Genomic DNA, 72,089 nt, shown 5'->3' on the forward strand with positions numbered 1-72,089 from the left:
TCGGTACGATACAATTCACGTACCTGTTAGAATTTTGTAAGCATCGCTCGAGTGATCAGATAATTTCTAAGAGTTCTTAGGATTTCATCTCTTCCAAAAGAACAAATAATAAAATTTAATTAATAATATAAAGACTCAACACTTTTCTCTTTTTCTTTGAGTATCATATATGGGTAACATACATATATCGATAGAATTGGTAGATTATTGGGACATCAATGACTAATATAGTCAATGTTTGGGGTTTGATTTTCGCAAAATAAATACATATGTCGCCAATGTAGGCAGTCACATAGTTATATTACATATACTAAAATGCGTAACAACTCATACATAATTTTTGGAGCTTTATTCACTAACTACCTAGGCTCTAATCATTTTAGAAAGTACAGCGATGAAATCCAAAAGGTAACAAACAAAATACTAAGATTTATTCCAAATAGGAATTTATAAACTTCATAACCGTTACCTACCAATGAAGTCACTTCATTAACTGAAATTAGGATCAGTGTTTCAAATAAGACATCAGGTGTTTCAAATAAGAATCCCAACGATCCACGTAATTACAGCATGGTGAGAAGACCCACAAAATGAACACCCAGATCAGTAACAAAGGAAATACAAATATCTAATACAAATAGGAATTTATATATAGTTGACATAGACCCGTGGGTGTCATAAGAGGCGACTAAGGGATAACAAGGTTCCACAACCACCTTGGAACTTAAGAAGCCGACCGATGGCGGGATAACCATCCAACTGCTGGCTTTGCAATACACAGGCCGAAGACGGGCAGCAGCGTCTTCGGTGCGACAAAGCCAGTACTGCGGTCACCAACCCGCCTGCCCAGCGTGGTGACTATGGGCAAAACACATAAGTTCACGTTATTTTGGCGTAAACTTGTGGAGGCCTATGTCCAGCAGTGGACTGTATAGGCTGTAATGATGACATAGACTTCATTGATAGTGAGGTGGCGAATGCTAGCGCGACCCCATCTCACCCCACCCAGGCGGACGACTGCTCACACGTGGTGGTTTCTTAATCAGTAGGAGTCTGACATAACCCTCTGGCGCCCCCGTGCTGGAGGGTATCCATGATGGATTTTCCCCACGTAAAAAAAAGGCTTCATTGATAGCAGAAGCCTGGTCTTACCCAGAGTACCCTATATTACCACGCTAGATATGTGTAGACATAACTTACACAAACATAAGAAAAGATCAACTTACCGTAAACATACTCGTAACAATAATCTTAATCAGAACTGACAGCTTTCATTTGTTTGCGTAATCTAATTGACATGTAAACAACGTAAGTGCCTTCATTGATTGCGTCTGTTAATTTTGTCTAATGCTCTCAAGATTTACGACAATTGAAATGAATGGTCTCAGATGACGTGGTGAATGGAATAATTAGATCGTAATCGACGAGATGTGACGTTAAATCTGGTCTATTACCGCTAAATATAGGTATTTAAATTTCAAAACGAATGTATTCAATTTCTTTAGCAATTAAATTAGCAAATTAATCCAGAAGATTAGGTCCCACCAATATCCGACAGATTATATTCGTATTGTTAACTGAGGTAGGGCACAGCAGCAATTTTCTGCTCAAAATGTGGAGCAGCCCGACTGGGGTACCTCGACCCTACAAAAGATTACAGCTAAATAATACTGTTTTCAAACAGTATTGTGTTCCTGGTGGTGAGTAAGGTGACCAGAGCTCCTGGGGGGATTGGGGATTGGGTCGGCAACGCTGCTTCTGGTGTTGCAGGCATCTATAAGTTACGGTAATCGCTTACCATCAGGTGAGCCGTACGCTTGTTTGCCGACCTAGTGATTTAAAATAAATAATAATAATAATTTATAATATATATATTATTGTATGGTATTAAAAATCCTGCAACACTAGGAGCTATAATTGCAAGCATGTTAGCAATCGACTCTCGTGCTTATGATATTTAGTACTGGAAGGAAATACAACAAATAAAAAACATTTCAACAATTTATGAAAAATAATGTAGGTATATTGATTTTTAGTCCTTGTATGTGTTATTAAATCAAAAACATCGCCACACGAACTTAATAAATAATTAAACCAATAAATAGCGTGTTGAATAAATAATGTACTATGCGTCAGGAACACCACACTTAAAAAATTATTACACCGAACTGGTATTGTTATTGGATATGTGATTTCAAGTTACGAGATAGATTAATTTTTGTGTTACCCACACATTAGGAAATTCTAAACAATTTTTCAATATCATATCAAAAATTAATTGGCTAAAGCACCGACACGGTAAGTCGGAGACGCAGGTTCGATCCCCGCTGGAACGGTAGATTTTTGATATGATATTAAAAAATTGTTTAAAAGATAGAGTTCTTTTTTAGTAACAAAGATGACAAAAAAGCCTAAAATCAGCATGATGGTAAGCGGACTTTAGCTTATGGACGCCAGCGACACGTGGATTATAGTCAGCGCGTGCCGACCCAATCCCATACTTTCTACAGGAGCTCAAGACACCTTATCCATTACAGGAACACAAAACTTGATAGCAGAGTTATTTAGCTGTGATCTTTTGTAAGGATGAGGTACTTTCCTAGTCAAGCTGAATCAAATTTTGAGATATCTCAATAATCAATAATCAGGATTGCTAACAAATTATTATAAAAAAAAAAAAAAAAAAAAAAACGTATTACGTATGACAAAGTACATCTACAGATCTTATAGGTGTATAGTTTTTACGGGACAATACAAAATTACCTAAACTAAATGGAGGTCATGCGAGCACTAATGCTTTCATGGAGTACAGAATTCATATTGTTGTAAAAAAAAAATACGTTCCACGATCGATACATGGCAATAATTTAGAGTGAAAGCTAGGTAGGACCGATGTTGATAAGATTAGCGGGCTAATAAAACTATTATAAACTAGCGGACCCGATGATTATCTCATCGCCATTGTTTTTCACGTTTATGTGTAGTAAAGTCTTAGAGAAAACACACTTCTCAAGATTTTACGAAAGAATTATTAATTCAAATATATTCACTACTTGTTATTTTATAAATTTTTTAAAGCCTGTCGAATATATGTACGAAAATGACTATTTTTTTAATGTGTTCCTAAAACTGCATTTTTTATTTTATTACTTTTAATTACGCTTCAGCCTGTAATAGCTACTGGGCCTATTTTCCCATGTAGGAGAAGGATCAGAGCTTAATCCACCACGCTGCTCCAATGCGGGTTTGGCGGATATATTCCCTACTATGAATACAATACAATACAATACAAATACTCTTTATTGTACACTATCAGAGAAAAATTTTACACCGTAAAAGAAAATATAGACATGTACAAAAGGCGGTCTTATCGCTAAAAGAGCGATCTCTTCCAGACAACCTCTAGCATGAAAAGGACATGACTAAAGAATTAGACGGCATGGAGGTGTACATACATAATATATACATATAATACGTGAATATACATACATACACATACACATATATATACATATACATACATATATAATGAATGAATAACGATCTCTATCAGGTGTACATGATAACAACCGGGACCGACGGCTTAACATGCTTACCGAGGCACGCTGTGGAGACCCACTAGGACTGCACAAACACCCAGACCACGCCAAACATCTGTATGGCCAATATAATTGTTTGTCGTGTGCAGGGATTGAACCCGCAACCGCCAGCGCAACAGCCACAAACCAGTGATGTCACCGTTGCGCCAACGCGTCGTACTTTTTATGAAATATACTTAATTACAATTTAATTTATCAATTTTACTTAAAATTAATTTAATTCAATACTTATTTTATTTATTTTAAATTAATTTATGCGAACAAATTAATTTGTAATAAATAAAATTGGGTAACGCCAATTAAATGAATAAAAAAATAAGCTTATGCGTATTTAATAATTCTTAAACATTCACAAACAGCGAAACCACAACTATAAATGTGGACACAGGTGTAATTTTATTTTTCCTTCTAATCATTTTAATTTCTATTTTTTAAATGAAAATTACGCTGTACCTGTTTCTCATTAGGTATAAATAATCTAATAATAAAAAAGATATTTACTTTGTTGTGACATAAACTGATCCGATTATTTGGCGTCAAAAAGTTTCGATATAAAATTGGACTTCGAACAGGATAATTATAATCGCTCCGCCTATGAATATAACCGTAGCACTAAGAACACATAAAAGAGGTTGAACGACCCGCTATCACACGGAATGTTGCGTTTCACTGCATTGCTGTAAACATCCGGGTAACTAATTTTAAAATACATCGTGTATTTTTATTATGCTAAAAAATCGCCCACTCATAATAAATGTACGCTATGCTACGCTTCAGTCTGTAATATCCCACTGCTGGGCATAGGCCTCTTCATCTAGGATAAGGGTCGGAGCTTAATCCACCGCGCTGCTGCACTGTGGATTGCCGGATATGTACCCTACTATGAGTAAAGATCGCTATCAGGTATTTATGATAATAAATGGGACCGACAGCTTAGCGTGCTCTTCAACGCACGGTGGGGAGTCCCAAAAGAACAGAAGTATAAACCAGAAAGGAATATTTGTTCAAATATTTCTAACCCGCAAACAGTTGGTGTTTAGGCACCTTATCGTGAACTCGGCGACTTGTCGCCACGACAGGACCCCGCTTTATTATTTTGTAGCTTAAGCCTTAGCTTTTAGCCCGTCTATTTTTAATTTTCATTAAAATAGTGTCATAGCGTGTACATATTTTTTTACATATATTTTCGCATTCACATACAATCATGCACACAAAACAAGACCATATACAACCTATACTACCATCTATAGATCCTACTGAACATGTTCTTTGTTCAGTGAAAACCAATAAATTAAAAAATTATATTATTATGTCAAATTTGAAATAAATAAATTTTAATTCATCAATTCATTCACTCGTTCGTTCGGTGAAAGTACGGTGAAAAGGAAACAAAATAATGTTAATCAAATTAATTACACGGAGCACACACCCGCTGACTTCAATCCTTTCCACATTGTTCACCAGATTATCATTGCCTGAAGCGATGGCAATCGATGCTTACCTAAGTTCCTCCGCGCAGCTAATAAGACGCACAGAGCATAATAACAATACGGTATTAAAATATTGATCGATTTATCTTGTTCTGAGTAAGCACACCCAACCTTACGCTAGCCGGGTTGATGCTTGAGGGGAAGAAACTTTATAATACGTACCATCCTTCAAATGTATTTTAGTAATAAATAAAACAAACACAAAAAATAAAATCATAAAAATAAAATATCATTTTATAAAAAAAGCTTTATTTGTCATAACACTTTGTGTTTCTGCTCCGATGCCAATTTATTGTAACTCGAATAATCTTCATTAGAATACACAGAAAAAGTACAATATTTACAATAATATAATTTATTTTTATTGTATCGCGATTAATAAAATTATTATATTTTAATTATTTACAATGAACACTATTACGTAGACATTTTGATAAATATTATTTTAATTTTTAATAAATTTGTTTAAATCAATGGAGGCTAAAATTGAGATATTAGTAAATACAAACATTATTAATTGATGACATATACCTTAACTAAGTTAAAAATAATTAAATGTAATTATAAATACTTTTTTACATAATAAATATATATTTCTAAATAAAATAACCCAGCAGTATACTTCCAATATATAAATTTGCAATGTTTGTTACAAAATTTAAAACGCAATCCATAATACGTTTTAAAATACAAGAAATTATAACATCTAATTTTGTAATATAACTTTATTAACAACTTGATCTTGGTCAACTTTAATTAATTTTTTTAAGTAATGTTACCATGTGTAAATAATATTGCATATTGCTTTTGTTCCAATTGTAACACTACATTCATACAGTAATGATATGTTAACCTCCATTGAATCAATATGACCGCGCAAAATATAAATAATTCAAATACACACAATAAAATTAATAATAAACTTCATATTTACAGATATATCGGTATTATATTAAAATACAATAACATTTGAACAACAATTTTACAAAATATAATAACTTTGCAGCGTAAAATACACAGGCAATGTGATTGGTTGTTGCATTTTTTTTTAAATATCTTATAATAAATTAATAATACACGTAAAACATGAATAAATACAAGAATTTAACAGAAGTTAATAGAAGCGTACTCCATCTTCCATTTAGTTATAACAATTACATTATTTCACTTATCTACAACAAAGCCTATATTAGTGGGTACGTTTGAGACTCAATAATAATTAATAGAATTTTTTTTAATTATTTTTTTCATAAAATACATTTAAGCTTTAATATCACACGATTATGGCAGACGACGTAAATGCATAATTATATGATGAAAATTGTACATTAAGTTTCTATGGTAATTCGTGATAGTAAGTATATTTCGTTTTAATAATTTTTTTATATTTTATATTCAAATATTATTTAATTAAACAGCATTATCATAACGTTTAAATATTATTCTAGTAAAATAAATTCTCTTCATAATACAAATTAATTCTCAAACGATTCAAATATTATTAAATTCAAAAAAGTATGTAAAATATTTCATTAATAAACTTATTTACAATAAAAATAGTTTACAGCACTATTTCATGGAACGATATATAAAACATTTATTAATTTTGCTCGTGAGGAACGAATTCAAATAATTACGAATTTTGCTTTTATACAAAAAAAAAAAAAAACTATATAAATTAACGACTTATTTAGGTATGTGCGGCTCTAAATAGTTTTGCTGCTCTAAACATTAACTAACTAATCGATAAAATAGAATCCGTAAATCTAGTCAATCATGAAAACTGTATTTTCAGTTGCGTAGCGGAAAAATACCTAATTACACTATCAAAGTTACATTGGCTATAAATAAATGGAAATGGAAAAGAGTATTAACTACAAATACGGCAATTAATATAAACATGCAAGCTAATTTCTATGAAAGACACTGTAATTATTCTGAATATTTGAGCTCATGGAAAAATTCAAGTAAATTTTTATCCTATTGCATGAATGCAGAAAATTGTACAAGTTTGTATTATTATTATTCGTCTTAAAATGATTAATTTTTAAATTAAAATATACTCAAAAATGTTTGATATTATCATTAACTGGTAGACGTAGAAAGTAGGATAACGATTATAATAGCTGGTATGTAAATTTTATAATCAGTTTCAAGAGGCAAATTATAAAATAATGATCTTAACCTACCCGGCCTAGCTCCAATTTAGAACAAAGAGACGCTATATTTTGATAATTTTTTTATACACAATTTTCTACTCGCAAAGCCTTGCTGCTTCATACAATACTGTTAGGTATTACTTCCAGATTACAATAACTCATAATGATGTTAACATGATTTTTTTGCCGTGATCGAATGAGTTATATTTTTCCCGCGATCGACCAATTCAATAAAACATGTTTAATTCCTCAAATAAATAAATAAATAAATAAATAAATTTTAACGCTGTGCTTGGCCTAGCGCATTTTACGCAGCGTTTTTATTGTGTTCGCGTTTTAATTAAATTGTCACATCCATAAAAACAAATGCTGGAATGTTAAGTTAATTTACAGTTGCGTGTAGCCTTCGGTGCGGGGTGAGGCACGGCGGCGCGCTATGGTGGTCGCTCGGCGTCAGAACACGTCATCGCTTGGGTCTTCGTCTAATTCACATAGAAGTTTGCTACTGTAAATGAAATAAAAGGTTGATTAGAAGCGATTAATTTTATGAATAAATTTTTATCGAGGTTTTTATGTTGATGCTATTAATAACAAATTCTTAATTTTAGTGATTACGAATTTTATATGACTCTTTATTTAATACTTTTTCTACTTTTTGTGTGTAAGGACTGCACGAGAATTAGTAATGTTAGTACTAAGTGATGAATGAACAATATAGTGTAAATACATGACATACGTTACGTACTGGCTTATAAAGACGTTACACATTGCGTGTACATGAGTATCTAACGTAAAACATACTTGCAAGAAACTATTAGTCCAAAATAACTAGCAGTTACTATGAGGGTCCATCATCGAAGTTGAAATTGTTAGTTTTCCTGCAAGCCCACTTTATTTCAATATTAACGTATTTTAAATAAGTATTATCGAAAAATAAAAGTAAGTTATGGGCCCGATTTCTTTGGATAATGCAGATGGAAAATTTATATAAAAAATATATTTATTATGGCATAAAATATATACTCACTCTTCCTTGCTCGCAAAGGATTCGGCATGCACTCGCCTATTACAAGCCCTATCGCAGCAATGGCAATGCCAATAAGCGAGCACACTTAAACTGAAGACGAAGACTGTTGTTGGTAACACCAACGCCAATATTAATCCTCGTATAGTTGCATCCCAGGAGTACCTTGCAACTACCAATTCTGGTCGAGTCATACTGTAGTAACATGGGAAGATTTTTGGCGCTTTCTTTCCTGCGTAATCACTCGCAAATTCTGAACAATTAACTCTCGGTGGATAGCCACATCCTTCAGGGTTAATGAGAAACTTTAAATCTGTTGCATCCCATTCTTTAGGAATAGGGGCGTTTTCTTCAAATGGTCGTCTCACTAAGTTAACACGTATTTTGTGACATTTCGTATGAGTAGTAGTGCAGCCTTCGCGACACGATGCCCATGTACAATTAGTAAGAGTCTCAGCGTAGATATGTTCTGACACAGCACAAATGCCAGCTTCGGGAGCAAACTCCGCCAATATAGTTTGTATGGCTGGCTCAACCACAAACGGTATTAAAAATAGAAATGCAAAGACAGCGAGTATGGCTGAAGTGCCAAGGCAGAGCGATGTGTAAAATTTAAATCGCTCGAAGAAATGTGTAAGCAGTTCCTCCCTTGTCGGCTCTAAAGGTTTGAATTCTGGGCTATCAGGTTCTGCAGATGCGCCCATAGGCAGCGTCGATCTCTCAGAGGTCGCAGGTGAGAGACTCGTCCGAGATCTACTCATCGTCGACATTTGGGAAGAATATTAAAAGCAGCACAGCAAGCAATTAGTCGTCTCTTAGTGAACTAGCCGGGCCCTCACAGAGGAGGGGAACGCCTGAAATAGATAATTTTATAAGTTAGTTATTAGTATGTATCTATATACAGTATAGAGATTATTTTTATTATAAAGCTACAAATGGGGATTAATTTTTCAATTTTTATAAAAAAATTAACTTGAAAAAATAGCGAATTTAAAAGTATATTATTATTTCACTATTAAAGGAGAATAACAATCTCTAAAATAGATTAAACGCTATTTATCAAAAAATAAATTTTAATATCCGCGATTCTCGTGAAATCTAAGCTCTACATAAATTCCTTTCAGTCACGTAATGTTCGTGACAAGGCCATCGCTAAACCGTTCTTGCTCTATATCCCTTAAACGTTTCGATTGAAACATAATATTAGTATATTTATTTATACAATATTAAATTGTATATTCATATATTTCGTGTAGCACATATAATGAAATACAGAATAAAATATAAAATACAAGTATTTGTTTTATACTTTTACCATTATTTATTTCGAAAAATTATGATTTAGTATAATATCTCACGTGACTGATCTCAGAGGGGAGAAACAGGATCGTTTGGTGACATTTGCATCTCAGCTTGTCCACTAGTACATCCCTTAAATCTCATTTTCGCATCATCACCCACTACCACCGTAGTCTGACATAACAACAACGTGATACACGACACTACTACTAGAACTGTGGGCAGAAGTAAAGCAACAATGAACTGTCGATACGTTGCATCTAAATCGAATCTTGCGACTACTGTGTCTGGATTATTTTCAGTGTAGAAACATGGGAATCTTGCTTTTGCATTGTGATCTGTACCGTCGCGACCGTACGTTTTCAAAAATTCCTTGCACTCATCTGCGAGAGTATTAACACATCCTTCTAGATTAATCATTAAGCGACTGTCATTTGCTAATGTTAGTTCTACTTCCGGTGGCGCTATATAACGGTTAGGCGTAGCTTTCGTTGTGTACAGATACTGTAAGTAAGTGAAATTAGTTAAATCGGCTATTTCCGTTTTTGGTAACAGTGCTGCGTTGATACAATCTACTGCAACAACACCCGATGTTCCATTATGGACCGCATGACAAGATAACATGAGCACTTCTTCACCAGAATCATTCCAAACTACTGTCCCATTTTCCTCTTGAGCTAGTTTTGTACATCTCGCGAGAAAAACTCGATCTCCGCTTAGCACTATAACGTTCTTATTACGGGTGGGAATATCAACACATCGTCGATCACAATTATACGGTGTTCTTATTTTTCTACAAGTTCCTCTACTACAAGAATATAATCCATGAACGTCTATACAAGTTATTTTTCCTCTTCTACCAGAACATTTTAATGGTGGATCCGTTTCACTGAAAGCGCACTCAAAAGCATCTGTTATATTTATACATTTTCCTTCTGTGCAATTAAAAGTACCGGTTAAATTTCTGCATTCGTCGCGGATGCAGTGATATTTCTTAGCATTTTCCTGATCTATGCCATAGCATGTTTTATTAGCAGCACTGCCACATTCAGAGAGGAGTAACGATGATCCATTCTTTCTGACATTGACATATATCTGAATGCAGGCTCCGGAAGTCTTGCTCAAGCACCATTCACCACACGATCCCCAATCACAGTTGTCTTTGTTCACTGCCCTAGTTGTTGTACACATAATCGGTGTCGGGTCGATGCCTGAAGCGATCGCACGCGTGTAGGGCATATATATTGCGACTGTGAGATACACAATAGCTACACAACTCAAGACGGCTGTCATTTGACAAACACATATAGTCCCACATATTTTTTGGTCCTGGGGTGGTATAATTAAATCCTCGACAGGGGTAGGCTTCGGCATGGTGGAGACCAGCTACCACTCACGACCCAACACCACTGACAGACAGGCGTGTAGCGCGCATGCGCGGTAACACGATCGATTGAGCGCAGTGCAGGCAACCCTAAGTGCGCTATTTTTTAATTGATGTCAATGTCCTACGTCGTTTCTATTTCTTGATGAATAATACATTTACGTAATTCATATAACTTAGTCGAGTCTTTTATTCATTTTTTTTAATTAAATAAAAATAAATACACTTTTTATATTTATGCAATTTTTCACTTTTTTTTTTGTTTATACAACGAGGGTACATATATTTATAAAATTTTATACACATTCATTATTAATTATAGGTTAACAAAATAATTTGAAAATAGAGACTGCACATTTAAATCTTCGTAGCGTGGCGTAGGTTCCACTTGCCTCTTAAAATAAAAATAAATTACTTACCTTGGCTATCACTATGATTTTAAGGCTTAACTTATAATCTTTATATATAAATAATATTTATTATAACACAATTTAAGTACACGAGTAGACGGTTGACGTTTAAGAATCTAAATAAACTTACCTTTGAAGTACGACGTACTACGTTTATCAAGTCTGTTGCTATATTTAGTTTAATCACAGTATAACACAAGGCGGTCTTGGTAAAATAATTGTTGCACAGAGTGATTATTTTAACAATATTTTTGTTATTATATCCGCAATCTGTATTCTTTCGTGTGTTTTGCTTATGTCTAGTCTGAAGTTAGTTGAGGGTGCAAACTGCGCAATGCGGAATTTTCGTACCAGACTGAAGTTGGTTCCAAGGTCACGCGCGTTTAAAGTTTTGGAAACATTTGGTACAATATTTATAATTTATAGATTTTTTTTTATAATATATTTTTTTTAATTATAAATTGTGTTAAGAATATGTTTAATATTATATCTGTCACACAGTCAACATAATTAATAAATAGAGGCATATTATAAGAAATAATAGGTCAATTCTTTCTTACTTTTTCCTTGGCCTTATGTTATATTAAATAAAATATTAAGCACACACATTTCTTACCGATGTTCAAAAAGTATAGTTTCCATTTCTTTTAAGTATTTTATTTTAAATGAAACTTAAATGTAAGTACAATTAAAATTACCAATAACATTTATGGATCAAAATAACAACAATATACAGTAAAAACAACACGAAAAATATAGAGATTCTTGTAACATCCTACTGCTGGGCATAAGGCTCTTTCGCTATGTAGGAGAAGCATCGACTTAATCTACCATACTGCTCGACTACGGTTTAACGAATACAAGAAAAAAAAAACAACAAAAATATAAATAATATAAAATCAGCGAAAGAAACAAAATCGTACATTAAATAAATAAAACAGTTAACTGACATAACTAAAAGCACAAACAAGGGAAAGTTAAACACTCAAATATTACGCTAAATTAATTATTTTCATTACCGTTTCCATTCAAGATGTCAATACACATTTTCGGTAAATATCACAAATCACATTGTGTTCATATCGCACGTGTTTTCACGTTTGACGTAACTGTGTTTATCCCGTGTCTGTTGCGTATTATTCGCATGCGCGTAAATGTGCCAAATTTCACTGAAATTCACTCTATTTTGCAACGTTTTCATCGACCTCAGACGTACGGATATTTTAAATTACCTATATATTGTATATATATAATACTAGCTGACCCGGCGAACTTCGTATCGCCTAACAGTCGATTCTTTAATTTTATTATTTTTTTTTTTGAATTTTTCTCTCCGTAAGAACCATCCTCGTACTTCAAGGAATATTTTAAAAAAAGAATTAGCGAAATCGGTCCAACCGTTCTCGAGTTTTGCGCTTAGCAACACATTCAGCGACTCATTTTTATATTATAGATATATATATCTATAATATAAAAATGAGTAATGATGTAATAAGTAATGAGGTAATATATGTACACTTCTTTAAAAGATTGAATTCCTCGTCTTATTACTTCCACTTGTGATAAGAGGTCATTTTTTGCCTAGAAAATAGGCATAGTGCATCAATATTGATCACTATAGCGCAATTATTTATAAATATTTAGTTTTTACATTTTAATATTAATTAGGTTAATATTTTATTTTGCTAATAATACAATATTTCAAAATAAATTAGTTATATATTTTTTTGTAATTTTCATTTATATGACTACATAATGATATCGGAGCTGAGCTGAACTGAAATCGTTTGACAGAGTCTGAAATTCAAAGAAGCAGGGCAAAGTCTTCTTCTTCTAATAGAGATTTAGAACATAATCCGCCACGCTGTCTCCACGACGGGTGACCTTGTGTGATAAGGGTGGGAGGAGTTCAAATTTTTGTAGTATCACATTTTAAAAAACATACCTATAATAACATATAGAATTGTTGTTACTAAAATAATTTCATTTTTCATACCTATGTTGAATTGGTGTTGATTTTATTGAAAAAGAGGAAATAAAAATAATGGTCGAAACCGATGTTTTAATTTTATAAATAATAATTGATAGCTGTAAAATTGCAAAAAATGTGACGTGTGCCCCCTAACATCTTAATTCGTTAAATCTTGATTACAAATATAATGTACTGAGTCTCCCGAATAAGTTATCGGGGGTACTTGTTTAGTGTGTGTGTGTGTGTGTGTGTGTGTGTGTGATTATGTGGAATTAAAAAAAAACCATGTGGTGTCGTGGGACACCAGATAGGAACGAAGTTCCTTAGAATAAGATATTAATTTCAAGTTCTATTTGAGGTATAAAGAAAATAATTATTCGGATATACATTTTTTATTATGATTTTTAATCGATAAAAATAAAAAACTACTTTACAAAATTATTTTAACACATTTTTTTATTTACAATGATTTATAAAAATGTATAATAACAAACTGCGATAATAATAACACTCATTACGTAAACTATACATTAGACACTGTATAGCCATACATAAAGATCTTACGCTTTTTTAACGTTACGGGCATTTTTCTCGGCTACCCCTCCGCAACGCCCCATAAGGAACTTCGTTCCAATAAATATAAATGCCATTATTTCATTAAATGTTAATTTTATAATGATAAAACTACTACTGTTGTTGTAAACAATGTTACTGCTGATTATGATTAAAAGGATGTTTAGTCTGGTTTTGTTCCGTCGTATCCAATTTCATCATTCCCTTGGCCGAAACAATAAAATTAAACTACAATTTACTAGTTAACACAAATTAGCTACTACCATAAAAACAACGTAGGAATTACTGTGAATTACGATAACAATAATATGTTTAATTAATATATTACGGTTAAAATAAATTAAATAATGACTTTGATTGATTGTTAATTTAACTTGTAACATCCCACTTTTGGGCTAAGGTCTCTTTCTCCATGTTGAAGAAGGATTGGAGCTCAAATCCTCCACTCTGTTTGGGGGATAATTTTCCATACAACGAGTAACGAATTAATGATGATTATTAGGACGTATCTATGGTAGCAATCAAGACTATTTTAATTGCTCTACACCCGGACCACAATTATATTTTTGCAGAAATTCAAATATTTATTTCAAGCGGGAATAACCACAAACCCCGGGTTATAGGCACCTGTATGCGTCCTCCTGAGCTGTTAACTTTTTTCATTCAATCAAATAATTGTGTTTGCTTGTAAATGAAACCAATTTCAGTTATTTGGACCAGTAAGAAATACAATGTAGTTAGAGAAAAAATAGTCAACTAGGTTAATAGGTATTAGAGCTCGAAACTACGTTCTCGAGCACATTTAAGTGACAAGCACCACCTTTCGATTCGAAAAAGCAGCATCGAAATCGATCCACCCAGTAAAAGGTATGAGGAATCTCCCCCTTTTTGAAGTCGGTTAAAAATATATAGAAACATACAAACACAAGAAATACAATGACTACGACACATGTTTTTAAAAGAATTTCACAGTAAGATCAAACGGTTAAAGGATAATAGAGGCGTAGGCGTATGAGACAGCGAAGTAAACAGTGTTTGAATTACAGGAAATTAAATGAGGCAAGTAATTGGACGAGTCGAGAGGCAAATGTGTCCCACAGCTGGGCCACGATTGTGTTAACAGTGTATAATTCGTTTGTTTACTTGTTACGTTGTTTGATTGTTGTTTTTTTTATTATTTCTATAAATAATATTTTGGTATTCAACGTCCTTGATGCCAGTATTTTTTTTTAATTGGACTCTTTGTATTATGAAAAAAAAATAGTTGTATGTAACCTGTCATATTTCATTTTATTCTGGGGGCAATACATTTATCTGTATTTTTTTCGTTTTAAAGAGGTTTTTACGCAATATTTCTATATTCTCGCACATTCTCTACGCACATTATTAGGTGAATTTTGGACAAATTTAGCACTGAAAAATTCAATGATACCATTGTGGATTAGAAGTTGTGTTTCAATTATTTGGTTCATATTTTAATCGTATTTAACTAAAATTGAAACTATTTTCGTACTTACACTAAACACTATAGTTTTAAAGTGTCTAATTTATTAAATAATTATATAAACTTCAATCAGCCAACGCTATGGATATTGTAATATTACATAAAAATTAATTAATTACATAATATTGAGATTCTCCTAATGACTTATGTATAGTCGGCTAAGGATACACAAAAGAATTGATCAATTCCTAAAGCTTACGGAAAGCTTCCGTAGATTTTTTTTTTTCACAAAATTATAAGGAAGCCTTGTAAGCAATATCACCGATGTTTGCTTTAGACTTAAGACTTCATAATAATATATAGCTTTGAGCGCCATCTATTAGAAAATAGCGGAATTACAAAGCTTTTGTGTCTCGCTCTGGATACAAAACTGTTGTACTTCGACGCTACGTATAAAACGCCAATTGAATTATTTGTGTCTAATGCATTTTATGTTTTTTTAACCGACCTTCAAAAAAGGAAGGAAGGTTCTTAATTCGATTGCATTTTTTTATTTATGTTACATCAGAACTTTTGACTGGGTCGACCGATTTCGATAAATTTTGTTTTGATTGAAATGTGTTGCGTGTCATGTGGTTCTGTTTAAATTCAATTGAGACCTTTCAAGTACTTTTAGAGTTATATCTAATAATGAGTCTTCACTTGACTATTTTTTCGTCGACCACATTGTATTAAACCGCATAACTTTTCACTGGGTTAATCGATTTTGATGATTCTTACTTTAATGGAAAGCTAATGCTTGAAATTGATTATTTATTTATTTATTTATTATTTACTTGACTACTTTTTTGTCTATTTACGTTGTATTGTCGTTGTTATTGAAATCAGTTTTTTTTCTTTACAACAACTACTTCTTAACTGATGCTATGCGATTACCGTAGATTATAGATGCTCTGGAGGGGTCTTGGGGGTAAGGCCAGCAACGCCTAGTGATTCTGAGTTTGGGTGTTACATGTGTATTTATTTATAAAGATGTATGTTTATAAAAAATTTGTAGCTATATAAGTCGGGTTTTACCTAAAACTATCATAGAAACAGTTGACCGTGTGGACGTGATAAACATATTATTACATATTATATTAGTACGTAATTGTTTTTTCCGTTTGAAAGTTACGTATCGTATTAGGAAGTCACTGAGTGAAGAACTACGCATTGGACTATGTGAAGCTTTGATCCTCTCTCAGTTTAACTACGTCGATGCCGTTTAGGTCCAAGGCTGTTAGAGCGCACGAAAAGATCAATACAACGGGTTCAAAACGCCTGTGCACGTTATTGTTTTCAGATACCGCGGCGGGATCACGTTACTCCTTTCATAAATCACCTTTAATAATCATAATATATTAAAAATGGAAAGTCGTAGGCAGTTACATCTTGCCACAATGCTGTTTGGCATAATTAAATACGGTGTACCTGTCTATTTATTCGAGAGGTTGGAGTGGGCAAGAGACATTAGCACCACACATTTTACACGGTCTACTCTCTGCGCACTTTCTATGTCGGTTCACCGCACGGCAGCATTTAGGGGTTGCTTTAAATACGTACATTACCTTTATTAATTTAAAATTTCTATTCTTTACCAATTCTGTAATAAATATTTTCACAGTGTTGCAGTGCCCTTTAACGGCCTAATATATCTATATATGTTTTTATGTAGAAATTTAAAAAAAAATATTTTAGACTGTCAGTCTGCCTGCGACCACGGCTGGTGTAACCTGGCCGAAACGTCAGGACTCAAGGTAATATATTTTACCTTAAAAAATTTTGTTCGCTTTAATCCCCGTGTGAACATTAAAATATAATAATGCAACGCGAAAGTTTAAAAGTTATTAAAAAAATATATTAAGTTTCTCGACATATCTTAGGCAAAGTATAGAAGCAATAATTTAACTAATAAATACAGAGAATAACGTATTATAAACGCGTTGAAATAATATCAAAATTTTAAAATAATATATTTTTTCTACAAATTTTGTAAGCACCATTGTCACTATATTATAATGAACATAAAGACACAACTACATTCAAAATGCTCAATTAACTGAGAAGAACTTTCAAAATTCACAAATTTGCATCAAACCTAATATCCAAAATTGGCAATACGTCGTTTGATAATAATTATAAAAATATGAAACCTGCATGAAAACAGCGTTATACATAATTATACAGATTTTTGTCGATTATATAATATTATAATGAATCGTATATTTAGGCTTTTAGATACTTTTTAATACAAAAAACAAATAGACAGACGGTAAAGTATTGATATAATAATGTAAATGTTTTTATATTTATAAAATTTAGATTAATATTACCCAAATTTGTTGGTTTGTTTCAATACTCTATTCCAAGGAATTACTAGTTCGAATTGCAAAATTATTTAGAGTTTGATACCTCATTAATCGAGAAAGGCTATGCCTATAGCCTTATATAATAATGTAGCCTTATATAATATCACGCTACGATCAACAGGAACGAAGTATGAAGTGAAAAGTTGCGAAAAACGCCAAATGTATTTCTTTGGATAGCATATAATTGTGTTTGCAGACAAACGAAGAAAAACCGACTTCAATTATATCGACAAGTAATACAACGTAGGTAGACGAAAATATAGTCGAGTAAATACACATTATCAAAGATTACTCCATAAGTTGTAATAAGATCTCGATCAAATTTAAATGTGACCACGTGATAAACATCGGCTTTTGATGAAATTAAAAATCATTCAAATCGGTACACCCAGTAAAAAGTTATACGGATTTTCGAGAGTTTCCCTCGATTTCTCTGGGTTCCCACCATCAGATCCTAGTTTCTTTATCATAGTACCAAACAAGAGATATCTCCTTTCCAACAAAAAAAGAATTATCAAAATCGGTTTATAAACGACGGAGTTATCCCCGAACATATATATATACGGTCGAATTGAGTAACCTCCTCTTTTTTCGAAGTCAGCTAAAAATATGGTTTGGTATGTACATTTCTACGCAAATGAAGTAGCAATAAGTAATATAATATATATGTAAATATACAAGCATATATATTTCAGCAGTGGAAAGTTTTCCAAATACATAAATGAGGTCGAATCGTTCAGTAATCGTCTAGGTTAGAGGCCACAAGGGTCAACGGACAAGAATAAATCAATGATGAGCAAAGTTGCAGACAGTTATTGTGTTAAGTTGTTATCTGATTGTCCGCAATTTATCAGTTACTAGTGAGATCGGGTTACACGGCGTGTTTGCTTGCTTGTTTATGTCTCTATTTTGTTAGCTAATTTGTTCGAAAAGGTATCAATAATGACAATAAATAAACTCTTCAAAGTAATCGATGAAAAGAAAATCCTGTTTTGGGGATATTGAAATATATGAAATACAAAAAGGGGCGTTGTAGGGCTCGAATATTAAGAAAAATAGGGCTCCTATATTAAGACAAAGTAAAATTTAAAAAAAGACAAGTTTTTTTTATGCGGAACATAATCTGTAACAACTACAGAACTCCCGATTGAAGGAATGCAATTAGAAGTCGCACATCCTATACAATTATGTGACTATTGAAAACAAATAAAGAATAGAAAAAAAAAACTGAAAATGTAATGACTAATGTTGATAGCTCTCTTAGCTCTCTCTCAGGACGTAGGTTATATTCCCACTTACTTCCCACATGGTCAGTGCTGATACCAAAAAATAGCGCAACAAGAAAAAACAAATAAAATATAAAATCACATAGTGTGTCCGTGGAGATTATGAGAAAGAGTTGATATAGGCTGAGCCCAGATCTTTCCAGAGTTATTCGTGAATTGACAGGTTTCGCCAACATTTTAGTAAATTTTCTCTTAGATTTAAACTAATGTTGCAATGGATTATTGTACATCAAGTGATAGTGACACTTCCTATTTTAACAAAATTCACCATATAATTATGTCTATTATTTTATATCAAATAGAATTATCAAAATTAGCTGGTATTGTTATCATAATTGTAAGTTGGTGATACGCTTGAATCGCAATCCAGGTTCTTCGTAATAACCTAGCAAACAAGCCAGTCAAATAAGCTAACTCACCTTTTAAAGTGTTCAATAACTTATCGAGTATTTTTTTTTTCAAGCTAGCAGCTCCACGGTTAATAATAATCCACGGTTTAATGTTTACATTACAAACGACCTTAAATATTCAGCATAGGTGTAATATTTACATATTTTATTACACCTATTACGATTTAAATTTCTAGCAAGTTCTATTTTTGAAATTGTATCCCTGTCATGAGAAGCAGCCACGCAAGTTGTGTTATGACACACGTATAAACACATATTTATGCTCATTGCACCGTCTGCATGAGATATGTAATAAAAAACTGCTTCAATTAAAAATAAAACGAGTGTATTTTAGACCACACGACTGAAGTAAATCTTTTTAGCTCCATCTAACTTATATCTTCCTCTCACACTTTTCGTAACGCTCTCGTCACGCATTCACCAGCTTACTCCCCAAATCAAGCGTACGTAAAGAAGTATTACTTCAAAAAGTTTCTAAACTTCCACGGTCACTATGAATACTTTTCATTCTACTGGACTTATCTCGATGATTACTTTCAAACTCCCGATATTTTGATGTCGACGAACGTTTGAAAATAATCATCGCGGAAAGTCCCGTAGAATAAAAAATGCGTCTAGTATAATTTAATCCTTGCAAACTTCCATCGTGCGCGTGTGCTTCCAAAGCGTGGTGACGACTATGGGCAAAACACATGAGTTCGCGCATTTTTGACGCGAACTTGTGTGCAATAGGCTAGAATGATGATGATGATGATGATGAAACTTCCATCACCTAATTAAAATTGTAAAATTGTTTTCGTCTACAATAAATAATATAAAATATATTACAAAATATTAAACTTCGAAGGCATTTTTTTTGCTCGTCAATGTATTGTCCAAAATAAAATGATGTCTTTACTTCTTAGAATAACGATTCGATAAATATTTTTTCGTCTTTACGATCGCTAAAATTAACCGAACAGCTTCACAGAACAAACAATACAAAGTCAATCTTTTTAAAATTTGAACGAAGTTAAAAAAAGAGATGATTCGCCATTTCGCTGTACCTTTTATTTGTTCATGTTGTACGATATTTTCGTCAAGTGTGAATCGATTTTGGGTATTATTTTTATTAGAAGGGATTATCTTAAAAATTTAATTAAAATATTCAGTATGTATTTATTCATCTAAAATTGTATTTCTATCATTTTAAGATCATTTTTTTTTACCTTTAGAGCTTTATTTCATTGCTGTTAATTTTATAAACATATTTTGAAAATAAATTACTAAAGGTTGACGCGGTTGGCGTTGACGGTAGGTAGTCTGGAAGATATCACATTATCGTGAATAGATTAAACAGCCACGGTGACGCTACACATCCCTGTCTAACACCTTTTTCGATATTAAACCATTCAGTGTATGCCCCATTTATCCTCACACAAGCACTAGAATCCCTATAAAGAGATTGCAATGCTCGTATGAGGACACTGCTCACACCATTCACAGACACTGCTGACCACAATTCATTCCTCATCACTATATCATAGGCCTTTTCTAAATCCACGAACGCGCAATAGACCTTTTTTTTGTTTAATCAAGTAACCGAGTAGAAATTTTTTCGTCTTCCTTAGAAGGACCGGACCGGGCATGTCTGATCTGGATCGGATAAGGTATGTAACGCAGATGATTGGTCTGGACCTGATCAGGATGAGATGAGATTTCCTGATCTGGACCCGATCAGGAAATCTCATCTCATCCTGATTAGCCGGCTCAGTCCGGTCTTAATAAAAAACACGAATGTATATTCTTGAAAAAATTGTTTAATAAAAAAAAGTGAATTGATATTATAAATATGTTACTCAACATAATTATCATTATATTTATTTTCGTTTATTTTCTCCAATGTATTACTTATTTTCGAAAGCTTTGAAACCCTTCTTGAGCAATATGTACCTCTGTTTGATCATACTATTATCATGGGTGATTTTAATACGTGTCTTATCAAAAATGATATACGTTCTTAACGCCTTAAAAATATTGTTAGTGGTGCTAATCTTAATTTATTTGCAACTAACGCTACACATTTTTCCCTAATTGTACTCCCTCTTTACTGGATTTGATATTGGTTTCCTCCTTGAATCACGTTGGAACATATGGACAACTGCCAGCCGAAGATTTTTCGTACCATGATCTTGTGGTTTTGTCTTATAAAATTCGTCCACCTAAAGGGAAACCCACAATAGTTTTGCGACGTAATTTCGGTAATTACGATAACAGGAGTTTCCTGCAAGACTGGGGTACTATTTACACTGCTGAGACCATAGAAGATAAGTTAAGAATACTTAACAACTATCTCATGGAGTTATTTGATAAACATGCTCCTTTAAAACCTGTAAAACTTAAGCATCTCCCAGCTCCTTGGCTTATTCACGAGATAAGAACACTAATGGCTAGAAGCAACGCTGCTAAGTTTAAATATAAGGTTAAACCTACTGATAACAATCTATTAAAATACAAAAAATCGCGTAACTTCTGCAGTAGAGTTTGCCGTGATGCACAGCGTAAATTTATACACTCTTCCCTCCAAAACAATAACCCTCGTCAAACGTGGAAGTTTCTAAAGACACTCGGCTTTGGGTGGCAGAAGGGTTGTATCAGTGAACACCTTGACATTGATGCTCTTAATAGAAATTTTTCACTACTAAGATTGATACACAAGCCAAACTATCAACTCTAAACTACCTTAGCTCTCTACCGATTCCGGAGCATGCTTCCTTAAAATTTAACAACATCTCTCCGCTGGAGGTTAAGAAACATATTAATGCAATTAGAACGGAGGCCGTTGACAATGATGGTATAAGTAAGAAAATGATTCTTTTATCGCTCGAATTTATCTTACCTGTGGTTTGCCATATTTTTAACTTCTCTCTTTGTTCTTGTACTTTTCCTAGTGCCTGGCGTAAAGCCTTGATTGTCCCTATTCCGAAATCTTCTTCTTCGTCTGGTACCAGCTTTCGAACAATTTCTATATTACCTTTTCTATCAAAAGTTCTTGAACGTATTGTCTATTTTCAGCTTAATCTATATTTGCGTACTCATGATTTACTAAGCCCTTTTCAATCTGGGTTTAGGACTGGATACAGCACAGTCACGGCTCTTATAAAAATTTGTGATGATATCCGATTTGCAATGGACAGTAAACAGGAGGGGATTGTTGCACTTCTTGACTTTAGCAATGCCTTCAACAACGTTGACCATGATTTACTTATTGCAATTCTACGGACTCTAAATATTGCTCCATTTGCTGCCAAATGGTTTCAGGCCTACTTATATGAACGGCAACAGTGCGTTAGCTTTGGCAATAAACGTTCTGCTTATTGTACTCTTTTCTGTGGGGTCTCTCAGGGAGGAGTTCTGTCACCCGTGCTCTTTTCTATATACATATATATCAATTCTTTGTCTTCACTTCTCACTGTAAAACATCACTTTTACGCTGATGATTTGCAACTATATGTTACTACACCTATTGTTGACATCGCTAACGCTATCACTACTCTAAACACTGAATTAAATAAAATCGTTACGTGGTGTCATTCATACGATTTACTGATTAACCCAAATAAATCTCAAGTGACTATTATTGGCAACTCATATCAGCTATCTAAAATTAATTCACTCGACTTACCTACCATTCTATTCGATTCCGTCGCTCTTTCACCTCTTCCTGTTATTAAAGATTTGGGGTTATTAATTGACAACACTCTTACCTGGGCGTCTCAAGTTGCCGAGGTGAGTCGAAGGGTCTTTGCAACAATAGGTTCGCTAAAACGTTGGAAGAACTTTCTCCCCTTTAAAACCAAAGTTGCCTTGGCTAATTCCTTACTGTTACCCTTATTAGATTACGCTGACATTGTTCATATCGATTTATCTGAACAACTGTTAAACAAATTGGAACGATTACAAAACATATGTATTCGCTTTATATTCGGTTTGCGCAAATTTGACCATATATCTCAATATCGTCAACAGTTGGGTTGGCTATCAATTAGACAGCGACGAAATGTGCATGCTCTTTCTTTATTGTTCAATATCCTTCGTATAATATCGTATCGTTATAAGTTTATAAATTTAACTTACTACAAATATTACTGACAATGACTTTAGCCGGTCCTTCCTCTCTTCTGTCGTATGTATATTTGTATTTTCATATTCTTTATATATTATGTTTATATATATTTGATATATATATATATGTATGTATATGTGTATGTATGAGTATATGTGTATATGTATATATATGTATATATGTATGTATATGTATGTATATTCACGTATTATATGTATATATTATGTATGTACACCTCCATGCCGTCTAATTCTTTAGTCATGTCCTTTTCATGCTAGAGGTTGTCTGGAAGAGATCGCTCTTTTAGCGATAAGACCGCCTTTTGTACATGTCTATATTTTCTTTTACGGTGTAAAATTTTTCTCTGATAGTGTACAATAAAGAGTATTTGTATTGTATTGTATTGTATCCTTTATCACCCTCACACACCCCCTTATCTTGAGGAAAGGTTTAGTTTTTTAGGACATGACACTGATTATCACTTGCGTTCCCGTAGTAATAGCTTGCTTGTGGTACCTCTTTGTCGCTCTAATGCGTATGGTAATTTTTTCACTACTAAAGTGATCAAACTTTGGAATTCCCTACCCAATAAGATCCGTCAAGCAGAGTCTATAAATATTTTTAAGAATTGTTTACACAAATACTACTTAACTCTTACATCGTTTTAAATATGTATATGTTTCTATTGGTATATTTTTTTTTTATTTGTATGTTTGTATAAATATAGTGTGTATGTGTTTACATATGTGTTTATATGTTTATGTAGATATATACCGTTTAAATGTATTGTAAATTAATTTTATTATATGTGCTAAGCTTGCGTTGTTGATTGCGCACTACTACCGACATATTTTTCTTATACTACTTTTATTAAAAATTGCCTGGAAGAGATCGCTATAAGCGATAAGGCCGCCTTTGCATACATTATTTGTTTTTTGTATCAAATAGTTCTGAAATGTATCTTCTTTTTTGTGTGTGCAATAAAGTTTAATAAATAAAATAAATAAATAAATCTAAAGATAATAAAGTATTTCTTTTGTCTTTGGCGGAAATACTAAATAATATAAGAATTGTTGTTAGCCTTAACAACTGTATTTTGTTGTGTTTTAATGTCGTTTACAGATAATGAAACAATAAAAATTTTAATACATTAAACATAAACAAAAAAAATACGCTTGGTTTTTATTTTACCAAGTATACCAATTAAAAAATATATACAATTATACATATACTGACTGGCTCAAAAAATTAATTTCTTTATTAGAAAAAAAAAAAAGAATCTATATTTTATATTTACGTAAAATATTATTAGCTCACTAATATATCATTCTATAATTATTATTCATATAAATATAAATACACTAAAACTGTACCAATCTGTCCATGATTCATAAAATTGAATATCAATTAGAAAAAAAAGTACCAACTCCCATATCGAAGTTTTCAAATAAAGATGAGAAATAAAAAAAAAAGGTTGACAAGATCTGTACCTGATTATCCTCGAAGAAGGATCAGGTCCGGTATATAAGGAGGTATTTCGTGGATGTCGGCACAGTTTTGTGTGATCCTCAGCAACATGAAGACTTTTATTGTACTCGCCGTTTGCCTCGTTGCGGCTCAGGTGAGTCTGCGACCTAATTATATTATTAGGTTTTATATTTCGTTGTTTACCGTCGTGAGTTAATTTTTTTTTTTTTTTTGATCGTTAAATCGATGATTTTTTTATTCGATTTTGGGTGATTATTCTTAAGGTTAATTTCTTTGGCTTCGTGTTAAATTTTTATTAACAAAAAGGTTTAAAATTTAGGTATTTTTAATATTATAATATTTGCGTTAAGATATTTAAGCTTTTTTTATGTATTCTATTTTAATATTTTTATTATTATTATAATTAGTATTTTTCACGTTTCATATGTTGAATATTTCTAATGTTGTTTTCCAATATGCTTATTGTTATTAGTTTTGTCCAAAAATTAAATTAAGCAATTACTAAAAATTATTCTCTCAAAATAAAATGCATTAAATAAATTTAATAAAAGTATTCTAATAAATGTAAAAACTGTAAAATATTATAATTAATATCATTTACTTGTGTCATATATACATATATATTTAATTTCTATTACATAATTATACCTATATATTTATTTTATATTATATATTTTCTTAATACGGAAAGAACACTGCTGGGCACCAGCATTTTTTTAAAGTAAATATCGCATTTTGCAGTCCGAATTTAAACTAATGGTTTAGAACCAGTTCTTTTTTTAATATATAACATTCATAAATAAAATTATTATGTGTATAAAGCAGCAAAATCAAAAATAATACCACTGGAACTGTTTACGATTTACAAAAATGTATAAAGCAGTAAAAAGACGGATCCTCAGACCGGTTTTTGGTAAACTGATTTACCTTGATGAGACACTAAATCTAAATAAAATTCCAGGCCCTCACTGACGAGCAGAAGGAGAAGCTAAAGAAGCACAGATCAGAATGCTTGACTGAGACGAAGGCCGATGAACAGTTGGTGAACAAGCTGAAGACGGGAGATTTCAAGGTAACTTTGAATTAATTTATAAAAATTAGAAATTTTATCATAGTATGGGTCTGTGTCAATAGTTGTTGATAAAATTTATCTCACAAATAAAGTATTCGTCTTTAAAGCCAGCCCTCAAGACCCAGTTCCAGTCAAGTTAGCCCCTACAGCTTTTAGATTCACAAGATGCCAATAGAAATATCCAGTAGACGAGGAGTGTGATTGCGAAAAAGATAAGTTTGTCGTAAATTGTATTTATGTATGAGATATTACATATCGTAATATTTCACATAGCTAGCTGTACAACCGATGAAATGGCCCCTAAACTGCGAAGCATTACATCAATAGAGTCCCATTAAATATCATCGTACAATAAATCAGCTCTGACCTTATATGTGTTTTTAAAAGATAAAATGAAATGAGATGTGATATGGTAAATTTAGAAGATTTGATTTTACTTAATATTAAATATTTACTTCCAGACCGAGAACGAGCCTCTGAAGAAGTATGCTCTCTGCATGTTGATCAAGTCTGAGCTGATGACCAAGGACGGAAAGTTCAAGAAGGACGTGGCTCTTGCCAAAGTTCCAAACGAGGGTATGTATAGAAATGACAAGCATTTATTTCATCTACAGTGAACAATAAATTACAATTGACAAATTAAACAAAAATAACCCATAAATGTGTAGATTTGATTCAAATTCAATTATTTATATATTTTTTTGCTGTGAAATTTACTCAGCTGTCCTTTTTTCGAGAGTCCTTTATGCCAATTATAATAAATATTGTTGCGTTGTCGGTTTGATACCCACAATAGTTTTTGAAATATTTTTCGAGTTTTTGAGTTCTAATTATCAAATATTTAATTATCTCTTTTAGCTGACAAACCAGCAGTGGAGAAGCTAATCGACACCTGCTTGGCTAACAAGGGCAACACTCCCCACCAGACCGCATGGAACTACGCTAAGTGCTACCATGAAAAAGACGCCAAGCATTCCGTTTTCCAATAAACTGCGAGGACTAAGAGCTAGCGCGTACGATGTAGCCTCTTGATGACCTTGACTCGCTATACATAGATTTACTACAGGATTTTATAACCTAGTACGCGTTTCCTCTAACTAGTCCAGATATTCATGTCATTTTTTTTTACTACAATCAACAACCCAATTTTCAATGATTTTGATTTTGAAATGAAGTTAATTTTAAGTCGCTCATCATTTTGTAATAAATCAAATCATTTTATCTATTTTTAACGTACATTTCAATATCAAAACTTAAAATAAACTTGAAACTGCCGACATGACTGTAATTTTAATATGAAAATAAAACTTGTTTGGAAAAGTAATATATTTTTTTATTGCATCGGTGATTTTTAATATCCTTTAATATTTTGCCCATACCCGAATACTGTCAATGCAAAAATATGTACATGTCTAACACAGTTGACATCTTCGTAGAATTTGTTAATTAGACACTATCGAATGACACAGAACATGACATATTTTTAAAAACTTTACACTTTAATATCAAATCGGCTTCGAAGTAAACTTCTAAACTCAATTACTGACATCCACAAATATATACACCATAAAAATATTATATCTAACTAGCTGTGCCCGCGACGTCGTCAAGAAAGTAATTGTTTAGTTCGAAGAGTTATAAAAGTTACTCCTTACTATATCAGCTATCTACCAGTGAAATTCCTTTCAAAATCGGTCCAGCCGTTTCAGAGATTAGCCGGAACAAACTGACAGACAGACATAAAATGTAAAAAATGTTACTTTGGTATATGTATTATGTACACAAAAGTGAATTTAGCAAATAGAGGTTATTTTAATATTACAAACACTCCAATTTTATTTATTTGTATGGGTAATACAAATTTATATTGTTTTCTAATGTTTACGCGAATTTCGTTCAACATAATTAAATACCTTTTTCGGTTTTTGTCGCGGCTTATTAGGTTTTTAAAAGTTTTTTCATTATAATGCAAATATATATCCACGTAATATATAAAAGTTCATTAATCTCCAAAGTCGTATTATTTTTGTCATTTATAGAAATAACGATTTAATTGATTTTAACGGGACGAAGTTGGGTACAAAGCGCATAATGTATTTACCAAAAATCATACCACAACCAATAGTGGAGTAACATTTCTTGACAATAATACGAGTACGACATAAAAAATATTTTAGAACGCTATTAAGGTATTCTGGAGTCCCGTTAAAACCTTTTATATTGCATCGTGACTTGAATCCTTACTACAATAATAGTAATAAAACTAAAACTGAATATGAATGGGATAGGAACATTTTAAGCCCATTTTTGTTTTTAAAATTTTTTAACAACTAATTTTAAACAACATTTAATAGTTGATGTTTAAAGTGAATAGAAATAGAATTTTCTTAAGAGAACATTCTGGAACACGCAGACACTCAAACAAATTCGCTTATTCTTATTTGTCTCATTCTTGGCTCACTTATACTCATAATATTAATATACATATTAAAATTACACATTGAAATCGCACGGCCATGTTTTCATAACACTGTCACATGGATTAATATAAACGTTACAGCAATGGCTATTGTTTTAACGTATTACTTTTCTAGATGATTTTTATTTATAAGCCCAAACCCTATGAAACGAATTATAGAAGAAAATTTGCATATTCCCAAATTCATATCCTATTTGTCCTACCACACACGATAGTTTGTTACCATACACATCTGTAAACACAACTACAACATAATAATAATAATAAAAATATTCTTTATTGCACACCATTAAAAGATACAAACAAAAGTAGTATAATTAGAGGAAGATAAGAGGAGAAAGGCGGTCTTATCGCTAAAAGAGCGATTTCTTCCAAACAACCTTTGGGTATAGGACAGGGCATAGAAAAGCGGTTAGGAAGTGTACAAATAATTGTTATAGAAATTAGAAAGAAATTGCAATAGAATATAAAATTACAACTATAATTAAATAACATACAAGTTTATGTCGCATAATTGTGTGTTCCTTCATTTAGACAGCAAAACGCTTTCATACATACGATTTGATTACATATATTGTTAAGTTCGTTATACGCTACAGCCTGTAATATCCCACTACTGGGCTTAGACCTCTTTCCCCATGTAGGAGAAGGATCAGAGATCCACCACGCTGCTTCAATCCGGGTTGGTGGATTAAGTTCGTTTACTGTATATCAATATTCTTATCAAATTACAATACAATAGGTATTGCATTATATCAAGTGGTAAAATTTAAATATTAATTGCGAATTTGTTTTAGTTGTAAACGCATGGGTCTGAAGGTAAGTTATGCCTGTGATGGTTTATACCTTCGATCAATTAGACCGTTTCTCCTATAGTAGATATATATGTAAAACTTATAATATTTATATTAATTCTTACTCATAGTTTACATAAGACTTAAAACAATGATATGATGTATCGACCATACGCTTAAATACTGATGCTAACCCTCCATTACGCTATTTATAACTAGAATCTCGTGAAAGAAAGTAATTGAATTGTAAAGAAAATGAGTAAATTTCTGGTGTTTTGGATATTTTGTTTATCTTTTTATTTAATGGTGAGTTTTTAATTGGGCATTGACCTCTTCTTTCCTGAGTTTTATCTGCTACGCTAATTACACTTCCTTTTTGTGGGTATGTGTACATATTTATGAGTTTCTTGATAGAGGTATTATTTGGAATGCCTTGACACCGCTTTTTTTACCTTTTTGTTATATTTTTCTTTTTAATAATTTACGCTGTAATATTGTTATTCTTAAAAAAAAATAGAAGCTGTTTTATTCGGAGCTATCTTCGAAATAAATTTGTACGTAGAAATGTCACAAAACAATCGATTGCCCGATTATTCCGCAATTATTGCTTTCATTTCGTATTAGTTATACTTATCGAGGATTTCTCAAAATTAAAATTCAACAAACTCGATATACCTCGAAACAGATAGCCGGTAGCAACGCCGGTGGTATCACCAAGTCAGTTGACTACCATCTGGAGGAATGCATCGCTGAAAGTAAGGCGGACAGGGATTCAATCAAAAAACTAAGAGCTGGAAATTGGAGAGTAAGTTTAATTCAAATACAATATTTATTCTTATTTCATTAATAATAAGTACCCTTTCTTGTACACCACAAAGAAATATTACAAAAAAAGTGATACATTCAAAGAAAAATGTACAAAGCCGGTCTTATCGCTAGGAGCGATTTCTTCCTGACAACCTTTGGGCATAGGACATAGCGTAGAAAAAGAGAAGCGGTAGGGAAGTGTACAGAGTTGATAAAGAATTGGCATATGGTTAACAAGCATTCTTATATCATTGTCTGTATTGTGACATTTATTATTTGTTATCGTACGGTTTCGAAATTTAATTTACGTAATGAGAATAATAAGTCTGTATAGTTAAAATATACCCACCACTAAGGTTGATGATCGCTCAGGTGTAATAGTGTGTGTGCTGTGTCGGCGGCGCCCTCGGAGAGCACGTTAAGCCACCGTCGGTCCCAGTTAATGTCATATGTACACCTGATAACGATCGTTACTCATAGTAGTGAATATATCCGCCAACCCGCGTTGGAGCAACGTGGTGGATTAAGCTCCGATCCATCTGGGAACAGAGGCCTATGCCCAGCAGTGGGATGTTACAGGCTGAAGCGCTTAAGGTTGGCCTATGTCCAGCAGTTGGACTATATTAGGCTGAAATGATGAGTGATGAGTGATCTCTAAATCCCACTATTTAACTAATCTACTCATTCTTAGCTTAAAAAGAGGTTTAAATTTTTAAACTCTTCTGATAGTCTCGTTCTTTGGACTGAAGTTTCCTTTTTTTTAGAAATCAGATAAAGCTTTGAAAAAATGGGCGCTTTGTTACTTATCGAAGCACGATGTGATGTCCACGAATGGTGTTCTAAATCAGGATGTGGTGCTGAAGAATATTCCCATAAAGGGTTCGTAATCGAAATAGAGTTTTAAAGTTAAATAGTATGTTTTCGTTGAATTTGCGATTTTTAGAAGAACTTTGTCAGCATCTACTGGATTGATTGAAAAATGTCATCACTTCAGTCTATCGCAGTCCACTGCTGCACATAGCCTCAACAAGTTCGCGCTAAAAATGGCATGCACTCGTGCATTTTGCCCATAGTCACCACGCTGGGCAGGTGGGTTGATGACCACAGGACACGCTTTGTCGCACCGAAGACGCTGCTGCCCGTCTTCGGCCTGTGTATTTCAAAGCCAGCAGTTGGATGGTTATGTTGCCACCGGTCGGCTTTAACAGTTGCAAAATGATAGTGGAACTGTGTTATCCCTTAGTCGCCTCTTACGACGCCCACGAGAAGAGAGGGGGTGGCTATATTCTTTACTGCCGTAACCACACAACAAATCATCTCTTATAATTACAGATAAACCACACGTCGAAAAAATCATAAACAAATGCCTCTACAAGCAAGCGCACGACCCGATAGAGACTGCTTGGAATTACCTCACGTGTTTTATCAAAAACGAACGCAAATATGCGAAATTAGCGAATCTGATTTGAACAAATATTGTCGTCCGACTTCACATCAACGATATAATTACTTATAAAAAAGAAAAATAGGATGTTTATCATGTCTGTTGTCCGTGGTGCTTGTAACTGAACTAGAACTAGACTAAACATATTATATTTTTTATAACTTCTTTTTTTTTGTAGTCTATATTACTGTTTTTGTAATATTATTTTTTTACTCCGTTTTTTCTATATGTATTCACTTATTATTTATTATTATTTCTATATAACTGTTTTTTTGTCTTGTGTAAAAACTGTCTGCGATTTGTGTGATGTCCCGAATTTAGTAAATAAGAATGACTAAACAGAAACATGATAAAAACCCCACATTGGATACTTATAATTAAGTATTAGTAACTAGTTCATGAATTACTTTTAGTTGAGTAGTGTTAGCTATACTCAGAGCTGGGCATTAACTCGTTAATCCGTTAACAGTTAATTAACGAAATTAACACTTCGAGTAACGGATTAACTTTTAAGCTAACTTATAAAATGGTTAACGGACCCGTTAACAGTTAACCCAATGGAAGTACGCACCGCGCGCGGCGGGAAAAACAGGTTTCGACAAGTTTGGTCGAGCGCGCCGGCACTTGCAGCGCGGAGCGCGTGCCGCGGTGTGAGTGAAACAAATATAGCTTAGGTGTGGCGCGTGCGAGCGGGAAAACTGCACTGTATGAAATTCACTTCACATTGTTTTTGTTTTGGTTTCATTACTTACTATCGGCGGTTACGGTCAAGAGCTAACGAGTGTTTGTTTTGTTTTCTTGTCTTTTCCTGCTAAATTGCGTATTTATATGAGGAGTGCAGTTGGTGTGGTATAAGTTTATAAATAAAGTGTGTGATCATTAAAAAAATATCATGGATTCAGATTCCAGTGAGACTGAAGAAAATCCATGGCCACATTTGAGTGAGTATGTTGATTTTGTATCCAAATCGGGACAACAAATACTCTTTGTGCGTAAAAGATGCTTGCCTAAAGAAACAAAAATAAAAGTTCATGCATCGAGCCTCAACAATTTAAAACAACACATGAGGAGAGTTCACGAGTCCCAATACATACGGTTTGAAGAGATTATCAGGGCGGGATCTAATCGGGGCAAGCCTAAGAGGAAAATCGTTGAAGCTGAAAATAAAAATGACGATGATAGCGCTGCAAGTACCAGTAATCCAGGTAAAAAAATACGTCAGAGGAGCATTGGAGAATCTTTCGGTATTGCATCTACCGGTAGTGGTGTACCTCAAACCAAAGTGGACAAATGTATAGTAAACTTTTTTATTTCTAACATGATTCCGTTACATGTTGTCCAAAGCGAAACATTTGATATGTTGATAAAAACATTAAACCCCAGCAAAAAAACAATGTCAAGAAGAACTTTGGGCAGACGTATTGCTGACGAACACGCTCAATTGAAGCACCACCTGATTAAGTAAGTAATTAAAATACGTAAGTATTCTGTTTGTCCATACTTATTTTTATTTGGTTGGTTTATTCATCTACACTCTACAGTTTCTAAACTATATTATGAAGAGGCTCTTTATAACTACACTATACAGGATGTAACAGAAAGGGTATATACATCCGCAAGGGGGTTAATGTACCCGATGAACTGAGTAAATAGAGCCATAAAAAAATTCAGAAATCCACAAAAAAACTTATCATTACAAACTTAACTTAAACTGCTGGTCCGATTTAAATAAAATCTTTCACCATTGGAAAGCTTGTTTCACGCTGAATAACATAGGCTTCTTTTACCACGGGAAAATATTTAATTCCCATGCATGGTAAAGGTAAAAGTGAAATGCGTGGGTTAATTGTTTAAATATATTGTGTTGTGTGTTGATTAAATGTTTAACTATATTATTTTTATTTTATCTTTTATAGCTGACCCGGCGAACTCTGTTCTGCCTAAGGTCAATTAAAAAAATGTTATATTTTCTCATCGTTCAAACCTTCTCTGGACTTTTACGAACATTTCAAGACCAAATTTAGCCAAATCGGTTCAGCCGTTCTCGAATTTTAGCGAGACTAACGAACGGAAATTCATTTTTATTTATATACATAAAATGACGTTAATTTAAAATACCTATACTATGTATAAAAAACTTAAACAAAAACAATCTACTAATCCTTCTATTATATTATAATTATAACTAATGAATGACGGAATTCATCAAATAAAATTAATAACTTATTCTTTTTCACAGGTTATGGCACCTGTCGCTATTGCCCTGGATCGAATCCAAGGAGAAACCTAAGCCTATCTCGGGTCGCTACTGCCGATAATAGCAGCAACAATTCTTAAATTAAAACACATCAAGACCAAGGGGCTTATACACTGCACAGCCTTAGCCAATGCCTTAATCAATGGCATTGAAAAAAGGTTTGGCCCACTGCTCAATGACGAGCATTGCCAACTTGCTGCTGGGTTTCACCCAAACTTTAGATTAATTTGGCTTGAAACTTACGACAGCGGTAGGGTGAATGCCGTAAAAAAATCCATGGAAAGTAAAGTAGAAGAGGCTTTACGACAAGAAGTGCAGGTAATTTTTTTTCTGAATTAAACCGCCAAGAAACTGCTCTGTAGGGCGGAATTTTGTATGGAATAATTGTTTATTTTTCTGAATAATTTTTAGGAAAACTCCAAGGACAGTGTTAGTGGCGGAGGAAGTAATGGAGGGAGTAGTGATAACGAGGAAGACTTTTTTAAGTCGGTAACTACCCAGTGCAAGGAAAGGCCAACGAGGCAGAACTCTTTGAAGACAAAAGCTCAAAGCATAGTCAAAATGTAGCTAGATACACCATCCAAGGACTCACTTGACGACGCTGCATTCTTTGGAGACCAGATTTTGATTAATCTTTTTATCAAATATAACACGGCAATACCTTCAAGCGCAGCAGTTGAACGTCTTTTTTCAACGGGAAAAGATATTTTAGCACCGCATCAATTGATTTAATTAAATTTGCATTCTGTATTTTATTGTTTTATAAAAATAATTAATAAATAAAAAGTAAAATAAAGTTTATTTCTTTAACTAGAGCTTACAATAATATTTTACATACTAGGGAGAACTTCCATTAAGCAAATTAAAAAATTTGCTTTTATACTTCATTCTTTATCGGTATTAAATAATCAGCAATTAATATAATGCTTTTTTAGTCATATGTTAACGATTAACGATTAACTTTAACTTGCGTTAAATCTTCTAAAATGTAGCGTTTTAACGTTTAACGAAACTAATTTTTGTATTAGCGGAATAGCGATTAACGAAGCTAACCATTTGATTAACGGTGCCCAGCTCTGGCTATACTTCATAGAACATATATTTATGAATACAGCTAATGAGTTCTTCATGTGTTTTATTTTTGGAACGAAGTTCCTTATGGGGCGTTGCGGAGGGGTGTACTAGCCGGCAAAAATCGTCCGTAACGTTAAAAAAAGCGTAAGATTTTTAATTATTTATATTTGTCTGATATATTACGAGTATTGGCTATGTGATGACGTTATTATTATTGCAACTTAGTATTGTCATTATATCATTCGATAAATAATATATATTTTTATACATCAGTGTAAATCAAATCAAGGTGTTAAGATAATTTTGTAAAGTAGTTTTTTTTTTTATCGATAAAAAATCATAATAAAAAATGTATACTCTACTATAATGTCCTGCTGTGATGATTCTAAAATTTGTTCTACAACGCCATCTTCTAAATAATTTTTGAACTACGTCAAGTTTGCTAGAAATAACATGCTGTTAATACACGTAGTGTCTCAATGGTCACATAGATGGCACTATTCACTATATAGCTTAAGAGAGTGATAATGATAAAAGATGACACCCATAGATTATACACTTATATACTGGTAATGACACCGATTATGTAAATTAGAAAATTAAAAATTACAATAATATTACATATTTTCGTTTTGCGTACATATCGTTCAATATTAAAGTTAAGTGAAGTAGTGAATGCATTGTTAATCGCGATTTTGCGTTTTTACACTATTTGTACAAACAACACAGTCTAAGCAGGTCATAGTGTATTCTTTTTTTCGAAATTAATCGTATTGTATGTAAATGCAGGATTTAAGAATCAATTGAAAGAATATACCTATTTACAAATCGGTGCAACTTTGATGCCTAATAAGTAATTAAATTGTTCATTGCGTAAAACAGGAAATACATTAAATATATCTATAAATCTATGTATCTTTACAAGATTTCGCATTTCTAAATTCAAAATTATAGACAGTTAATAATTATACCTACAAACAATTATAGAAGCAAGTCTGCAAAAACACTGCTGTTTATGATTACCTACTATAAAAATGATTCGCAATTCTCGTAACTATTTGTCAATGATCATATTTATTGGAACGCATAAATATTGACTCATGTTAACGATAATTAAATATAACTACTTGCTACTAACGATTAGCTAGCCAAGAACAAGTTAATTTTATAGTAATTTGCATAATTTTTTTGTTTCAGTTAAACTGTAACTATTTTAAAAAATGAACTTAATAAATTCTTATATAGCATTCTATCCGATATTCGACCAGCTAAATAACACTGCTTACAAATAGTGTTGCGTTTCAGTGGTGAGTAGTGTAGCCAGAGCTCCTGGGAAGGGTCAGAGATAGGATGGCATCACACGGGCAATGGTCCGGAAATTGGTGGTGTTCATAAGGTCGTATGGCATTCATTTACAATCAGGTGGACCGTACACTTGTTTACCACCTTTATAGTATAAAAAAAAAATAGGTACCTACTATCTCACACTCGACGGTAACCTACCCCGCAGGATCATTTTCTATCTGTCACACATTCACACTCAATCAAAAAAAAAAGAATCGTTATTTGACTTAATATTAATATAATCTTTTTTTTAAGTCGAAAATAAATAACCTAATTATTACAAATTTAAATATAGGTGAAAAAAAACGTTTTACGTTTCTCGTAACGTCATCTATCAGAACACAATAGGGTTCCGATAAGAAAATCCGATAAGAATCCGAAGTTTTCTAATAACGCCATCTGATATATAAGCCAGTAAATGGCGCTTTTTTCCTTAGTTAATTTAAAACATAGAATTATTTATTTTTAAAGTAGGTTAAAGATCCCATAATAAACGTTCATACCTATTTAACGATTCAAAATCATTATGTATCCAATCAAAATAATTTCAGAGTGATATCTGAACGGACATGAAAACGCGATAATTTAGCGATAACGGTGCAAATAGCAATGCGGTAACAATATGGCCGTGTTCTGATCTCTACATACAGATAATGTAATTGCATCGACCTACTTAGTAAAAAAGGTTTTTTAATATATGATTTATATCTTTAAATGTATTTTGTGTAAGGCTATAACTACAATATTTTTAATCTAGGTGTATCATAAAATATTGACAATATTATGAAGATGTGGTGGATTAATGTGTTTTTGTGTGTGTAGGTACTTATGGGTTTCTGTTTTTGTATGTGCGATATCCGGAACTATCGAAATGTGAATGTATAGTTTAAACCAAAGATGTAGAGATAAAAATAATTATAAGCAGAATAGTTTGTAATATAGGATGCTACAGTTACTTTCTAATACGAAAATTGTACCTAATGGCTAGAAAATACCATGGGTTATAATTTTATCGTACTTGAGTAAATAACAAATGCAACTTGCAAAATATTGGCTAAATACTATATAATATAATCTTTCTATGTAGAATGGGCATGATCCAGCCTGTAACATCCAACTGCTGGGCATGGGCATATTTAAATCAAGAGTGAATAGGCATCTTTTAGGCAAGCGCACTCCACCTTAGGCTGCATCTTCACTTGCCATCAGGTGAGATCGTAGTCAAGCGCTAGTCTATCTATTTAATAAAAAAAAATAGGCCTTTTTTACAATCCATGTATGAAAAGGATTAATCTACTACGCTGGTTCCACCGCAGGTTGGCGGATATGTTCTCTATTATGAGTAACGATCGCTATTAGGTATTTATGGTAGCAACCGGATCGACGGCTTAACTCTCTGAGGCACGGTTGGGAGACCTACAGGGATAAACATCCAAAGCGCAAAGAAATATTTGTACACAATCATTATCCAAATATCCATCCCGATCTGGAATCTAGCCGACAACCGTCGGTGTTTTAGGAGACAACAAGCACCATACACCAGAGCGGTTGTACGCAGAATGAGTATAAAGAAAAAATAAATACTCAAGCGTTTAAAACATATTAAAATACCTACAGCTATGTCTGCGGACTCGATATTATTATTATTTTTTATCTTGAACGAAAAAAAAAACTAAAATTAATCATAGGTAGCCTTCATAGTGGAAATAATTGGCCCTAATATCTACCTACCTACCTGCGAAATAAAATTACACAACTGTTGGGGTTAGACAACCTTAAGTTTAATTTGTCCATTTACCGAAGAAGTCTGTAGGCTGTTGGTATAAAGTTTTAGTAGGTAGGTAAGTACGTTTTTTTATTAAATTAATGTGAGTGAGACAGCTAGGCCACGGGACACAGCTAGTAGTTTATATTGTTCGAATTTTCATACAATATATATATATATATATATATATATATATATATATATATATATATATGTATATATATATATAACAAATAACTACCATTTATACTTTTTGACTAGCCCGATGGCGCAGTTTGTAGTGCTTTCTGTTGAACCTGCGGATAGCGGGTTCGATTCCCGCCTGAGTCTGGGTGTAATACTTGTATTTATATGTGAATTATTTCTATGTATATTTATAAAAAAATACATAGTTATAACAGTCGGCTGTTACCTGTAACACAACCATTAAGTTGCTTACCATAAGAACAGACGACCATGTGTGTATAAGATAAATATATATATATATATATATATATATATATATATATATATATATATATGCCAACAGAACAAATATTAGACGTAATTATGATACAAAGTTTGACGACTCTCTCGACTCTGAATGTGATCATACAACGATCACGTGTTCAATCTCTGCTCCTTACATACCTACCTACATACCTATTTTTTGCACAATTATGGTGGCAAGCAATTGTAAAATGTACCTGATGGTAAGTTACCGTAGCCAATATACCTATAGCCTATATCGCTAGACTGACGATCTACGTAAGATTACCAGTGGAAGATGGATAAGGATTGAGAAAAACCGTGAGGTTTGGCGTGAACTTGGGGAGGCCTATGTCCAACATTGGGTGTTTTTTTTTTTTTTTTTTTTATATCACTAGTTCGGCAAACAAGCGTACGGCTCACCTGATGGTAAGAGATTACCGTAGCTTATAGACGCCTGCAACACCAGAAGCATCGCAAGCGCGTTGCCGACCCAATCCCCAATTCCCCCCAGGAGCTCTGGTCACCTTACTCATCAACAGGAACACAATACTGCTTGAAAGCAGTATTATTTAGCTGTGATCTTCTGTAAGGTCGAGGTACTACCCCAGTCGGGCTGCTCCATATTTTGAGCAAGAAATTCCTGCTGTGCCCTACCTCAGTTCCAATTCCTCCTTCAGTGTGCAATTACTTACCTACAATGCTAGTAATGTCACAAGAATATAACTGACCCTATCTGCCAACGCACGAGCTCTATTACCTTACCACAGGAACAACACTAATTAAGAGCAGTCGATATTATTTAGCTAGTCACTATTCAAGTTAGGCTGCTGGAGATTTTGAGAAAGACGATTCTTGCTATGCCCTACCTCGATCAACAAGCAAAACCTGCCCAAGTAGGTTCAGTTCAGTTCAGCCTATTGCAGTCACTTCTGGACATAGGCCTCCCCAAGTTCACGCTGGACATCGTGGTTTTCCGCAATCCTCATCCAGCTTACACTGGCAATCATACGCAGATCGTCGGTCCAGCTGACCGGAGGACGTCCCATACTGCGTTTCCCAAAACGTGGTTTCCACTCAAGGACACCTCTAACGGCCATCGGTCCTGCGACATATAGATGAGTAGGTAATGATATTTCTTATAATATTTTACCTACTTGGTAAAAATCTACGAGGTCTCTATTAACTCATACATCTACTACTATAGCTATAGGTACATAAAAAGAGGAGAAATGTATAGGGTACCTACATATCTTATTCTTAGAGCCATTTCTATTTCTTCCAACAAAATGAAATTTTATTGCGATTTCTTTAAAAACGATTGAGCTCTTTGGTATTTTTCATGACTAACCTTTGTATTTTTAAAGATTTGTAAGTAGAAGGTACCTCATTACAATGATACTGAAAAATGTGTTGGTAAGCAAATGATTTAATTGCAATCAATTTTCAAAAAAAAAAAAAAACGAATCGAAATCCGCCATTACAACTTCCAATTTGGATCCCTCGATAGCATCAAACGTTTGAACCATTTTCAAACTTCGAATTCCGTTCGAACTCCGCCCACGTCGCCCCCGGATTGGCTACCGGTCACTACATGTACGCATTCTACGAAACATATCTATCTTTTTCACACCTACTAATTTTATACACAAAGTATCCCCTCTCACTCCCACACATAGATTATTACGATACAGATTACGGAAAGTTATTGCTAACGCGGTTTTTCTACGTATTTTCGTTCGTAATTTAAACGATTTTTCTATTTTTGTTAACTTTGTAATATGCACTCTATTCGATTGTAATAGAGTAGAAATTAGTTTATGTGGTGATGTCTGTTACGATGTTTTGGCATGCTGTTCACAGTATAATTTTTAACAGGGTTTTTTCGCCAAATGCCATAATCGTCATAGTAAGCCGATAAAATGGCGTCGCCTTTTAACTTTTTTTATTTTATTTTCGAACGTTTGTACGCCGGGTGTCGGTAATTATGCTTTTATCAAGATTTTAGATAAAGCTTTTTGAATTGTTTATTGGTAAGTGTCCTTCCGGCCTTATTTGTATTAATTTTTCATGACGGACATGTTAAAAGTTTAATTATTTTAATGACTCCGACTGAACCTTCAAGGTATTATTGCTTAGCGTTAAAGTATAGGTACTATATAGTACCTAAAGCTATGTGTTAGATCAATTGAACAGAATTTTCTATTAATATTTAAAAAAAAGACCTAGAAATAGTTTTCCGAGTTAGTAGTAGTTAGTACCTATGTAGGGAACAATATGGAGGGTATTTAAACAATTTATTTAAATGTTCAATATTTGTGGTTTTGTATATAAATATTGCCCAAAAACAAACAATATGGAAAATAAGTAAATTAGGTTCAGCTTTACTACCTAAAGATATTAAACAGCTACCTATATAACTAGGTATGTTTAGTGGGTAGGTTATAAAATTGTTAGTTAAATGGAAATATAAAAAAATTTTGAAACTGATGTTTTAATTTAAGAAATAAGGATTTATAGGTGTAAAATTGAAAAATATGTGACGTCACACTAGGTCCTTAGTAGTCCATCCTAGGGTCTCATAATATCTGTCTGTAACAAAAACGGGGAAGGGGTCAAAAATCGTGAAATTCGTGAACACAATTTTTGAATTTCCAAGAACAGTGACCAAGCCCGTACATTTGTTAGAAGATTCCAAAATAACTTTCTAAGGACAAATTGAGTTCTTCATTAAAAAAAAAAATTAAATATTAACCGAATTATATTACAAAGTATTAAATATAAAAATTGCGATATTGCGTGACAGTTTTAAATTAAAATGTGTCTTTAACGCTTTGTGACAAGAAAATCATATCAAGTTTAAGCACTAATGTGAAATTTATAGGCTATATACATAATACCTCTATATGACTTACACAATGTAACGTCTCGTAGTGTGTACCCGAGGTAGGCCACAGCCGGAAATATCAATAAACGGCTTATTTCACTATTTTTCTCCGCCATCGATACGCTAATATTTTTACTATCTTGACTTTTATTATAAAGGGATAACGGATCCTCATTCAGGTAGACCCATTAACGACAAACAAAGAATTTTTTTCTCAGAAAATATTATCGGCAGATATTTTTTTTTTTTTTTTTTTTTTTTTTTATTAAAAGCAGAAATATTATAAGTACTGACATTAAAATCGTTGGCTTTATATAATGCAACTAGGTCAGCAAACGTACGGCTCATCTGATGGTCGATTAGAAAGAAAGAAAGAAAGAAGCAGAAAGAAAAATATTTTATTGTTCACAATATAAAGATCAAAACAATACAAATATGGTTTCACAGATATTACGAACAATACAGGCAGCCACTCAGCATTTTACCGTAGCTTACAGACGCCTGCAACACCAGAAGCATCGCAAGTGCGTTGCCGACCCCCAAATCCCCCCAGAAGCTCTGGTCACCTTACTCACCATAGGAACACAATACTTGAAAGCAGTATTATTTATCTGTGCACGTAATCTGAACTTTGATAGGGCAAACCAAAATGTTTAAATATAATCTATACTAATGATTGGAGAACCGGTTTTTTTTTGTTCGATTATACTGCAAAAACTACTGAACCGATTGTAATAATTCTTATACTATAAGATGCAGCGTGTTCTGAAGAAGATTTATTACATTCTTCATACATTATTCATACGTTAGTATATTATATATTAGTGATTACTTATCGTGTGAAAAAATATGGACGAACAGAGGTCGCTAGTATATTCTTTATAGGAGAAGAGTTAGTGCTTATTCCATTATTCCTTTCTTAATAAATAATCTGCCATCAAATTTAAAAAGAAAAATTCAAAAAAAATAACTATAAAAACATATTTAAAAAATTCTTTTTAGACCAACTTAAAGAGAGAGATTGACATGACCGCATTTATTATTTTTATTATGATTATTACTATTTTTTAACCACTTAATGTTATTTTTTTTCTTTCCAATTATATTCACATGTATAATCTATATTTGTATAGCTTTATATCATATTTTTATGTTAGTATATAATATCGTATGTACTTTAGTATTATTACTTTAGAAACACAGTGCAGTGTTAAAATGTTCATTGTTTTTGCTGCACTGTTTATCACATAAATTGTATCTTTTTTTTTTCTTCTTCAAATAAATAAATAAATAATGAGTTTACTCTACCATAGGTTCACGAATGATTTCATTATCATTAGTAACGATCTATATCAAGTGTCTATGCTCTATGATAAGAACCGGGAGCGACGGCTTTACGTATTTCGACGCAAGGTACTCGCAAGAACATACACATAGAGAACAAATTTCTTTATGACTAAATATTGTTTTGTACTAATAGGTACCTAAGTATAATAATTGTATTTGCAGGCAAACGAAGAAAAAACGCCTTCAATTATATTGACAAGTAATACAACGTAGGTAGACAAAAAAATTGTAGAGTAAATACGCATTATCAAAGATTACTCTAAGTTGTAATCAGATCTTGATGAAATTTAAGTGTGACCACATGATAAACATCGGCTTTCGACTGAATTAAAAATCATCAAAATCGGTACACCCGTGTATATACGGTCGAAGTGAGTAACCTCCTGTTTTTTTTGAAGTCGGTTAAAAATACGCGTTACAGTGACCAACATGGATACAAACAATTTGTCATTCAACATCGTTCCTGGCTGACTGATATTTAGACTATTTTTTTTATTTTTATATATAATATTTTGTTTATCTATGAATATAATATTTTAATACTTATTATTCTATTCCGAATGAAGAAAAATCGAAAAACACAAATGTTATAGAAATTAGTCCAGCCGTTCTTATGTTACGTACATATGTTGTAACTAACACAGCTTGGTTTTATATATAGCTTGATTATAAGCCCTGATGCAACCCTTATGCTGACCACGATCCTCAGATATGAGGGACCGACTCTAGAGGGAGATTATAAAGCTGAAGAGTGTTTATTTATTTGTCAACACGTTTATCTCAGAAACTACTAGTTCTAATTGAAAAATTATTTTGTGTCGGATACTCCATTTACGGAGGATGGATATAGGCTACATAAATTTTACATTATAGGCTACATAATATTTTAGTACGTATTCCCCCATTTAACGCGGCTGAAACCGCAGGGCAAAGCTAGTATATCTACTTATAAAATAAAAATAACCATAAAAATAGTTGACCAGAAGCTCGCAATAAATGTGTATAAAAAAACTACATCGCACTACTAGAACGTGCACTAACAAGTAATCGAACTAAAGACCTTTAAGATATTAATTTAAGCACGCCACCTAACGTGACAATTTTAAATTTTAACACGTCGACTTAATAATTAACATTAAAAGTATTTTTAAATAAACTCGGAGTAAACGGTTGTGATGAGTTACGATAAAATTATTTATTAATTACGAGAATTATAGATAATAACGATGGATTCCTATTGCAAAAAAAATGTTTTTTTAATCGAGGTTACAATATTCGAACCTCTTTCGAGATCCAGATACATAGCACATACCGATAAATTAGCAATTATTAAATTTACATCCGTCTCGGATTGTTATAAAACAGCGTGCATTGGGGTTTTTGTTAGATTAAATTAAATATATGGGCCCACAGATATTATAAATGAGGTCCCCACTAGTAAACAATAAAATAATAGGATTACATCATATTATAGCAACATTATCGCTTCAGCATGTAATATCCCACAGCTGGGCATAGGCCTCTTTCTTCATGTAGGAGAAGGAACACTGTTTAATATACTTCGCTACTCCACTGCGGGTTAGTGGATATATTCCCTAATATGAATAACAACTAGGACTGACGGCATAACGTGCTTTCCGAGGCACGGTGGTGAGACCTATACAAGGACTAAATCATATCCATACCGATAATACATATTTGTATAAACACAAATTGCACGGAGTGCGAAAGAACAGAAGATGTCCATCACATTTTGACTGAATGTGTCCAGATCGAAAGCCAAGAGAGGGGTTTTTGATACAGAACACAATGTAATACGTAGTAACATAGGGTTCATAATACTATCATAGCTTTTCCTCTTAGCGAAGAAGCAAAAAATATATATATATAATTGTACAGATATATAGCGTCGTGTATAAGATTTAGTGTGTAAAAATGAGGGTATGTCGGAGGCGCGGGTTCGAACCCCGCTGGAGCGGTCAATTTTTGATATGATATTCAAAAATGTTTAGAATTCCTAATGTGGGTAACACAAGAAAAAATAAAATCTTAGATATTAAAAAAAAAAAAAAAAAATAGCACGGTGTCGTCTCCTGTCAAAGATTTTCATTGTAATATGAAACTTTGAATAGTTACGGGTTTCTGTAAAGAGCTCACTATAGACGGCGCCACGGTTCGCTTAAACCGAAACTAAAAATTATCATATCGAAAATTTCGCTCGAGCGGGTGCATCGTTCCATAGCTTAATTGGCTAGAGCGCCGACACGGTATGTCGGAGGCGCGGGTTCGAACCCCGCTGGAGCGGTCAATTTTTGATATGATATTCAAAAATGTTTAGAATTCCTAATGTGGGTAACACAAGAAAAAATAAAATCTTAGATATTAAAAAAAAAAAAAAAAAAAAATAGCACGGTGTCGTCTCCTGTCAAAGATTTTCATTGTAATATGAAACTTTGAATAGTTACGGGTTTCTGTAAAGAGCTCACTATAGACGGCGCCACGGTTCGCTTAAACCGAAACTAAAAATTATCATATCGAAAATTTCGCTCGAGCGGGTGCATCGTTCCATAGCTTAATTGGCTAGAGCGCCGACACGGTATGTCGGAGGCGCGGGTTCGAACCCCGCTGGAGCGGTCAATTTTTGATAGGATATTCAAAAATGTTTAGAATTCCTAATGTGGGTAACACAAGAAAAAATAAAATCTTAGATATTAAAAAAAAAAAAAAAAAAAATAGCACGGTGTCGTCTCCTGTCAAAGATTTTCATTGTAATATGAAACTTTGAATAGTTACGGGTTTCTGTAAAGAGCTCACTATAGACGGCGCCACGGTTCGCTTAAACCGAAACTAAAAATTATCATATCGAAAATTTCGCTCGAGCGGGTGCATCGTTCCATAGCTTAATTGGCTAGAGCGCCGACACGGTATGTCGGAGGCGCGGGTTCGAACCCCGCTGGAGCGGTCAATTTTTGATATGATATTCAAAAATGTTTAGAATTCCTAATGTGGGTAACACAAGAAAAAATAAAATCTTAGATATTAAAAAAAAAAAAAAATAGCACGGTGTCGTCTCCTGTCAAAGATTTTCATTGTAATATGAAACTTTGAATAGTTACGGGTTTCTGTAAAGAGCTCACTATAGACGGCGCCACGGTTCGCTTAAACCGAAACTAAAAATTATCATATCGAAAATTTCGCTCGAGCGGGTGCATCGTTCCATAGCTTAATTGGCTAGAGCGCCGACACGGTATGTCGGAGGCGCGGGTTCGAACCCCGCTGGAGCGGTCAATTTTTGATATGATATTCAAAAATGTTTAGAATTCCTAATGTGGGTAACACAAGAAAAAATAAAATCTTAGATATTAAAAAAAAAAAAAAAAATAGCACGGTGTCGTCTCCTGTCAAAGATTTTCATTGTAATATGAAACTTTGAATAGTTACGGGTTTCTGTAAAGAGCTCACTATAGACGGCGCCACGGTTCGCTTAAACCGAAACTAAAAATTATCATATCGAAAATTTCGCTCGAGCGGGTGCATCGTTCCATAGCTTAATTGGCTAGAGCGCCGACACGGTATGTCGGAGGCGCGGGTTCGAACCCCGCTGGAGCGGTCAATTTTTGATATGATATTCAAAAATGTTTATGAGGGTGGCATGTTCAACCTGTGAACAAACCCTCTATAAAAAAATAAAGATTAAAAAAATAAAAATAACACAAATATCCACTTCGAGCTCCGATCCACTATACCAGAAACGTCATATAAACGTATATTTCATTATATTTATTAAAAAACAGTAACATAAGTGACGCCAACAGCAGAAGCTTAACAAGTAAAAAAAAGTCCACAGTAATAAAATTATTAGCAGTAGTTATTTGCACCTTACATCACGTGCTTGCGCTTGTTTGTAAAGAAACAGCGGTTTTATCGACGAAGAGACGCTTGACAGGATCATTACAAACACACATTACTGTGGAAAAAGTGACTAAAGTTCGTACCGGTATCGTAATAGTGTGTTCCGTATATATTTCTTTATAATTTATTTGTGTTAGAACGTCTATTAATAAATAAGTATGTACCAAACGTTTAATTTTTTATGCTACTAGAATGGCAAACAAAAATAGGGCTTGTTGGTAAGTTGCTACCGTAACTTATAGACGCCTACAACATCAGAAGCAACGCAAGCCCGTTGACGACCCTACCCCTATCTATCTCAAGGTGTCTATACTCACCACAGGACACTGATGGCAGTATTTTTTGGCTCTGACCTATTGTAAGGTCGAGGTACTTCCCCAGTCTGCTTCCCAGAATAGAATATTTCCTGCTTAATGCTGTGTAATACAAACACAACCCAAATGTTTCAATTGAACAGTTGAGTAACTCACAATATCTGTATAGATTGTACAAATATTTCTTGAACGGCTGTTAGAATAACAGCCATTGATGTATATATACGATGTCAATGTGTCATTCTAAATTACTTTTACTCTTTTTTCTTACGGTATTTACTATAGGGGTTAATTGAACTGATAGTCGATAACAGACGATAGACGATCCTATTAACATTTTTCAAAATATTACAATTTCCCGAGCAACTTAATTCTAAGTAAGAATATAACACAAATTATACGTAGAATACCATTTTTTAAAAATCAGCCGTATTGGTAAAGCCGTCGGGTATTGTGCTTAGTAACACAACGCGATTCCTTTTTATTAAATACTTACTGCCCGGACAGACTTTGTTCCGTCAAAAGTTAATAGATTTATTTTAATTTTATTTTTTGTACTAAAACCTTCCGTGGGCCTTAAGGAACATACAAAAAAAATAAGTTAGCTAATTGGTCGAGCCATTCTCGAGTTATGCGCTTAGCAACTTTAAATTTTATTTATATAAAAGAAAATATAGATTGAATGATATATTCGCTTACCTATTGCTGCTAATATATAAACTTAGGGTAGATAGATAAATGTATGAACATAAGGAGATAAATTTTGAACAATAGATTATCTGGAACCTTTGGTGTACGTAACCCTAAAAAACAAATTAAATTGTAATTTCACCGTCTTAAGTAATCCTATAAATTCATATTAAACTGTCTCAATACTTGTTAAATGACGATTTAAAATTATTCACACAACAAAAATAGGATTAACATCTTTATTTGACACTGTTTTACGCTGTAATTTGCTTAAAAAAATAATATAAATATCTTGTAATATAAAACCAGAAAACTTGGAAAGTAAACGGACAATTGCAAATTAATTTATTCAAATCCGTAATAATTCTTAATAACGTATAAACAGACTCTCTCAGAACACTGTTAATATACGCATCAAAAGTGAAGTACCTATATAGAAAATAAAATTATAACTTAATTTATTTATTTATACATGCAATTTTTGTCTTAGGGATTCTAATAGTTCCGTGATGTGTTTGGGGAGGAGTGAAATGTCACTCAGTCTCACGTGCGAGAGAGTGGTCTCGGCAAATATCATGTAACTTTTTTTGTTTTAAATTAACAGTAATAATATTAATATGATAATAAATACTGACAGTGATGACATCACTGATGTCCGGTAAAACTCGAATGAATTTATGTCACATCTTATTGTTAGTGACAATAGTAATTTATATTCTTTCATGTATCTTAATAAATAAATAAATAAAAATAAGAATTTATTTATTTGGAAACAATTGAAAATTTAATGGAACTGCTGGTTTCAATTGTAACTCTTAAGATCAAAGATGAGTTCCGTGGATTGAGGTAGAGTTCTTAATATATTTTTGTTAAATCTCATTTTGATTCTATGCTACGTTGTATGTATATTAAATAGTTAGTTTATTATAATTAATAGTTAGTTTTAGAATTACTAATGTGTGGGTAACACAAAAATAAAATCGCACATATATTAAATAGTTTTAAATAGCCTTAAACAGAAAAAAATACATAGAAAAATTGTTTCTTTTTTCTTTTTTTTCTAATAAATCTAATGTAATCTAGCACAGATTGACTCATTTACATAAAAAATACGTACTAAAAAAATCTAAAGCCAGATTCGGAAGCGAGAGGTTCGAACAAAATGACACGACATCTCATCAAGGGGGGAGGGAGGTTCAAAATTCGCTGTTGTGTTGAACTAGATACATTTGTCGATTTAAATTGAAGGCGGTTTTTTTTTGTATTGAGTACAAATACGAATATTTTTACTTTTAGAGTTAGTAAGTATTTTCCCTAAAATCATTTTCAGTTACATAATTGATTAATAAAAAAGAAAAAAACCTTTAACTATATCAAACTTTAATCAAAAAATTGTGTGAAAAATATATTTAAAAAAAATGAAGTCAACAAATGTTTGAAGTTGGTTCAAAATATTGTAACTGGTTCGACATAACGAATTAGCCATACCTATATAAAAGAAAATAACTATATCGCTGTTTTTAGGATCGCATAGCTAATGTCTGTACAATGACTTATAGTTAATAAACAGCTCAGTCAGTATCGAAGTAATCCCCACAAGAAACAAATGAATAGACATGACGGGATTAACATAAAAAATATAACCATTTGTCAGTCAGTTTATGAATTCTCAATACACCATAGCATTTACTTATAAGGTAATCAGGATGTAAGATTATACATTACTTATGAAACAGACATACCGACTTGTGTATTATTTTTTGTTTTAAAGGCTTATTACGCTTAAAATAGTCCTGTTATTAAATATTAATATTTATTAATAATGTTTTTATTAAATGACGTGGCTTTACCTGTGTTTGATTTGGATATTTCTAGTCACTTGAATTCGTAAGTTTAAGTAGGTATTTGTGTTTACAAGAGCCGGGGGCAGTTTAATACTTGTTATCTGATACTACGGTTACCAACCCGCCTGCCCAGCGTGGTGACTATGGGCAACACACATGAGTTAGAGCCATTTTTGGCGTGAACTTGTGGAGACCTATGTCCAGCAGTGGACTGCGATAGGCTGAAGTGATGATCTGATACTAATATTACTTTTAATATTCTAGTTCGATTCCCACCCCGAGACTGGGTGTAATATATATATATGTATTATTCACTAGTCAATACGAATTCCGAGGGTTCCCCTAGATTCCTCTGAGATTCCATCATCAGATCCTGGTTCACTTACATGGTATCACCCTTATGATATTTCCTTTCCAACAAAAAAAGATTTATCAAAATCTGTTCATAAGCGAAGAAGTTATCCCCGAACATAGATAAAAAAAATATTATATACGGTCGAATTGATTAACCTCCTCCTCTTTTGAATTCGGTTAATAACATAATTATATTACAAGTGTTAGATCATAGATCGTAAGGTGCAACAAGTGAACAGTGGGCGATATAAGAACGGCATAAGAACGGCAAATTACTGGATGGCATGCGTTATTAGCATTAGTATAGCCATGCTCGCCTTAAATGGACGTTTGCTTAGAAATTGTGGTATGAGAGAACTTTTTGGTAATCGATTGGTTCTCTTAATTTATATAAAATTTTAAAAGTAATTTATTTTTCTGAATTATTATATTATAGTTACAAATATTTATTAAGTGCTGATAATAAATATTTTTGTTTAATCGCGTATGTTTACGCTGTGTGGCTACGGCAGTAAGAATATAGTCATCTCCTCTCTTCATGTGGGTGTCGTAAGAGACGACTAAGGGATGACACAGTTCCACTACCACCTTGGAACTTAAAAAGTCGACCGATGACGGGATAAGTATCTAACTGCTGGCTTTGAAATACACAGGCCGAAGACGGGCAGCAGCGTCTTCGGTGCGACAAAGTCAGACCTGCGATCACCAACCCGCCTGCTCAGCGTGGTGACTATGAGCAAAACACATGAGTTCATGCCATTTTTGGCACGACCTTATGGAAGCTATTGTGGGCCTGCGATAGGCTGAAATGATGATGATGATGATGATGATGATGAATCACGTACGTTTGTATGTTTTTTATTTAAGACATTATTAGTAAAGAGATAAATTGTATCCATTTTTAAGTTTGTATTTTTCTTTGTAAATAGAAAAATATTTAAACGCACTTTTTTAAAATCTAGGTACTAAACTAATTATAATTATATAACTTTAAAGGCTTTTATACATAGAAATATAATAGCTATCATAAGAGAGGTTCCGGATTATTCATCATCATCATCATCATTACAGTCTATACAGTCCACTGCTGGACATAGGCCTCCACAAGTTTACGTGTACTGTGTGGCTACGGTACTAAAGAATATAGCCATCCCCTCTCTTCCGGATTATTAATTTAATAAAAAAAAAACTAACAAATTATGATGCAAACTCTTGTATTTTACAATTTAAATCATGTTTCGCTCGCCGATGTTCGATCCCCGACCAGTGCATCCATTTTTATTGACATGTATCTATAGATGTTTGCCGTGGTCTGGGCGTTTGTGCTTATGTATTGTGTGTTTCCGGGCTCTGACACAGGTATAAATTCTAGTGAAGGTATTTGTGTAAGGAGTTTATTTATTTACTTATATTGATTTACTATAGCTGCCCGGGTAGACTTCGTTCTGTCAAAAGTTAATAGTAAAAACTATTTCTTTTTTTATTTTATTTTTTAGTAATAAAACATTCCGTGGGCCTTAAGGAACGTACAAAAATATAAATTAGCCGAATGGGTCGAGCCATTATCGAGTTATGCGCTTAGCAACATTCGTTTTTATTTACATTGAAGATATTGTTCTATGATGGTTTTATTCAAACACAAACGCATCTCCGAAACGTCACAATCGATGCATAAAAGCAGATTTTCACTTCATTACACACAAGAGCCGAGACACGAGCGCCAGTAATCGGAACGTGTGCAATTAGTTTGCATATGCACGACGGCTAAGCGTATCGATATTGCCTTAGTTTTATTTCATTGATTTTTATTAATTTTTTGAGATGGCGTGTGTTCCGGTCGACGATTTTTCAGAATCTGAAAGACTTAATCCTACAACTTGTAATATTACTGCCGCAATCTATACTAATATTTTGTTGAGAAATTTGTTTGTATGTTTAAGCGCGCTAATCCTGTAATCCTAAGTGCCTTCTAGAAACCCTAGGGTAGAAAACGCTTTCTACTTTTTTCTTCTTTTTAACCGACTTCCAAAAAAGGAGGAGGCTCTCAATTCGATTGTATTTTTCTTAATGTAGGTATGTTACTTCAGAATTTTTGACTGGGTGGACCGATTTTATTAAAAAAAATTTTTTTTCGAAAGGCAGTGTGTGTCATTTGGTCCCATTTAAATTCGTTCAGATCTAACAACTACTTTTCGAGTTATATCTAATAATACGTTTTTTTTTTTTTTTACTTGACTAGCTTTCGTCGACCTACGTTGTATTACAGCGCATAACTTTTTACTGGGTATACCGATTTTGATGATTTTTAATTTATTCGAAAGCCGGTGTTTATCGTGTGGTCACATTTAAATGTCATCGAGATCTGATTTCAACTTTTTGAGTAATCTTTGATAACGTTTATTTACTTGACCATTTTTTCGTCTACCTACGTTGTATTACTTGTCGATGTAATTGAAGTCGGTTTTTTTTTTAAAGCCAACTAACCTAAGAATATTAACACAAATAAATTGTGTATACACATTCGACCGTATGTAGGTACGTGTAGGATATTAATAAGATAATTAGCCGGTACATCTTTGTGTATTTGACATCACACTAGCTACGCCGACCCACCAGTTATTTAAAGACATCACAGACTCCATTAACTTGTCTTTTCATATGGATTTGATTGACTGTGAATAAATTTACTGAACGAAGTTTCAAAGATAAAAAATGGCCTTTCAACTCATTGGTAATTTTGAGATTTTAATTAGCAATCTTTAGCAATTCTCCAGTACACAAATTAACTTTTTATTATTTAATACATTTCATATGTTTACATTCTGCGTTATATGACGACGCGTTGCTGCAATGGTCACAGCGCTGGTTTGTGGCTGTGCGCTGGCAGCTGTGGGTTCGTTCCCCGCACATGACGTACATTTGTATTGCCCATACAGATGTTTGTCGTGGTCTGGGTGTTAGTGCAGTTCTTGTGGGCCTTATTTGTATTGCCCATACAGATGTTGGTCGTGGTCTGGGTGTTAGTGCAGTCCTTGTGGGTCTCCCCACTGTGCCTAGGATAGTACGTTAAGCCGTCGGTCCCGTTTGTTATCATCCTGATAGCGATCGTTATTCATATATATCCACCAAACCGCATTAGAGCAACGTGGTGGATTAAGCTCCGATCCTTCTCCTACATTGAGAAAGAAGCCTATGTCCATCAGTTAGATATTACAGGCTGAAGCGTTATATGAAAGCGATTTTTTAAATAACCGATGTTTCGGATACTTAACAGCAACCATGGTAAAGGTAAGGACACAGTCCAAGTCAAAAAGTTGTTTCATTACACCTAATGAGTGAAATTCGCATAAACATCAGAAAACAATAAAAAAAAATGTGTTTTTTTAATGAATAAAGCTCATTTCCCCCCAAGTAATGTATTTTTTTTTTTCGAGTGAACCATGCCTATATAAACCACTGCCATAAATATTTTGTACTGTAACCGAAAAAAAAAAAATGAAATTTAAAAATTCAATGCATGTTATTACAGTTCAAGTTATGTTGGTTAGTATAGCTAGCACTAAATAGGCGAGACGAATCGTTCAAAGCGGCGTCTTTGATCGTGGGATCAAGAGCGGTTTAGCAATTGTCAGTGTTTGGGTTCAGTGTGTGGGAGGTCAGTTCTGTAGGTTTTTTTACCACTATTAATATAATAAGAGTTCTGTTCATATATTTTTTAATTATTGTTACTTAGATAGATTTTTTTTTCATTAATAAGCTACCTGATATCTTCCAGAGTTTGCAGTCGTTGATAAAGATGATTATCCAATATTCGAAATGTACGAAGATTAGCGAAATTGCTTTAAATTTGAAATCTAAATTGGCAATGGGAGGGCCATTTGGTTAGAGGAACCGACCACGGATGGAGAAGAATGACGGCAAAAGAAGCACAGGTCACCTTCCAACCAGGTGGACTGACGATCTGAAGAAGCGGGTTGCCTCTGGATTCGAACATTAGGATGGACCAATGTCCAGTAGTGGGCTTTAAAGGCTGATATATTAAAATTTTATCAGCAATCAATTAAGACCTACCTTACCTAGCAGTGTCACCTTACGGTCACCAACCCGCCTGCCCAGCGTGGTGACTATGGGCAAAACACATGAGTTCACGTTATTTTTGGCGTAAACTTGTGGAGGCCTATGTCCAGCAGTGGACTGTATAGGCTGTAATGATGATGTAATGATTACCTAGCAGTGAGACTCTTACAAACATTACGAAATATTACTGCTTCATACATAGTCATTTAGTTATCATTCATTTGATTCCATCCATCATTTCTATCCTCTAGCACGTTAGTGACTATATTTCGTAGGACTGAAGGTATATTTTTTCTTTTCTATACCTAAATAATTATTTTTGCTGACAAACGAAAAAAAAACCGACTTCAATTACATCGACAAGTAATACAATGTAGGTAGACAAAAAAATAGTCAAATAAATACGCGTTACCAATGATTACTCAAAACTTTGTAATCAAATTTTGATGAAATTTAAATGTGACCACAAGTAAACATCTATCAGCTTTCGATTAAATTAGTGATCATCAAAATCAGTACACCTAGTAAAAAGTTATGCGGTATAATATAACGTACGTCGACTAACAAAAAATACTCAAGTAAAAACGCATTATAAGATATAACTCGAAAAGTAGTTGTTAGATCTCAAATAAATTTAAATGGAACCAAATGACACGCACCACATTTCGATTAAAAACATTTTTATCGAAATCGATCCACCGAGTGAAAAGTTCTGAAGTAACATACATTAAAAAAAATACAATCGAATTTAGAATTTCCTCTTTTTTTTGGAAGTCGTTTAAAAAAGTAAAGACGACGACGCGTTGGTGCAGCGGTCATAGCACTGGCTATTTCACTGACTTTTGGCGGGTTCGATCTCCGTTCATGAAAAATATTTACATTGATCATATGAATGTATTTCATTGTCTGAGCGTTTGTGTTCTTGGCCTTATACTGTGTAGCGTTTATGAATTATCTATTTATTTATTATTTTTATGATTAAATACACTTTTAAAGGCTTAAAAATAAAAAAATAAATTACATCAAATTACAATTATAAACAGTGGCAAACAAACAAAACAGTTAATAGTACGAAATAACCGTTTCCATCAATATACAGAATTATTTACAACGCGCCACAACCAAACATTAAAAATTAAAACACAATAATACATCGTAAAATTTATTATTGTAATAAAATTAAAACTGCATTACTGTGGCTATTATTCGTTGAAATAAATTTAATTTTTAATAACAATTAATAAAACGCTGTTACTATCATGTGACCTTATAAAAGTTGAAATAGGTCGAACGCATTTGTATGTATGTGCGTTGTTTATGGCGTTATGTTACTTGTTACGTATTGATAACCTTTTACACCGGTTATGAACGCTATTTAACGAATGATGGTATCCACAAGATAAAGGTTTTTGATATCATTTTCTTTTTTACCATCGAATTCCACTATGTCTATGAGATACTATAGATGTGCCGTGCGGTTTTACACTCGTTAATTTAAGAAAAAATAGAGATGCTAAAATATTATATGGCCTATAGCCTTCATCGATAAATGGGCTATTTAAGGCTAAAAGAATTTTTCAAATCGGACTAGTGATTCCTAAGATTAGCGCGTTCAAACAAACAAACAAACAAACAAACTCTTCAGCTTTATAATATTAGTATAGATTGCTATTCTCAAATGTGAATCTAAAATTCGAAGTTTATTAAATTACGAGGGACAGGTCCTGACGGCCTATTCTACCTCTTGCTGTTAAAGGATATCCGTAACTTATGTGGACGGTAAACTTGACCCGGTGAAACAGGCCCTAGAGTAATTTGTGAATAATGACAATAGTACTACAGTTCAATAAATCGATACTCAAGCGGTAGTTAGTCTCGTTTTTATATCGTCATAATTCTTTAATGAGTAATTATGGCTGATTATGAATTGCTGGAAAAAAACTTACTTTCAGTTGGTATACGGCGCACTTACAAATATATAAAAACTTTATACGTCAAACCTCATTTGTTTTTGTATATTTGTATAAAAGAATTTTTGAAACACATAAAAACAGTTATCAAATACATATTTTAATTACGCAATATAATTTCTCCACTTATGTTACTTTTGTCATTCAACTATATATTCAACTCTATCTAATATATAAAATTCTCGTGTCGCGGTGTTTGTAGTTAAACTCCGAAACGGCTTGACCGATTCTCATTTTTCACCCCCCCCCCCCCTAAATGTAGTCCACCCAAATTTTTAGTTAAAGGTAGTCCACCCAAATTTTTTTTTAATCTTTAGATAAATTATTTTATTTTATTTTATTATGATTTGGCGTTGAAAAATACATACAACCCTAAATTTTCACCCTTCTACTACCAACCCCTATTTTTTAATAGCGTTTAACGGCAAGACAACGTTTGCCGAGTCAGCTAGTTTATACTATAAGATACAGCGTATTTCGTAGAGCGTTTTAATATAATACGTTTGATTACTTATCGTGTAAAAAGTCTGGATGGAATATAGAGATGTCTAGTCGCTGGTATATAAATAAAAAGTGCGCGTGTCCAATTCTGAAAAGTAGCCTACGAGAAATTTCTTTATAATTCTTCTTTTAAAATTATAATTCTAATAATAAAATACTTTCTAATGTCATCTCATTCTCTTCTATACATTTATCTGTTTGTTTCTTTATCGTGACGAATTTTTGTTTCAATTCAAAATTTTACTTCAAAAATTCATTGGAGTAAACTTTTTAACTATAATGTATAAAGAACACAAGAATTGATTATATCACCAACTAAAAGTAGCTCCAGGTGCGATGAATTTTTAAAAATAAAATATTATCTTCAATCAATGTTTATTTATAATGATACTAGCTGACCTGGCGAACTTCGTATCACCTTATTTTTTTCTGAAATATAATAATAACAAAATATATCAAAATAAAATATAGCCTATCTTTTAAGTTGGATCAAACTGCACACGGTGTGCAAATTTGACTAAAATCGGTTAAGTAGTTTAGGAGTCCATTGAGGACAAACATTGTGACACGAGATTTATATATATTAAGATCTATACAAAAATAATTTTCCATTTTTTTTCATACACTGCAAAATTTAGCTGCAAATTTAATATTATTATTATTTCGATGATTATTGTTTATGTTATTTATAGTCTCTCTATTTTTCAACTAGAAGCGCTGTAACTGTTTAACATAAATTTTAACCGCCTTTCAAAAAAGGAGGAAGTTCTCAATTCGACTGTATTTTATTTATGTATGTTACCTCAGAACTTTTGAGTGGGACCGATTTCGATGACTTTTTTAATCGAAAGGTGACTAATGACTAGATTTTGTATAATCTTTGATAGCGCGTATTGGCTTGACTATTTCTTTAGTCTACTCACGTTGTTATTACTTGTCGATGTAATTGTAGTCAGTTTTTTTTTTTTTTTCGTTTGCGAGCAACTACAATTATATTAGCAACTACTCATACAACTCTACTAGCCGATATAGTGTAGGCACAATAAAATACGAAAACGTAATTTCATACAGATGTTATTATTGTTTTGGCATTAACTCAGGTCTAAGTTTGACATGGTTCCATATTAAAAGAGCAAACATTTCGCTACGAATGAATACTATTTTTTTATTAATGTACAATTTTATCGCCACCTTTAGTTCATCGTCAATTATATAAGTAACGGAAATTAATATTGATATAATAAATATGTCTCACTTGAGCGTTAATTAGACCAGAATGTGCTATCTATAATTTACAGCTAGTAATTGTAATTGAAATACTAAAGTTATTTCTTTTAGTTTTCTGTTGTGAGTTCTAGAATGTTCTGGTATATTTCTTGTTTTTTTTTTTATTTGACTGCGTGGAGAGAAGTTTTGATAATCTCTTTCTGTGTCTATAATACTATTACAATACGATATATCTATTCAAAGTTTTAAATGAAACGATTGTTTTTTTTTTTAATATTTATTCTTTATATTATTGCAGTTCAAAAAAAGAACGCCGTAAGAAACGTCGTAAGGAACGTTTTCAGAAATCAATCTCCAATCAATATTGGTTCCTAATGAATGTAAAAGTTCATACTAGTAAGATTTTATTATGAGTTAGGGTAAATCAGAAAATATATTCCCCAAAATTTGGAATAACCCGACTGGGCAAGTACCTCGAACTTAAAGATCACATCTAAATATTACTGTTCCTAAGTAGTGTTGTGTTCCTGTCGCTTCTGTATGTACGCTGTGTTGACGTGCTTGTGATGCTTCTGGTGTTGCAGGCGTGATGGTTATAGTTACCGTAGCCTACATTATTTTAATGTCTGATACACACTCCCGTCGTCTTCAGGCAGCGGGCTTGTGCGTAAATGCATTTCCCAGCCTTAAAAAGCCTACATTATTTTAATTGTATCTATTTTTCATAAGGTGGATCATACCCTTTTTGACTTTCATACCCTTACCTTGTGATAAGGTACTGATTGACTTTCGAGATAGTATATATCCAGTTTTCTAGCTCGTAGTCTATGTTCTAAACTGTGTCACATATATGTGGAAGGAATTGTTTTTTAATGTTTACGCAAATTTCACTCATTATAATGAAACAACTTTTCGGATTTTTTTTTCGCGGTTCGGACTTCCTAATGTTACAAAGTTATTCGAAACTACCCTATAATACATCAATATTTTAATTAGTCCTCTCTATGCAGAAACGGGCATGTATGTTTAGTAGCAGACGAAAAAAACCGACTTCAATTACATCGACAAGTAATATAACATAAGTAGTCAAAACAAATTAACAAACGCACTAGTCGCCACTACGATTTTCGAAGATTCTCGATTCGAGATTTCTCTGGAATTACATCATCAGATTCTGGTTTCCGTATCATGGTACCACCATTAGCATATATTCTTTTCAACTAAAAAAAAATAAGCAAAATCGGTTCATAAACGACGAAGTTGTCTAATCGAATTGATAAACCTCCACCTAAAAAATAAAACTTAAATTATTACTATTAATTTCAAGAAATAATCCTTATATTATTACTATTAATTTCAAGTGTCCCTTATCCCAATCCTTTACAAAACGAATTACATCAAACAATGCTAGCTACCGACATATTCGTAATTCCTATTCTGTTTTTTAAAAAGCCGATAAATACCTCCTCACCGTCACCAGCGTCACCCTGCAATGCATTCAGCGCCATACATGGAATGACAATTACTATTGCACCCAACATCGGTGTGTGAACAGGCAGTGACATGCTATTTTCGTCATAGAGGAATGAATAAAATAATTGTGTTTCCTCGTAAACGAAAAAAAAAAAACCTACTTCAATTACATCGACAAGTAACAACGTAGGTAGACGAAGAAATAGTTAAGTAAATTACGCATTATTGGATATAGCTCGAAAAGTACTTGTCAGATCTCAATTAAATTTAAATGGGACCAAATGAAAAGCGCCACCTTTTGATCAAAAAAAGAATCATCGAAGTCGGTCCACCCAGTAAAGTATTTTGAGGACACGAAAAAAAAAAAACAGACGAATTGAGAATTACCTCCTTTTTTGAGACGGTTAATAGAATAATATGGCTAATGTTTAATTAAAACTCGATCGGTTTCAATGTAGGTGCTTTAAAAATAAACTTCGTTTTATTTAATCACTTTGTTTGCGGTACAATATTGATTTCACAAATATCATATTATTTATTTATTTTACACTTTATTGTACACAAAAAAAAAATAAACAAGCTACATTAACAATAATTATCTATAATAATTACCAGTATGTGGGTTCAAAAACCAAACGTTTAAAAAGTTAGTTCACAAGAAAAGTCTTTGTCTACTAATGTTTTGATATAAGTCCCAGTTTTCTTACATAGCTTTCCTTGAAAGTAAACTTATAGCCTATGAAGCAAGTGCGAGATTAGAACGATGCCAGAATCAGGCGAGTTACACGGCTTGAATACAAATCATGTTGTTGAATGAGCTGATGAAGAAGAATAACTTTTCAGAATAAAAGGACTTCGACGGCTTGAAACTTCTTAATAATTTAATTTCATCTTACCTAGCTTACGAAGCCTTTACAAACAAAACTAAAGAACACAAGCTTGCATTTAAACTTCAAAATAAATTCTTGAGATGTTAAGTGATAAACTCAAAGGTATTTATAGCTTCATTAAAAAATCTTTATCACAAAAATGTTTTGGAAAAGAAAATCATTTTTATATCAAAGGTGCAAAACGATATCCATTATGCGCGTGCGCGCACAAACTCGTTTCTTGGAATCGAACGATAGATTGATATCAAACAACTGCTGTATTAAACGTTTTCGTATTAATAAAGTATAATTTCTTAATATCGATCATTTTATACGAGACTTGACAATTCATTACATGGTTACAATGTTAGGGCACCAAAATTTAAATATATTTACGTCTTTTACGTCCATACAATATATTGTATGGACGTAAAAGACTGACTGGCTACGTGATTTTCAAATGTTTATAAATATACTAGTTGACTCGGCAAACGTTGTGTTGCCACTAAACGCTATTTTAAAATAGGGGTTGGTGGTAGAAGGGTGAAAATTTAGGGTTGTATGTATTTTTCAACGCCAAATCATAATAAAATAAAAAATAAATAATTTATTTTAAAATTAAAAAAAATAGGGGTTGTCGACCCTTAACATTTAGCAGGGTGAAAAATAGATGTTGTTCGATTCTCAGAACTACCCAATATGCACACAAAACTTCATGAGAATCGGTCAAGCCGTTTCGGAGGAGTTTAACTACAGACACCGCGACACGAGAATTTTATATATTAGATTATTTTCTTAATACATACGAGTATATAATAGTAACATTAATCAAACTATTAACTTCGATAATCTTGATTTATATAAAAAAAAATTCGAGTCTTAACTAGTTTGAGAATATTCTGGATTAATATTTATGTTTTATTAGTATAATATTTAATGAGTGTTAAGGATGATCACCCACCCTCACCTACGAACAAATATTAATTTATGGCAGTCTATATTAAAGGATTAATTAATTTAGAAAAAGTACTTTAAAATTTTAATTAATTTAATTTTACTTGTAAAGTAAATATTTATCTAGTTTTTTTTTTGTCACTACGTCGGCAAACAAGCGTACGGCTCACCTGATGGTAAGCGATTATCGTAGCTTATAGACACCTGCAACACCAGAAGCATCGCAAGCGCGTTGCCGACCCAATCCCCAATCCCCCAGGAGCTCTGGTCACCTTACTCACCAACAGGAACACAATACTGCTTGAAAAGAGTATTATTTTGCTGTGATCTTCTGTAAGGTCGAGGTACTACCCCAGTCGGGCTGCTCCATATTTTGCGCAAGAAATTCCTGCTGTGCCCTACCTCAGTGAGTTTTACTAATGTAAAGTCATTGTGAGGTATATGTTTATTTATTGCTTTTAACTGTCAAGTGTATAACAATAAATAAACGCTAAACTAGGATAAGAATGAAAATTTAACTAATTGTTTAGTTCGTCATTAAATTATACTGCATGAAACTATCACTACGAAAGAATCGGTCCGGTTTATCAATTCTTAACGGCTACGGTTAGAAGAAAAATAATAATTGTTGTTGAAGAAAAAACTTCTTTTATCGCACCGCACGCAAATTTTTTCGTAGATAGTAAGTTAGGCTGATCCATCACGCTCTGAGGTGAAAGGCTCGATCGGGTAAACTCGGGACCGCCGTGTGTACCCGAGCAAGAAAGATATAGACAGCTGCTCTTTGCTGCTGAACGGTGAAAGGCTACATTGGGTGAACTCGGGCCTTATTGCGTTATTGCTTGAATGCGATTGTCAATGAAGTTTTCACTTCTGCCGTGCGGTCTTAAGAACACACCTTTTTTTTGTCAGAGGTTAAGTATTTTGTATGCATGACATAACTCTTATAACTTGTAATGAAAATAAAATATGTTTTTTTAAATGAAAAATAAAATAAAATATATAATAAAATAAATATATATACCTCATTATAAAATTGAACAATTCTATATCGAATAACTATTAAAGTTTATTAACACGCTAAGCGCCATGTGTATCATTTTCGATACACACTGTACAAACACTTGTGTATCTTTTTCGATACACGAACAACACCCCAGTCTTTAGCCTCGTGTATCGTTAACGCACACAGTTTTCATATATTTTATACTACACAAATATTGCTCTGGCCTAGGGGATTTTTCTGGTGCATTGGGGTTGGGATTGCTCAATTTTTTTAGAAATTATGAAGAAAAATGTATGGGGAAGAATAAAATAGTAAAATTATTTTGAATGTTCTAGTTTTATTATAAAAAAAATCAAAAGGTAACAAAGGTTTTATGAATAAAAGTAATATTATCTTATATCTAATCTAGTCAATGCGTATTATTGAAACAAGTTTTGCAAATAATTACATCACAAACAGAACACTTTGTGTTAACTTGTGACGCTCGTACTACTTTGCCATTTACTTCGATTCCTTTCCTTCCGTACTTTTTGTAGCATTCTGAACAACGCCCGCGAACTGCCTTTTCTCCAACTTTATTCTTTACAAGATAGTGTTTCACATTTCCTGAGGCTCTTCTTGGCATCGAAGTAGATGGTCCGGGTTCAGTTACACAGGGCTGAGAATGTCTATCAAGTAGTCCTGTGATAACTTGTTCTCGAAATTCCGTGATGGTTAGTTTCTTTTTGGTAGAATATTTGTTATAGAGAAAATGGGCATTGACTAGGCTTGTTCCCCATAGTACCTCAATGAACAGCTTTCGGTACCATTTAGTACAACGCCTCAAAGCACTGCCATATGTGGCCATTTGGTCGCTAATATCAATAGATGTTTTGCCGCTGTTATAGTTACTGATGGTTACTGGCCTGATAATAGGTGTCCTTTTTCTAGTTTGGGTGACCTCTGTCTTGAGACCAGATGTTTTTGTTGTGAGCATTCTCACATCCCGTTTATCGCGCCATTTCAAGACTACAATGCCATCTTTAGTTTGCTTACAGCTCATTTCCCCTCTTTTCAATTTCGCAGCAATGACATCTTTTGGTAGATGTTTTCGGTTGGATCTGAGGGTACCAACAAGGTGGGTTTTTCGGCGTCGTAGTCTGTATGCTAGCGGGACGCTTGTGTAATAATTATCGGTATAAATAGTTCTTCCCTCGTCAAGAAGACCTTGCGCAAGAGTCATAACCGTTTTTTCCGAAACATCGACGTCTTTTTCTTTCGATTTTCCGCAATATACATATAAATTCCAGGTGTAACCCTTTTCAGTGCAGAGCTTGAACACCTTGATACCATATTTCGCTGCTTTATTAGGTATATATTGGCGAAATATCAATCTACCGCGCCAAGGAATGAGAGATTCGTCGACGCAGATGTCTTCGCCTGGGGTGTACATTTTCTTATAATTCTCAATAAATTTATCAAGTACATCTCTAATTTTGCACAATCTGTCCTCAGTATCTGCTTCAGTGTTATCCGAAAAATGTATGTATTTCAATATTAGCTCAAAGCGATTTCTTGGCATGACTGTTCTTGCCAATGGAAGTCCATAAAGTTTATGTACTCTCCAATAATCTTTTATTGCAGGCAGTTTCACTAAGCCCATCCAACCAATTAATGCCAAAAATTTGAGCATTTCGTCGACAGTGACTGGATACCAAGAATGCGCTCGAGCTTGGGGACCTACGTCGTTGTTATCTAATAGGTTCTGTGTAGCAAAAAGATTAGTTTGTTCAACAATGTGCTCCACAATGTCTCTTGTCAGAAAAAGATCAAAGTAATCAATAGGGTTTGCATTTGCCAAGATACCCGTATAAATGTCTTTCATTCCTGAAAAAGGCACAGTGTACGGTATCTGTTCTGGATCATCTGCAGTTGGCATAACCCATTCTAGGTTTTCAATTTTTTGTTTGACCCATTCAGACTCTGATATCTCTGTTGAGGTGGCTCCAGAAGTACTTGGAAGATTAACTGTATCGTCTGGTGGCATTGTTTTTGAACGTGGAGTTCTTCGTCTCTGTATATCTGGCAGTGCAGGCAGATCCTCTGAAAATGTTGAAATTCGTCTTGATGTAGGTGGTGGATTCCAAGCTTCATTTCCACTATCTGATTCGCTTGAATCGTCATAACTTTCTATACTGGGACAGAAATCGGGATCGTCCATTGAATCATCACTACTATAGTCCATTTTTACAATATTCTCACGTCTCTTTTGGTTATTATACACTTTACTAACTCTGTATCACTTGTTTCTGAAACAAATGAGAAGAAAATTTTAGGAAAAACTGTTGTTATTCCCATAATTCTCTTCTCATTTGCTTCTTATTTCTTTCTTCTCTTTTTCTCAACTCTGGTTGCTAATCTGAAACAATAAAAAAATAAATTACTAATGTGTATCTTTTTTGCACACATGGCCCATGAAAAAGTTTTGAGCGTTAACTATTTTCACAGGCCCGTGTATCGAAAAAGATACACACTAAGAGGAGGGGGTGGGAGAGGGTGGGGGGTAGAAAAAAATTATCCTCTATTACATCTAGATGGTTTTAGATCAAAAAAAATTTTTTTAAATAAACGTCAAATTTTGGTGGTATTGGCATATAGGGCTTGGCGCTGAGCGTGTTAAAAACTCAATTTTTGAAGTATACAATATTTATAATGAATAAGAAGTTTATTCACCTGGCAACAGCTTGATCAAAACAATTATTGAGGAAGAGTTTGGGATAAAGAGAGCACTTAGTGGACGAAGAAGATGGTGTACTGACCCAATAATAAATAAAATTAAATAGAAGCAATTTTCTAGCAAAAAAAAATATGATGTATGTATTTTATTATTTATTATGCTGTGTGGTTACGGCATCAAAGAATATAGCCACCCCCTCTCTTCCCGTGGGTGTCGTAAGAGGCGAATAGGGGTAACAAAGTTCCACTACTACCTTGGAACTTAAAAAGCCGACCGATGGCGGGATAACCATCCAACGGCTGGCTTTGAAATACACAGGCCGAAGACGGGCAGCAGCTTCTTCGGTGCGACAAAGCCAGCCCTGCTGTCACCAACCCGCCTGCCCAACGTGGTGACTATGGGCAAAACACATGAGTTCACGCCATTTTTGGCGTGAACTTGTGGAGGCCTATGTCAAGTAGTGGACTGCGAAAGGCTGCTGCGATGTGATGTATTTTATATAACTATATACGTAATATTTATGTGTATGTATATTCTTATATAAGTAGAGGTGTGTATAATCGTATATATGTGTAGTATATATTGTATGATGTTATGAATATTATTTAATTAGCTTTTTATTTTCAAGAATCTGTATATTGTCTACATTACTGCACTCGCTTAGCCTACATAACATTAGTTCTTATTACCACAGTTTGATTGAAATAATATTTTATTGCTTCTGTTGTCTGTACAGCCAGCTATTATAAAATTAGGTACCATTTCTCAGGTTTTCAGTGTTTTAGCACTAATTCTTGCGGTACATCAATGACGAACCCCTTAATTTTTGCATTCATTTCCGTAAAACTCACCTTGCTGGTATCCAAGCACGATTGTATGCAATTAGGGGACATTCATTATTTTTTTCTTATTCGTAAAATGAAGCACGATTAAGTATGATAATTTTAATGATTAAACGGTCGAATTTTCATTCTAATTTAATTGTACGCTTTCGATTTGAAATCGTATATTTTGGATATTTGCCATTAATTTATTGCAATAAATAAATACGTTATTGTTTATGGGAAAGTTTTTATTATTTAAACACAACGATATTTCATTCGACGCTAAAATATCACACATTGTATGTCCATTATCACGTAGGATGATATAATTACTATTTATAAATATTTCGTACATTTTCATACCAATATTATCGGATAGACGGTATTGGTTTTTACAGTTTATATCAAATAACTATTTGAGTAAATAAACAAGAGCCTCAAATTCAACTGCCATAAATAAATATAAATAAACGCCACAATGGCCACCGATAGGACAAAATCTTGTGCGCTTGTAAAATATTATAGAATACCTTTATTTCTGTATTTTAATTAATGAAATTATATTTTTACTGTCTTTAACTAATTATGTGCTAAATATAAATACGTAGGTCATTAAACTAATTTTATACAGTAATATTAATAAAAATTTCAAATTGAATTACTAATAATGATGGTCACATAAAAAATAAAAAATATAAAATAATAATAATAATTCAAATATAATAATTTGTTAATAAGTGAAATAAAAAACATGTGTCTTTATTTATTTTTGTTGGGAATATAAAATTACATAAATAATTTAAAAAAAAGTTTACTAGTAATATTTTAGTTTTACAAACATCATATTATACAGTTGTGTGACTGATATTACGTCACTTCCGTTATATATTTTTCTTACGGTTTTAGTCTCACATTTTTCTCAGTTCGGTCGCCCAGCCAAATGTCAAGCCTGCCGTTAGGAACTTCATTCCAATAAAATATTCGCCAAAAAGCAAGTATCTATCTATAACTTTCAAACTGCACCAAATTGCATCATTCTTTAATTTATGTTCTTTATTGTTTGGACAACGTTTGTGCAAAAGAAAATTTATAAAAGGAAGAAAAAACAAAAGAAATAGAGCGATACGAATTTCCATTCAGCCTGTAACATCCCACCGCTGGGCATACGCCTCTTTCTCCACTTAGGAGAATGATTGGAACTTATTCACCACGCTGTTTCACTGCGGTTTGACAGATCTGCTATCAGGTAACCGGGGATAACCACAGGCTTTACGTGCTCTCCGATGCACTATGGGGAGATCCAAAAGGACATCCAAACCGCAAAGAGAATTTTGTACAAAAACAAATAACCATTCCGAGCGGGAATAGTACCCGAAAACTATCGGTGTTCTAGGCGACTACACGCATCGCTACACCAGAGCGATTTATATAAGTAGTTATTTATATGTATTTTCACGACACTGTCTGTTGACCTTTCTATTGGCAGTGACTTGCATCCAGGTGGTCGGCTATCAACTGTCTGTTTTGCATACGACTTGCATAGTTCTGTTAACCATTTTAAAATATTATCCCGTAAAAGTTACCGACAGTCGTATAATGTATTGTTTTACTATTCCTTGGAAATTTTTACTCGTTTAAGTATTTGTTTTAACATACAATTGTAATATAAATATAAATTGAATCTAAGTAGCTGAGTACAGGATGATGAAATGTAGGGTTCCGTTTGTACTGCTTACAATTATTTGAAATGTATTTAAAAAATAAACTGACGGTGGTTAAGAGAAACGAGTGTGCTTTAGACCACACGACTGAAGTTAAACTTCATTAGTTATCCTTACAGTAATATATTTAACATAACTCTCTCTCTTTCTATCTTTACTAACTTATATTTCCCTCTCAACTTTCGTTCGCCTCGCTCGATCACACTTTTCGTAACGGCCTCGTCACGTATTCACTATCTTACTATTTAATAATATTACACCATGTACAGTGATTGAACGCAAACGCCAGCGCGACAGCCACGAATCAGTGCTATGTCCGTTTAATAGCTTATTACCTAAAAAAAAGCCTTCGTAAAAGATTTGATCTTATATAAACTCACTGATTCTTATATGATATACGTAAATGCTCTTTGTTTATTTGTTTTGAACTATTTTATTAAGCAAATAATATTTTTTTTTTCTTTCAGTAGTCTCAAAATAGCACAAACCATTTCGCCAATGTCACGTAGAATACATAAAATTGAGTTTTACACAGCGATATATCCTGCTTCAAATCTGGAGCAGCTCGTCATCTATAGACTACGGTAATCGCTTATCATCAGTTGGGCTGTACACCTGTAACACCCCAGTCGTATCATATTATTAATACGCTAAGGATAAGATGTTTGCCTCCTTTTTTAGAAAAAATCTCACAATTACTCCAAATGAATTATATATCATTTTATACATATTTGCTTGCTCTACCGGCATCCACGGCTAAAACATTATTAACGCTTTTGATTTTGTAAATTAATTATATATTAAAATCGTCAACATGATTGACGGTCGGTAAATTTTTTACTTAGTGCCAATTATTGGCACGGGTATTGCTATTAATTAAAAAAAAACACGAAGTTGTTGAACTAAGATAAACCTTGCTACCAATGTTTCCTTATCCTTAAAACCTTGTAGGTATGGACATAAAATAAAACTATACTTGCGAATTTAAAAAAAAACACTCAAATATTATGATATGAATTTCGTTCATTTAATACGTATGTTAATTTAAATTCAAAATAAAACTACCTACGTGTTATTTTTTTTTAATTAAATAAAACAAAACAGCCATTCGAACTTTTAGATTTTATAATAATTGTAATTTGCAATGAGAATGTATGATAGCCATAAAACGTAATTGTGTTTTGAAAAATTATTTTTAATGCTTATTTTATCATTAACGATCAACCATAAATGTTAAGAGAATAAAAATGTTTAAAAATACTTTTTATAAAAACATTACGTCAATCGAAGTAAAAGAAATTAATTTAATTACAATTGAATTTAAATGAGCACGTCAATAATGACAAATCGTAAATTACATTTAACTACAGGTTCTAACACATTCATGTACTTTGACGGACTTAAAAGGATTATTTTTATTTTTTATTTTTTTTTCGCAAACTTTTTCTATAAAACCTATTTTACTGGCCAGGTGCTGGCAGGTAAAAAGCCTGTATTGACGTAGATAAAAAAAAAAATTGGAGACGGAGGTAGAATGCTCGCGCATTTTGTATTGAAGTGTCGAAATGACGCGCGCAGATGCGGCGGCTCGTGCGATGCACGTTCGGAATTTAAAAACCGTTTTCGTATTAAACGCAAGACGTTCAATAAGAACGTGTGTGTGTTTTTTTCTCTTTAATTAATTTGATGGATTATATAGCGTATTTATATAGACGTTAATAGCTTATAATTTTTATTTTTAACCTGTTTACCAGTGTTAAAAAATGTTAATAGCAACCTATTATATACTTATGTATAGTTGTTTATTGTTCAAAAAATACGTGATAATAATTTTGAAATTGTTTGAAATTATTTATTTTTGTGGTATAGTCATTTGTACAAATGTCATCCACAGATAATAAATCTGAAAGGCAGGTGGTCATGAATATTTTTCGTAAACAGCTGGTTCGTAAAATTAAAAAACAAGTATTGACAGTTTTTATTCCTCTTTATCGGTTTCCGGATAGAAATAATTAAAATTACTTCAAAACCAGCAGTGCAAAATGAAGTTTAAATGAATCAATATAAGTAATTAATTCAAACTATGTTGCAAAATAAAAAAGTATTATTAACACTAAATTTAGTTCCAATTTTCATTCCAACAACGCTAGTGGGTAGTACTTTATTTCATTGTTAAAAAAATCATATAATTTCATCCATCTACCGGACATGAGCAAAGGAGATGGGGACTTTTGGGCCAAAATGTATTGAGTAGAGATAAGAGATAGTTTAAAAAATTGTTCATATTTTTTTATTTTAAAATATAAAATATCAGCTCAATTCTGAATCTAGAAGCGGAGAAAATTGAGAAAGATAGTTTTCATCAAATTATTTGGGTATCGATTCAACTATAATCGATTACAGAATTGAAAAAGAAAATATTTGCACTAGTTAATTAACTCAAGATATTTAGATGCACAATAAAAGCTGTAAACAATAAAGAACATTTAAATAAAGTTACATCAATATCAAAAATATCAATTAATATTTGATAAACCAAAATGATTATCGATTTCGTATCGATTTAAAATAAATCATATTTTTAATGACAGCTTTGACAGCTGACTAACAGTAATACTGTGTCCGTCACTCGTTTCGTGTTTACTGTTTTCCGATGCATTCTGAGTCCATTCCTGATATTTAATTATGGTTTCAAGTGTATATCAATATTTGTAATGAGTTTTCAAACAGTCTTTACTAAATATAACAAACATTAATGCTACAAGAACTTAGTGATCGGATTTTTTATAGACATTGTAACATAACCTCACTTTTACAAAAAGTCTAATAACTCCACTCTCAGATAGCCAAAATATAGATAATTTTCAGCGAGGGATCAATAAGCCTAAATGCATTAACTGATACCATTTTCATTTCATTACATTTTGGCCCAAGAATGTATGGAATCGTATCCATCTCCTTTTAAACATTTTTAATATCATATCAAAAATCGATCGTTTCAGCGGGGATCGAACCGAGGATTGATTTTTGATATGATATTAAAAATGGTTAGAATTACCTAACGTGTGAGTAACACAAAAATAAATAAGAGGAGCAAATTTTGTATTGTAAAAAATTTTTCAAGAAAATAAAAGTTTCTTTCTCTGTTTTTTATTTATTTATAATGATATATTTTGTAGTTTAAATCATTAAATCCAATAAATAAGTAAATATATCAATCAGTTTGACGTCCCGTTCTTGAGGAAGTATCAGATACATAGAAAAAGAGGGTTAAAGTTAGAGTTGATTCATCCACACTTTGTTCTACCTTAGATTGACGCATGATGCCCCTGTTATGGCCCGCTGTCAGATATCTATGATGACAACCGAGACCGACATCTATACGTTCTCATCGAATTACTATAGAAGTCCACAAGGTTGAAAATCAAAACAAAAAACCATATACCAGATAGAGAGAATCGGAATTGTAACCGCCGGTGTTAACAACCATTTACACCATAATTTATAAACGGTAGCTATTAATAAGCAAACGAGTAAAAGTTTTTAATAAGCAATTTGTATAGTGTCGATTCAAAAAGGTCTTTTAAGACCAATTACACAAAGAATTTTTTAATTTGTGAGCATTTTAATTGAGGTAGGGCACTGCAATAACTATCTGGCTCCGGGGAAGTACCTCGTAGGGTCGAAAACGCGCTTGTAATATTTCTGGCATTGCAGGCGTTCATAAGTTACGGTATTCGCGTATTATCAGGCGAACCGTACGCTAGATATCCACCTTAATATTATAGAAAAACCCAATCTGACTCTACTCACGTTACCCCCCCCCCCCTCTGGTAGAGTAAGTAGTAAAGTATTTGAATAACAATTAAATTCAACAAACGCTATGTAGATGCTTCACTTATCGCCAGATTTACAACCCGACGTAGGCGTTATTAAAACCAATAAGCATACTGGATTCAAATAAGGAATACAATAAATAAATTAAAATGAATTAGCTCATGACGATATGAATCGATGCGTTAACGAAAGCAAATGTACTTATTACGCGATCATTAGTAATTCAAATGTTAAATATATATTTAAATGTGTTTGTTTGCGTGTCGGCTATTTTAACTGTACGTTTTGTGAAATGTTAATTATGATATAAAGGTCAGTCTGTATTGGATTTGTATGTGTCATATTTTGTAGCGTTTAATATAAATAAATAATATCATATTTAACAAATTACTTTTTAGATAAGGTTAGTATTTACGAAAGGAATAGATGGGGAAGGTACTTTGAAGTCAGTGGATAATTATGAAATAGAGTTATAACTTTAGTTTTTGTTTTTGAAATAACCATTTTTCTCTGATAATATTTAATACAAATATAAAAATTTTATTATATCGATAGGTATTGAGTCATTTATTTTACGATAAAAATATTGTATAGTTTATTATGAAATTTTTTTATGCTGTGTCGAGGTATGTTTTATTTTCGTTATTATGTTTCTTTGTTCTATATAGTTAAGGTAACGGAGTTTTTGAATTGTGTTTGAACATTTTTTTTAAACTGTGATAATCAAAAATCCAAATGAAAAATAACTTTAATTCAAATAGGCTTCAAAATTTTTTATGTAGTGCCGCGAGTTGTTGAGTAGTCCAAGCCTGAAAGAAATGATTTTAAATACCTACACCATATCACCACCATACACCGCGAGCGGGAATCGAACCTGCAAAAGTGCAAACAGCTGGAGTGTAAGCGCCAACACGGCACATGCACCATTATATCAAGTTGTTTCGATTCGGAACATTATAAGCTGCAATAATGTTTTCACATATTTTCATTTTGGCTTTCAATTTTCGTAAA

At 33.0% G+C, this 72,089-nt stretch overlaps 4 protein-coding genes across 4 annotated transcripts; 1 reads left to right on the forward strand and 3 right to left on the reverse strand.

The window, feature by feature from the left end:
- Positions 1-7,701: 7,701 nt before the first annotated feature.
- Positions 7,702-9,042, reverse strand: LOC123664144 (protein tipE). The gene is made up of 2 exons (XM_045598745.1): positions 8,276-9,042; positions 7,702-7,753 (listed from the first exon to the last, which is right to left on the reverse strand). The coding sequence occupies exons 1-2, from the start codon at positions 9,040-9,042 to the stop codon at positions 7,702-7,704; spliced, it is 819 nt and encodes a 272-aa protein (XP_045454701.1).
- A 527-nt stretch (positions 9,043-9,569) lies between these two features.
- Positions 9,570-10,983, reverse strand: LOC123664133. The gene has a single exon (XM_045598736.1). It carries the CDS (start codon positions 10,943-10,945, stop codon positions 9,641-9,643), a length of 1,305 nt encoding a protein of 434 aa, XP_045454692.1. The 5' UTR covers positions 10,946-10,983; the 3' UTR covers positions 9,570-9,640.
- A 14,117-nt stretch (positions 10,984-25,100) lies between these two features.
- On the forward strand, positions 25,101-27,241 carry LOC123663812 (B2 protein-like). Its single transcript, XM_045598450.1, has 4 exons — positions 25,101-25,184; positions 26,013-26,123; positions 26,585-26,699; positions 26,982-27,241. The coding sequence occupies exons 1-4, from the start codon at positions 25,107-25,109 to the stop codon at positions 27,110-27,112; spliced, it is 435 nt and encodes a 144-aa protein (XP_045454406.1). The 5' UTR covers positions 25,101-25,106; the 3' UTR covers positions 27,113-27,241.
- A 35,148-nt stretch (positions 27,242-62,389) lies between these two features.
- LOC123663949 (piggyBac transposable element-derived protein 4-like) lies at positions 62,390-64,204 on the reverse strand. The gene has a single exon (XM_045598587.1). It carries the CDS (start codon positions 64,202-64,204, stop codon positions 62,390-62,392), a length of 1,815 nt encoding a protein of 604 aa, XP_045454543.1.
- Positions 64,205-72,089: the final 7,885 nt, after the last annotated feature.

The sequence above is a fragment of the Melitaea cinxia genome, chromosome 21 (genome assembly GCF_905220565.1).
Source record: "Melitaea cinxia chromosome 21, ilMelCinx1.1, whole genome shotgun sequence".
Taxonomy (NCBI): domain Eukaryota; kingdom Metazoa; phylum Arthropoda; class Insecta; order Lepidoptera; family Nymphalidae; genus Melitaea; species Melitaea cinxia.

What these genes read in the sequence shown, in the direction of transcription:
- LOC123664144 (XM_045598745.1), bottom strand. Translation starts at nt 9,042, where the DNA reads ATGTCGACGATGAGTAGATCTCGGACGAGTCTCTCACCTGCGACCTCT. An exon ending in TCCTTTGCGAGCAAGGAAGA is followed by an intron (nt 7,754 to 8,275) that starts GTGAGTATATAT and finishes TTTCATTTACAG; the next exon opens with TAGCAAACTTCTATGTGAAT.
- LOC123664133 (XM_045598736.1), bottom strand. Translation starts at nt 10,945, where the DNA reads ATGCCGAAGCCTACCCCTGTCGAGGATTTAATTATACCACCCCAGGAC.
- LOC123663812 (XM_045598450.1), top strand. Translation starts at nt 25,107, where the DNA reads ATGTCGGCACAGTTTTGTGTGATCCTCAGCAACATGAAGACTTTTATT. An exon ending in TTTGCCTCGTTGCGGCTCAG is followed by an intron (nt 25,185 to 26,012) that starts GTGAGTCTGCGA and finishes ATAAAATTCCAG; the next exon opens with GCCCTCACTGACGAGCAGAA. An exon ending in TGCCAAAGTTCCAAACGAGG is followed by an intron (nt 26,700 to 26,981) that starts GTATGTATAGAA and finishes TATCTCTTTTAG; the next exon opens with CTGACAAACCAGCAGTGGAG.
- LOC123663949 (XM_045598587.1), bottom strand. Translation starts at nt 64,204, where the DNA reads ATGGACTATAGTAGTGATGATTCAATGGACGATCCCGATTTCTGTCCC.